Source organism: Lepisma saccharinum, chromosome 14 (assembly GCF_977018435.1).
Source record: "Lepisma saccharinum chromosome 14, izLepSacc3.1, whole genome shotgun sequence".
NCBI lineage: Eukaryota > Metazoa > Arthropoda > Insecta > Zygentoma > Lepismatidae > Lepisma > Lepisma saccharinum.
In genome coordinates this window covers 37,836,021-37,908,109 of record NC_139242.1, presented here as the reverse complement: position 1 = coordinate 37,908,109, position 72,089 = coordinate 37,836,021, and positions in this window count along the sequence as shown.

The following is a 72,089-nucleotide window of genomic DNA, read 5'->3' as shown; positions in this document are numbered from 1 at the left end:
TAGCAGGCATAACTCAGCCCTTTCGACTAGTTTACAACAATGCTAGACAATGTTCAACAGAGGATGGATCCCGCTAACTGGGTCAGCGCTCTCTTATGTATTGTTTCCTCTTCTGACTGGAACGAGATCAATATACACACCCAAGCGGTTCGCGTGTTTCTTGCACTTCGGGATTTGTCTATGGCCTTGCACCCTCTGTTTCCCGAAAGCTCTTTGGAGGATTTGACTTCTTTTGACGCGTTTAATGAATGGTTAACGTATAAAAGTAGGCCACAGACGCTGAGTTCAGTTGTAAACAATACAGAAGAGTCAGTTTTGAATTTGAATCGTGTACCGCCGCAACAGAGTACAGGCCGGTGGCCCAACGACGCAAAGCTTGTTTAAGTTCACTTTAGAGTCAGATAGGTTAATTGGGATTGGACCTACAGTTTAAAGTGGGATCCGAAACGGTGTCCCTGTCTGGATATGTAACCCGGAACTCACAAGGCGAGAGTGTAAGCCACCATGCTATTAGGGACCCCCCTCCCTATTGTATTCGTTATTTTGCGTCGCTTTGTTCCACTTTTGGCTAATTGCAACGATGAAAATGAGAGATGCTTAGATGAAGTTGATGAAGGAACATTAACAAAGAATATCAATGCTCAGACCGGGACTTAACCCCAAGGACCATCAAAAGTTGACCACTGAACGCGTTCGACAACCTAGCCAACGCTTGTTATTTTGTACATCGTGGAAGGATGTATGATACTAGCATCACACACACACACACACACTCTCTCTCTCTAACTAACCTATGAGTATTGTTTTACTCAGTACCGGGTGTTTCATAAGTAATTGAGGGGTTACAAAAAATTATTGAAAGTAAACTATGAACTTTCGTTAATGAAACCAGGCCAGACCGATCGAGGAACTCAAACAGTTTGTGCATGTATTGATATGATCCATATTTTTGTGACGTCACAACTTTAAAATATGTCACTAATATATTTCTTTTGTGAAAGAAAGCTTAATTTCCGTGTTATTATATGTAATATTGCACCTTGTTTGTAATGTATATATCTTGTTTAATATGTATTGTATTTTATGCTCTATTATGAGTAGATCAATGTATCTTTATATTTGCGAGAGTGCACTATGTGAATTTGTATTTCTAAACGACGTGTGTAGAAGTCAATTTTGTTGGTAGCATCCTTTTGTAGATAGTAAGTGATTCATCTGTACTTGAATCTGTGTTCTTGAAATAGTATAAAAGCGAGGATATCGTATAAGAAATAACACACATTCGCCACAGATCGTCGAAGACTTTTAACTTAAAAAGAACTCCTCGGTGTTGTGCATACATCTTGGTATGGTAGTTCGGGGCGCAAGCTAAGCCTATGTGACCATAGGTATGAAGAGGACCATGCATTGATGCTATGCACAATACTGCAACTATTCTATGTTAAGAAATTAAGCTAATTTGGAAAAAAAGGCTAAGAGCAAATATTGGCTCAGTTATTATTGCATATCTCTTGGTGTGGTAGTTCGGGGCGCAAGCCAGGTCTATGTGATCATAGGCATGCCGATAGCCACGCATTGAGTTTATGCGTTTTAGTTGAGTCAATTCATCGTCAAAGCGTAATCCTCACCTTCGTACTAAGCCTATTTGCATCATTATCGCAATAAATAAAGAATAAATCCTTTCGTTTTGTCTACTGCAATAATGTGGTTTTATTCCTCTGTGCTGTGAAGCATTGTCTTTGCCTAACACTATCCCTGTACCTGAGAGGAGTCTGTGTACTTGACAGAGTCTCATCGCTCACCGCTGAGTAATACTGAGTTATTAACAATAAGTGTAATACAACGACATAATACCAAACTTAATAATAATACGCTTAATAACCTTGAACGTATCAGTATGTTTTGTTAAGCTGAGAGTTCATATCCCTGCCACTAGGCGACACTCAAATCACCCACATCACGGACATCACTCACAGTGTTTTGTGCAATGTTTTGGTCCCAAACATCACTGGATCACACCGTGTGACATCTTTTTGTGGGGTTTCATCAAATACAGGGTATTCATCTCAGCGATGCCGCATGATATTCCAGCCATAAAGGAGCGTATGATCTCAGCGATAGACACTTTCGACAGACCGATTTTGATGCGAATGTTGCAAGAACTAGACTATCGTGTTGATGCGTGCCGTGTAACCCGTGGTGCATACATTGAACATTTGTAGAAAAACTGTTTTGAGTTCCTCGTTCGTTATGGACTGGTTTCATTAACGTAAGTTCAATACTTTACTTGCAATAAATATTTGTAACCCCTCAAGTATTTATGAAACACCCGGTGTATATAAATGTGTTCTAGTGTAAAAACAATAAACCTTTGCAGTTTCAGAGGACGGTATGACGAACAGATTTTCATAATAGCGTTTTGCTAGTTGAGCTCTTGTTTCGACGCTACGAGTCAAAAAACACTGCTTTTTCCATCGTATATGACGCAACCAAATAGTGCAAAAAAACATGGTTGCACTGTCATTTATAACTTCTACCGGAATGTACAAAACGCTATAGTACAGTACAGACAAACTACGTAACCAACCAAGACAAAGGTCAACCCTGAAGTAGGGATACCTCAGGGGCAAGAGACAAAAGCATCGATTATAGTGATAAGCATCATTTGCGGGGCGAATGCTGTAGGCAGCTCCTTGACTAGTTTGGATAAAAATCTTCTGTGTTTTCCAAAAGTGTCTAATTAGTTTATGAGATATCTGGACAGAGTGTAAATTTGATCCATCTAACTTTTAATTTCAAGGAGGAAACTGTCCAGATCGGTTGATTTGCAATTTCATACACGGAGTACAAATCTGAATTTTACAATAAGAGCAGACTGCCAAACGAAGTCCTCAATCAGGGAACAGTTAAGACTAAGAGAATGGAGGAAAGCGAAATATATTAATGTTGTGGGAAAAAGGAAAGAGGCGCTCTGGCATGGTTCAGACTAGGGGGTGGAAACAATTAAGGAAGAGAAACGAAGAAGGGGAAACGATATATTCTATTTGCGATGGAGAGGAGACGGACTAACATATACTCCTGAACTACCCTTCTACACGTGACCTAAGGGACAAATTTCTGAAAAACGTAACAGCGAGGGAGGTGATAGAAGTGGTAAACGATAGAATAAAGACAAAAGAAGCGGGACAACAAGTGGGGAAATACCTGTGGGAAAGCTAAAAGAGAAGACAGCGAAATTAGTGATCATGCTCAAACCGAACCATCTTTATAGTGTAAACACCCCTTATCGCATAAAGAAGAGGGGAGAATGGAAGTGTGAAAGGCAGCCCGAGAAGTAGTGTAAAGGGGAGTCTGTGTGGTTAGTGAAAGATTGGATTAGAGGTATATAGAGACTGGACACTAAAGGAACCAGGCACATAACTTTATTTGATTGCTAAACTATACTTATTATGTCTAATTTTCTTATATTCTAATTTTCTTATATCTGATCAACTACTAAGAATATCTGTACATTAACGTAAATAGGCTACAATATTAATACATGACTGTGAGAAAAGAGAAAGTGTGTGTAAAGTAAAATTTATGTAGTGCGTACAGCGTACAGCTCTCACAAGGAAAATACAAATAAATAAAATAAAAATAGATGCAGATGTAGGCAAAGGAAAGGATTGTAGAAAACAAGCAAATAAATATAATTTCATCAAATAACAAAACCAGAAAACAAGAGAACACACCCCAACGTTAACCTCGTTACAAGCTCATGTTTATTTAGCCTGAGTTTGCTAAAGCCGTGTATTGAACATTGACGCTTAACTGTTTGATGAATCATTCTCATCTGAGCAAGTCCAGGTATTGGCAAAACTGTGGATGAGAACGAGCCAGAAAAGTTTACCTTAACATTTTCAAGTAGGACTCATTCTCAGGGAAGTGGGTGAGAATGAGTGTGGAGCTTGCTTTAACTTTTTAGCTGTTCCCCCTCTGCAAGCTTGGGCTTTCTCAGATGGGATGAGTTAACTTATTTAATCCTTTCGAAGGAGAGAGAGGGAGAGGAACAAAGAAAGTCAGGATTAATAAGTGAACTCATCTGAGCAAACCCAAGCCTGTCGTGGAGGTAATCACACATAAATATAGATCACCAATGAAATTTTATTTTCATATGCACAAATCATGCAATATTCTCCATTTTCTCGGTTGCACCCAAAGACTCCAAAAGTCCATTGTGGTTTCTTCACCGTCCATCTCGAAACCAAATTTTCATCTTATCCCCAAGGAATGGTCGTTTCCTTCCCAGCTGTCACTCCTAACATGGAGAACCACCAAGAAAGAATGCCATCTACCATCAGATGCGGTACTACATCATTACCGGGGAGAAAATACGAGAACCCATCTAGAGGATCGGAAACCCATCTTATCCACGAGATAAAAGACATCTTGGAAAGATGTCCGGAACCTCTCGATAGGCCTTTCATTGAAAAATGCCGACGATCCGGTGGCCGCGATATTATGATAAAGACAACTCCTGCGATCCTGGAGAGATAAGAGGATGTACAGGTAGTGGATTCACGACAGGTGATTTGAATATATGCTAATTAGGGAGAGAGCCGGTTAATGTGGACCCAGCCCATACGGACGCTGTTCGATAAGGCAAATGTAATTTTCTTGTTGTCCGCAAGAAGTAATGAAAGGAGGAGGAGGTTGACTGCGTGTTACGCTTGGTTCATTAATATATGTAGTGCGTGTGTGCGTTAGAATATGTTCAAATTTTGTAGATGTAATTACTCGGAAGGGGTATAGTCGGTTCTTCATTGACCGTATATACGAGGGTTTACCTGAATGTCAAGCGAAGTTAGGCCACGTGGAATAACAAATAAGCGGGAATAACACAGTTCAGTTGGTAACTTTATATTCTCAGTCTTAGCAACTTCCTGCTAAAACAAGCGTACCACGTGTAAGAATGTGAAATTCAAGATTAGAACTGACTCGCTTGTGAGTATGGGGCCTACCCGATGGCGCAGTTGTAGCGTCGTCGCCTTATAATCAAGGGTTCCTGGGTTCCATACCCGGTGGAGGCACATAGTAGTTCGGATCCCACTTTAAAATGTATGTCCAGTCCCGATTAGCTTTACTGTGCATAAAGTGAACTTAAAACATCAAGTCAAACCAACTCGTTTGTGAGTATGATTTCTTCTTCTAAGTGTTGTCACCACGAGTCTAGTGTTTTGCACAGCTACAGTTTAAAGTAGGTGCCTCCACTTGGTATCGAGCTCGGGACTCCTTGATTACAAGGCAACGACGTTACCATTACGTCATCGGGGAAGCCTGAAACTTCAACATCTGCTGAACATTTTTAGTTTCGGTTGGAGTTTTAATTTAAGCCAAATTTATAAACAAATAGGTTGATAGGTAGAGACTGGACCTACAGATGAGATCCGAACCGCTATGTGTCTCCACTGGGTATCGAACCTGAGACTCCTTGATTACAATGCCACTGGGGAGGCAAGTAACGTCATTTAATCTTATTGATTGATTGAATTAAGATTTATTTTACGTCATTTTTCTGCCAATTTGACTAATCGCGACGATGAGGATGACTGTTTATATGATGAAATGGCTGAAGGGACACTCACAAAGAACACCAATCTCCAGGCCTGGATTCGTAGCACTCTGTGCTAACCACTCCGCCACGGAGATCGGCTCCTTAATCTTACAACGACAATTGCATACACATGACAAAAGTCCAGTACATATAGGGTCCATGTTGGGGAAACATGTCGTCGAAAAGGGAAGAAAAACACGAAGGATATGAGCAGTTAAACATCGCAGTGCAGAATCCAAGAAACTGAGACAATATACAAGATTCATCAATGTCGATGGAAAAATCCTTTGTTTCAGGATGCGCCGGAACTGCACAACTAGCAGAGGAGAGTTTTGGAAGATGGCATTCTCCAGGATCCGGCCAACTCTTGGGGCTGTCAGAAAACCTTGACAGACGTGTAAAGGAAGATTAACGACTTTGTGAGCATAATTTGTAACAACCCTTTCTGGTTCCTCCATTAAAGTTAAGTCAAAGAAGAAGAGTCAAACAGGAAGACCGGGAGAGGGGAAAAAAGGAAGGTCGTAAGTTTCTATGTTTCTCAGCACAAGCGACAAACGTCCACCGAACTCCTACTCCCGTAACGGAGAATTTGCCTTTATGAAAATATCTATCCATTTTGCCACTGCTTACATGCCGTAAATGTTTTGAACTTGAGCTATGAACTTACGTTCGGTGTTTTGTCAAGCTATATATACAGTTAACAGGGTGTCTACAATATCGTAGAAACAAAATTCCCTGACTTTTCCACACCAACTCATTAGGGCATTGCATGTATTTTAACACATGTGTAACAAGATCACTACATTTTAGCTAAAAACCACTTTTAGAATCCCAACTTAACCAAGCTTTTAGAATATTCACTTCACATGTTAAGTAATAACGAGAAGAAAACTGAACAGACATTGGCTGTTTGAAAGGAACATGCAACGTCCCCCCCCCCCACCCGGTTATACACCAGTCGTCACAAAGTTAGTCCGCTACTTCTTTAGTCTGGAACATGAGAATCTTTGCAAATCATCAGGGCTTGCTGAGTAGAAAAGAAACACAACACTGTTTTCAAAGTTAAAACGCAGTTTTATAATCGCGTATATTTCATAATCACTTACCAATAAAACACTAGAACGTTCAATACTAAGTTGGGCAATTCCCTCACATATAGCGAAAGTCAAAGTACATCATTAATTGCTTACTTTCAACTTATCGGCAAGAAGAAAACTCGAAAACCCAAAATCTATACTTGAGTTCTCTCCCTTTCCAAGTTCTTATTGATCCTTCACCTGTTTTCCAAACTCAGTCTGTCATCAGGTGAGAAACATTCAGGTGGGTTCACTTCCTCTGCTGAGATGAGAAAGTGACGTCAACACGAACAGATTATGACGTATTTATAAACATATATACAAGTTCCAACCACAACTGTATCAATCTAACTATAGTTGTCTGTGACAGCTTGGACATTATTTGAAGTAACAAACATTTTAAAAATCTTAACTTCTTACAAATATAAAACCTTAAACTCTCAGGTTCGTTACAAACATCAGTAAAGAATTCTTTTTCATGTAAAAATCATAACAATTATACCATAAATAATACACAATTATAGTAAAATTTAGTATATGTATTATTCCTAATATCTACCAAACGCCACCCCCTCAAATTGCATCAAGAAAGTGGTAAATACCAACAGCCACTACTGTAGTAGATTTCTACTTGAAAACAGTTTCAGACACACCTCTTTTCCTAGGGCATTACATATCACTGTAACTACGGTAGTAATCAGTACATTAAACTCAAGTATACTTTGTCCACAACAAATTTGAAATTTCTTGCTGGTCCTTATGTCTTTGCTTGTTCAAAAACCTAGGGTAGATTGGGCCGAATAGGGCCACTTTCAAGAAAATCACCTAGAACTACTGTATTGAATGTTTTAATGTAGGATTTTTTTACAGAAATATAATGAACCATATGTCTACTACAGAGTCCATATTAAATTTTGCATTTCAAAAATTTCATAATGTTATATATAATATATATAAAAAAAGAAATACATGCATTGGCCCTATTCACCCTAACATGTTCGGCTGAATAAGACCACTTGTAAGATGAATAGGGTCACATATATTTTATGCATATAAACTGCACCAACCATAAAAAATCATACGTCATTTGGAAAATCACAGAAAAGTACAATATTTCAGAAAATAAAATTATAAAATGGCAAGACTTGCATGCTCATGAGTGCTAAATTTTTGTAATATTCCTTTTCTTATGTTCCTGGATTGTTGAGACAACGTCCGCGAGTAAATATCTTTCTTCTTTCTGCTTTCCTTACGTCATCTTCACTCCATTTCTGCTGTGTTTTACGATTATATTTCCCCATCTGAAATAAAAAAGAACGAGAAAAAAATAGCATTACTTTTATTTATCAACGTCAGGCCAATTACATACATTTCACATTTTAATCAGAAAAGTGGCCCTATTCACCCTGATTGGTAATATATAGAAAAATGAGTTGGCAACCCTGCTCTGGTTCATTTCCGATAAAGAAGGAATTCATGACAAAGTTGTCTCTGTCTTTGTTGAAGCTAAGAAAATTAAAGTTCTAAACTTTCAACAAAACAACAACGCCTAACAAGAATGAAAACATGACAGAAATATTAACAATAGGCCATATTTCATAATCATAACACTTACCTTCGATTGTTGATGAAAACTGCTGCCAAACACAATCAGCATCCAACGTTTACGGAATACAACTGCACAATAAACTTGTACAGACTCACAGTCGACATACGGTGTGGCGCTGGCTTCGCCTCCTCACTTCTATAAAATGTTAGATTGATTTATGTTGTGATGGGCCTATTCGCCCCAATATACCCTACTTTTAGTGTGAACTTTTCCAGAAGCACAGTAAATTTCCCTGACATTTCCATGACTTTTCCAGGAATTCCATGTTTTCCAGACTGGTAGACACCCTGAATAGTGTCTCCATAATCCGGTGGAAAACAAACAACTTTGAGAGTGTAAGGAATGGCCCTTTATCAAGACACCGAAATGTCGATCTCTCCTCCTCGCACCCTGGACTGCATTTTACAGACTAACGAGGCTCTGGCGTCTGGATCTGCAGCCAGGACAATCCTCTGTGGGGCTCGTGTTGCGTGCCGTCCATTTGTGTTTGTGATTGTCCCTTTACCCATTTCATTTTACGAGGAGGAGTCAGTAAATACGTCACAAACTGATGTGCGATAGCTGAAAATAGTAGTGAGTGGTTTCTAAAGGTGTCAATAGGTGACAGCACAATCGATAATTTCTCGCAAGGGCGGTCAAACATTGTTGACGAAAACCGACCTGGTCGTCATGTTCAGTGCGACATGGCCAACAGTGCGGAGGGTGGAGGAGATGATTCGAGTGACGATAGACAGCAAAGCAACAGCGATATGGCGTTCTCGTGGTTGTGGTTCTCAAACTTTTCCCTCATTGTACCCTTTAGTCGTAACTAAACGTCTAATGTACCCGCACCATAGGTTTTCTCCGAATAGTGGGTTCTGGGGAATTTTTTGGCTGCCTGATTGGTGGGGCGTTTTTGATATGTTGGAGGCCTGTATCTTCAATAGAACAAAATGGCATTCGGGCTGTATGTGGAAAGGTGGTAAACAAATAAACATTAGAAACGAAAGTTTATTCTTTTATTGGGTGTTCATACGTTTGCAATTTTTATGATCAGTTACAAGAATAAAAATGTGAAACACATGCATGCTAAGAAGTATACAAAAAACTTTAATACTCATATATTTTTTCCAGAGTTGTTGGAAAAAAAAGATCAAAAATATTTTTTTTAACAAACTGTCCAGCACAATGTTGGAGTTTTTATTGTAAATCCTGAGAGTTTCTAGTGAGAAGGATGTGCCTGCATAGCCTGACACAGTTTCTTCATGTCTGGTTGTGCACTTGAAACATTCAAGCGGAGATTCGGCTCCAAATTTAGTCAATTATAGATTTCTAACGAGTATTTTATTTCAAAACATGAAACAAAGATAAGAGTGTCAGTGACAAAATCAGCCTTATTTTCCTGCTGAGTGTTAAAGCTATATATTGCTACGTCCCACGTAGCGGTGCACTTCACCAGTACACTTACCTTATAAGCTCAGCAGAGCATGCTGGATAATCCCAGGGATCGGGCTGAATTACTGCGTTCCTTCCCCTTGGATCCACAGGTGAAGTCCAATAGCCCGGTTGTCCTACTGATGCAGGTATCCACAAGTACGAAATACACTTTCGAAATAAAGAAAAACCGTAATATGTTCAACTTTACGTTTATTTTAGACACGCACGTAAATAATGTAATACGAAAATTACAATTCAAATACTTTTAAATGGTACAGCACGAGATGCGTAAGCCTAATCTTTTCCGTAACGCGAAGCACCTCTGGCTACTTCAAATCTCTCCGCGCGACTACTAACCGTTTTCCTGGAAGGCGAAAACACCTCCTCAGTTACACAGTGTTACCAGACACAATAACCTTTTAATACTAGGAAGTTCTATAAAAGTCAACAGTAATATATTAGAAAAGTACAGTAATCTGGCACAGTGAATTTAGGTATGTGGTGGCAACAATGCAATGAAAAGCACGTGATCTTCTCACCCCACAAAAGTTTAAATATATCAACAATGGCTTTCAAAATATAAGAGAAACGAACGGCGTTTGCCAGAAACATGAAACAACAAATAGATATAAAGAATTTAACTCAGAAATTATTAACTTCGGCTTCAATTCACTGATCAAAATGAAACTTATAACAATCTTTAGAATATTTATAAGCAAATGAAACGATTAATGTTGAAACTATATAAATTGCTTAAATTTGCCGCTATTCATACTTGTAGATATGTGAATTGATTATAAAGGTGGCCATATTTATGAATATATATATGAATTATTAACTGTATAATACTAATAATAATAATATAAAATATAATAATAATAATAATATAAAACCACGAAGTAATGGCAAACTCGGGGTCATTACAATATATATATATGTGCTGGCCTATAGCATAATGCATGATCGTTTGAATTTCCGAATTTTATCTTGGCGGCATACATTTCGCGGCTTTCATACTGATCTTCGCAATTAGCCAAAAGTGGCAGAAAAGCGAAGTTAGAATTGGATTGGAAGCGACAATGTGCTACGCAGAACAACAGCCGATACAATCAGTTATTCAGACGATGGTGTAACATTGCTGTTCGAAAACAATGCAACGTCCTGAAGCAAAAGACGCTTGATTCTTTCTTAAAAGTATAAGTTCCAAAATTTTTAACTATTTTTGTCCTAACATCATTATTACTACTCTACTGAGCAATGTAAGTACAGTATACCTACCAATACTGTACATCCCATTTTTCACATAGGGTACTGTAGTGTTTTGTCAGAGAGCTCTCAAACCGAAGCGACGAGGACACATGCCACTTTGTAACGAAGTGGCTCGGATTGGATCGTTTTCTCAATAGCGTGCATCGTGTCGCATCCGTCTGTGGGTCGAGCATGCGCAGTGAAAGCTGTATAGACTGTAGGTGCCGGTATCGCTTCAGTGTGAAACCTCCGTGGTGCTTATCGCTTCCAGAACCGTAGCTAGATATTTTGGCACACTAGGCAGAATTTGATTGCCTCCCATTCATGCACCACCAAGCACCGATATTTTCTGTGCGTCCTTCGATATTTAATTTCTATGACACGGTTTGTGGTATTTATATCCTACAGATCTTGAAATGATCTAGGTTATAAAAGATTCGTCCCGTGCTATTTAAAGCTTAACGCCAACTGAGACACGGAGAAACTCGGCAACAGAACTTCTGTTGTCTGCTTCTATTGAAATCAAATGGTGGAACGCCCACTACAGGGAAACGCGCGGAACTGAAGCACGGAATTTCAGTGACTCTACTCTACTCTACTGTGGATCTTATCAACTGTGATAATTTCAAATAAATTTAGGAATGGGACGCATGATTGTCATATTATTGACATAAATGATTTGGAAAAAAAAAATGTAGACGCATTGTCTCACTTGAAGTTGTGTGATTCCAAAACACGAAATCTTATAAAACTACTTTTTAAGCAGTCAAAATTTGATGTAACTTTCCTTGGAAGGCCTATTATGCAATTCAATAAACACAATTATAAATACTACTTTCAATAATAGCAGTTTGTTCACTCAACGGCAAATATAACAGTAGGCAAATTGTCCATTACTGTGTATATTCATTCCATTTTCCGCAGAGTCGGGTTCAACATTTGAAACAAGGAGGAATAAGTGATAGGTTCATTTAGCATTTTATTATTAGCGAGGTATTCAGTGGTTGTGTTTGATTTAATAATAATTAGATAATGTTCAGTGGTGAAGAATGAGACTCGCTGAAGTACACAGACTTCAATACTTCACAGCACAGAGAAATAAAACACTAATATCGGTCGTTTTCGATTATTTTAACATGTCAACCCCTTCCCACCCCCACCCATAGGGGTGCCAAAGGTGTATTTAAGTTGAACGGCATTGGAAGTGTCACTATTCATCTTAGCGACCCCGAAAACTATGGATTCCACACTAATATTGGTTTCTATTATTTGTACATGTCACACCCTTCCCACCACCACCGTTAGGGGTGCCAAGGGTGTCTTGGAGTGGAATGGCATTGGGAGTGTCACTATTGATGTTAGCGACCCCGAAAACTATGGATACAACACTAACATCTGTCTTTTTCGATTATTTTTACATGTCACCCCCTTCCTCCCCTAGGGGTGCCAGGGGTGTCTTACCCCCATAGTATTTCTTTCCAGGTTGCAAGTGATACGTGTACCAAGTTTGGTTGAAATCGCTCCAGGCATTCGAGAGTTATGCAGGAACAAAGATACACACACCCACACACCCACACACACACACACATACATCCATTTTTATATATTAGATATTGAATTACTCATAATAGAACATAAAATACAATGAATATTAAACAAGAGATATACATAACAAACAAGGTGCAATTTACATATAATAACACAAAAATTACGCTTTCTTTCACAACAGAATATATCGGTGACATATTTTGAAGTGATGACATCACAAAAATGTGGACCATATCATAAGCATAGGTCAGTCTATGTTCCAGGACCAAAACCTCATTCCCCATAAATACATAAAATAACGAAGAAGATGATGAAGAAGAAGAAGAACGAAAATATCGATGGTGCAATCTGCCTGTTGTTATCTTTGGGACCGATTGTTTCTACAAATTCCTATCGATAAAGTTGACTGTTGTGTCTGGCCGAAGTAGATTAAACCTTTCAAGTCGAACTTAGACATTTTGTCAGTTTTCATTGCCATCAAGGGGGCGCCAATTTTTAATTTCTTATTCCTTATTTGTATCAAAACATAAGCTGTAATGGTTTAACGTTCGTTTCATCTTATTTCAAGAGCGATACAGCCTTTTTATAAGATAAAAATAAAGTTCCAGGTTCACATTGCACCGTGCCAAAAGGTACGTCTTGGCTCCGGCCGCCACAATGTTACTGATTCTTTTTTAGTAGTAGCACAGCATTTAGAAAACACCTTAGTGCCTTATTTAAAGAATGTTAATGCAAAACTGAAATTCCATGAGTATATGGCCTCCGTGGCGGAGTGGTCATTACAGCGCCAAGGGTTCCGTGTTCGAATCCCGGCCTTGGCATGGGTTTTCTATGTGAGTGTCCCTTCATCAAGTTCATGACATCATCACTCATCGCGATTAGCCACAAGTGGCAGAAAAGCGAATTAAAATAAACCAAATGAAATCAAATTATTATTCCGACCTTCAAGCATTGTATGCTCAGTGCTCTAAGTATATAACGTGCGATCTGGGAGTTTGTTACAAAGCTTTCTTTCTACTGGCGGCTGGCCGTGTAAGCTACTGCTACCTACAAGTCGTCTACGCGGGTGGACAAACATTGTACGAGTAACACCGAGGGCCTTGTATAAAAATGCTGTCAAGTGTAAATATGTCTTTGATTGTTGCTCTATTTTCCCAATGCACTTAGAGTACAGTTGGCAACATGCAGTGTCTCTGACCCAAGTTTAATTCGTACCACGAGCAGCGTTCGGCACTTTGAAACACGATGGGAGCCGAACACAATCGAATCAATGGCTGATTTCCAGTCGCCAGTTCATAATGCGGTTTATATTTACGCCACTGTGACAGGATAGCCATCTGCCGGAGATTCTTACCAGAAAGAAAGCTGACAAGGAACACCGCCAAGGCTGTTAATGAGAGCCTGAACAAGCATGAGTGTACTGATTGGCCATATAGATTTTTACGTCGATGACCTCGCCTTTGGAAATAAGACATTCTGATCACGCGTGGAGCTGGAATTTGAGGAAAAGTAGTAAGGTTGGGTTTTCTCGGAGAAGGTGGTCGGTCACTCGGCTTCCCAGGCGATGGTTAAATGCGTGGCTGGTCAAGAGGAAAGGGAGGGAGGAGGTATGAGTTCACAAAATTAGTAAAGTTGCGACTTGGAGTAGGGTTTTCATCCCACCCAGCCCGTTACGCTACTTTTCTCCCGTGTTTATCAACCACCTTCTGACCTTGTCTGTCCGTCCTATCCCATTTTATACTGGGGGAAGGTAGTAATTTTTCCACATATTATTTTTGAGCCTCAAATAACATGTCCGTAAACCTCAAGCTTCCGTACAACACGATGAGGGCACGCATTTAAAAGCACCATTACAGAAGAAACACCGTAAATAATGTGGTGATCGTCTTTTGTTACACTTTTTTATATTGGAACAGCGGTGGTCAGGGCGGTAGGAGGTCTGACTGCCACGAGCAAGACCCAGGTTCGATTCCCGTGGTGGTGATTTCAGATGGGGGCTTTTGCCAGTAATGACCCTCCATGGAGCGGCTGTGGGGTTCACTCAGCCTCTGTCTAGTAAATAGGGTGTCTGGGGAAGGAGATCAGAGATCAGTTCACCTCCACAAATAACCCTGTAGGATCCTACTTCAACTTTCCCGACGGCAGAATTAAAAAGTTGATACAAAATATTGCACAAGAGTCACAATCAATGCTCGAAATAGAGATGCACAGGAGGGATGCTATCCCCCATTATGAAATTTTCATGAAGGCCCCCCCCCCAACTCCTCAGCTAGGATAATTTGCACAAGCATCCCCTCACCTACTACGCTGTCTCGATATTAATCCCCCCCGCTCCCATATCCAGAAACTCGACCAAGCACCCCACCTAGGAATTTCCCATCGAGCGTTGTTCCCCAAATAATGTTATGACGTTTTTCAAGCACTTGATACGAAATATACGAATATTAGACGTCTCATTGCTTCGGTAAAACACAAACGAAACCTGGGATAAAGAAATAAGAAATTACTTACAATTTTTCGATTTCAGGCTTCAGCCATCTTCTTTTAGTAGTGGTGACGATAATTTTTTACCTCATTCTTTATTGATATTTTTTTCTTTCCAGAATCGAATACAAGTTGACATAATATATACAAAGTTTTATATTAACAAATTTGAATAGTTTTTTACAATATTGTCTGATTTTAACTTATTATTGAATAATTTGAAATAAAATAGGTTTTAAAAAATCGCTACTATCTTGGGATTAAAATTGAGAAGATAAACCACATGTAGGAAGATAACAAAGTTTAATGTCTAATTGCCATAAAGAAAAATGTATGTAATTTCCTTTTATACAAGTAATGAGAAATGTAATTTTTTTTTGCTAAATGGTTGCCGTATCAATATCATGGTATCAATATCATTTGCATGATATTGATATAATGTACATTGTTAATTTTGTGGGTGTATGCGACTTTTATCCCACCCTGTATTTTACGAAGGATGAATTTTGATGCGACATAAAGCAATAAAAAAATAATTGAAATACACACAACACAGGTTCATTAGACTACTACTACTCTACTTCAGTCCAGCTAACTAGCATTATTGAAACGCGATGAAAGCTTTCCACTGTTTGTATCTGAAAGTATTAAATACGTACTAAATATTTTACGACAATCTTGATGTATGTTACTATTATTACACAACCGCTGAACACAATGCTATCAATCAGTACATATTATTCATGAACGTGGAACAAATGTGTGCACATAATAAATGTGTAAAACAATAGGTTATAATCTGAAACATATCCCACAATTATATATTTATTTTTGTTATCAACAGCACAAGCAATGTTACCAGAACACTTAAGATCATGCATCTCGTAATCCTGACTAGTACGAAAAGGATATGTTCTTTGTTCAAGTATGAATTTTACAACATTGATATGTGAATGATATATAATGAACAATAAAAAATATGACTTTCGCTACGTCGTAATGCTTTTGAAAACATGGCGTGTATGTATCCCAAAAGAGTAAATCGACATTTGCACAAGGAATAAATTCTTTAAAAAATCACACATACAAACCTCAGTACAAATAAACAAGCAAATAAATTAATAAGAACTGCTTCATTCATTTTCGCATTCGTAAAGAAGGGGAGGTAACATAAATAAACTAACAATCAAAGGGTAAGAATTAGAAGGGAGGAAAAACTCGTATGTCGAGAATGACATTGCGAATATATATAAAAAACACATTAAGACACCACACAACTCCACTTGCCTGTAAAGAAAGCAAAGAGTGCAGACCTGTCACGTGACTCATAACCACACATTACAAGTCGGCATCTTCAAGCCCGTGCAAAACAAAAGGCAAGACTTATTAAAGAAAGCTTCAAAAAGAGGCAGAGAGAAAGAGAGAGGAGGGAATGAGACGAAAAACAAAAAAGAAAGTAATTGGTTTGACAAAGACAGAACGTACGTACTCTCATATAATTGCTTTGTTTGGGAAAGTGAATCGGGTCGCCATCCATTTGGACAATGAGCTTACTTAACTCATCCTACCCACATACGGATCTTTTCTTCTTTTTAACCCCCTTCCGTTTCTTTTTCCCATCGCCTTTTTTTTCTTCGACAATCCTTTTCGTTTTCTATCATCTTCCTAGTCCACTTTGTCCCGCGAACGTGGACCTGATTTGACTCAAAGAAGAAATTAAGATAACTGGTTGGCCTTTCCATTGTTGTGTGAATGATACCAATTATGTTCCGCGGGAGTCAATTAATAGGCGAACAAAAAGATGAAAGCACGTTAGGATGAAATATATTCCTGTTCGGAAAGAAAAGAAAGAGAGTAAACTGTGCTCGCTTCTCCAATAAGGCCGTGCACGCACTGTCAAAATTTTAATTTCGTTAATTTTCGTTTAATAATATCTGTTGATAGAAGAGGCCAGAATCATCGGAACTCCAAAAACCCGCAAAGCACTCATTGGGGTAACACTCGGATCTAGTGAAAACGGATTTATTCATTTTTACAGAAGAAACTACTTACGGAAATCAGTTTCTATAGCATTATCGAAGTTCGTCAATGTATTTTCTTTCATCGTGTAATCTTTTTTAGAGCGAATTCATGTTTTTTTCTAGAAAAATGAATTTTAACTATGTTTGCCTAACCTAACGGAACCTAACCTAACCTTACCGTGAATGGTTTTTGGGGCTATGCGTGAATGGTTTTTGGGGCTATGCATGAATGGTGTTTGGGGCTATGCGTGAATGGTATTTGGGGCTATGCGTGAATGGTTTGTGGGGCTATCCGTGAATGGTTTGTGGGGCTATCCGTGAATGGTTTTTGGGGCTATTCGTAAATGGTTTGTGGGGCTATCCGTGAATGGTTTTTGGGGCTATGCATGAATGGTGTTTGGGGCTATGCGTGAATGGTGTTTGGGGCTAAGCGTGAATGGTGTTTGGAGCTATGCGTGAATGGTTTGTGGGGCTATCCGTGAATGGTTTGTGGGGCTATCCGTGAATGGTTTTTGGGGCTATTCGTAAATGGTTTGTGGGGCTATCCGCTATTATTTTCGTGAGAAAAGCATAATTCCACCCTAAAGAATGTTCCGCAATGCAGAATACGTAAGTAGGAATGTTAAAAAAGGCGAAATAAAAGAGTTATAGGTGTTTTCATGACATCTAAGTAGTACCCTCATTGGGAACATCAGTCTAAGTGACCAGCGTAATTTCAGTAACTGTAGTCTATGGAGCAACGCAGCGCGTAACGTAAAAGGAGGGGCGAAAGTGAGTGGGCGGAGCAAAGAGGTGCGCGCTGCTGCAAACAGCTGATAGCTGCAGTCGCGTTGCTCCCTCCATGAATTCTCTTTCCCTCTCACGCGTTCATAGATCTGTAGAGTCACTACTTGCGCAGAGGGCTTGTTTACGGTCGGGCTGCGGAGCACGGCAAGGCCGCGCAAAGCGCCACAGAAAAGAGGAGTGGGGTGGAATCGAGTGGGCAGAGCGAAGCAGTACACGCTGCTTTCGGTTACTTGCTCCAGAGATTCCCGGGACAGAGAATACTTGATTTTTCTTCTTAATATAAGTTTCTCATGCACATAACGTGGAATGGTTGTAAAATATTAAGCGAGATCTGAACCACAAAACATACTGGGAGCAAAACATCATATCTCTTGTTTTTGTAATAATATTAATACATGAAGACAGAGACATATTATGTACCAGAGACAGAACTAAAACACATGCAAATCTTCACATATGTATTTCATTACAATTAATAATCACTAATTGTGTGTAATTTGTGTAGCAGAAAATTTCCAGTTACAGTAAAACCTCGTTAATCCGAACTAATGGGGGGATGAGTTGACCGGTTTAACGAAAGTCCGGATTAACTGAAATAACCTAAAAGAACAGTAGAAAGTGCATCAAACTCTGTTTATAGCAAAAAACACAGGCCTAAATACACTATACAGTACAGTACAAAGTGTGCGGGAAACAGAATTTCATCAGTGGTTGACTGTCTTTTCTTTGGGAAGTTCTCTTGTTGACTTCTAGCCACATTTAAAACCTTGCATTCTGCTTTTTATTCTTCTTTTGCCTTTAGCCTGTCCGGATTAAGCCAAGTCCGGGCCATAGGGGTCCGTTTTACTGTACTTTTTAAAACGAATAACTGTAACTGTAACTCAGTTGGCTTTAAAACGAAGTAACTGCAACTGTTACTTTTAAAAATTAACTTTACGAACATTAACTAATATTATTTGAAACAACATTCTACTTATTAAAAAAAAGAGGATTCATTAGGCCATGCACGAAATCTATTAATTATGTCTGCTAGGATGGCAGGGAAGATAGATACGAAGGGCAGCAGCGATGTGGACCCCAAGTGCTCTTGCTGTGAGGACTAGGTTTAAGCGGTTGGGCACCATTCGTCAATATATGACTTCGCTCTCGAAATTCACCTGTTTCTAACTCACCCTTCAAATGTTTCCTTGTATTCGTGCGTTGAAGACAAGTTGGGTCCATAAAGCGGCACCTGCTTCTCTGTCAAATTAACACGTGATTATTTAGGTAAACTAATGCATTTCAAATGAGGAGGCAAGCTTGTAATGAAACGCACGACGGCGTCACTTGAATTTTAATTGTGCGAGTTAATTGTGCAAGAAATACGTCTCGGTTCTTTCCTTTATTTCTATCCCAATTAAATCACGCTCGATTCGGATTGTACGGTCAACGGTACAAGTCGGTTGGACTCGGTAACAGTGTTGCCAGTGCTCACACAAGTGTTGTCGGTGACAAGTGATGTCGCTAATTAGAATTAGAAATGCTCTATCCATAAGCAGAATCTGGCCCTTGTACGCTGAACCTGCAAACATTTTATTTCTGATTTGATTTAATTTTTGTTATTTAGCGTCGCTTTTCTCCCACTTTCGGTTAATCGTGACGATGATGATGAATTTGATGGATGGACACAAACAAAAAACACCCATTCCCACCCCGGGATTCGAACCCGGAACCCATGGCGTCGTAACACGCTGCTCTAATCACTTTGTCATGGAGGTTGGCAAAACATTTACTGCCAAAGATAGAACCATTCAATTACATTTACCTCTACTAAATATGTCAATCATGCCTTCCCGATGGCGCAGTGGTAGCGCCGTCACCTTGTAATCAAGGGTTCCCGGGTTCGATACCCGGTGGAGGCGCATGATCCCACTTTAAACTGTAGGTCCAGTCCCGATTAGCCTTATGCATAAAGTGGACACCCAGTCAATCAATCAAATATGTCAACCACTAAAAAAATAGATAGAAAATTACTGAATCCCACACATCAAGAGTTATTTCTTTCTAATCCATTTTATTGTGAATTCAAAGCGAACATGCTGAGTCTAGTCAAGTCATATATACGGAAGGTCTGTCCCTAGCAAGGCATTTCCGTTGCTTGTCACAATACGATGCACGGTGCAGCTCAACCAAGATAAGAATAAACCCGGCCAACTCCAGATCTAATGTGGGCAGTCATTTTTTTTCTCCTCTTGCTTCCACTTCGCTTGTGCCTGAATGTCCCCGTGTTGATATATGCACAACTTCACTTCTTTCCTTCGGCGTCAAAAGCTTAAAGCGTTAAATATTACCCCTTCACTTTCGCTGTGTACGATTTTACCCTTTATGAAGCGTATGATGTGTTGAAGAAAGCGGCACAATTTGGCAATGCAGAAGCAGGTTTGCATGGTACCAAGCTGATTGAATCACCCATGCTTCCATGCTTCCTTCGCTCGCTTATTGTTGAAAATGCGACGACAGCGACAGAGGGTTTTTCTCATCTTGGTCAAACTGTACCTTTAACGACTGACTATTGCCTTGCCCGTTACAAGGGTCGGATTTCCTACTCCTACAAAGAACAAGCTATTCTGATTGCTCATGGAGGGAGAGGGGGACTGTAATCTTCTCGGAAGGCACTAGAATGCATTCCTGTACGATTAAAGAGGCTCTGGCGTCATAACCAGTATGTCGTACTCACATGAAGGTTCGGCGGGAAAAGAGGGAAAAGTTATATTTCAATCTGTATAGGAAAAACGAACTTGTGTTGTGACTACAACTTTCCCCTCCACGTATTCTGTATTTTCGAGCTTGTGTAAAACCTTGCTTGTCTTTTATTGCGGATGTAAGAATCTTAAAAAAACAATGAAACTTGCGCTTTTCCCCGTGTGGCCTGATAATGCTGACTTCCCCTACATAACCTGAGCGTTTAGTACCCGTCTTACTTTATTATTGAGAACGAATTCATCTTCACAACATTAGTTATACTTAGTTAAGGCATTAGTTATTTTAATTCACTGAGTGAAATTAGCTTCAGTTGTAATTTTTGGGTTATTTCACAACTAAAACGCGACGATGAATGGTGATTTGTTTATTTTTAGTTGATTTTACGTCTCTTTTCTTCCACTTTTGGTCAACCGCGACGATGAGGATGAATTGCGATAAGATGGATGGACAACACAACACAAGCCCCGCAGAGGATTATCCTGGCTGTAGATGCAGCCGCCAGAGCCTCGATAGCCTGCAAAAATGCAGTTCTTGGAAGAGAGGTTGGCATTTGAGAAGATCATTCCTTATACGTCGGATGAATGGTGAATTTGGTAAATAGGTGATCGAACATACGCAAGACGTACACTTCTGGATTGAAATAATCCCACTGACTTTCAATGAGATCGTGACAAGTGTCCGTAACTGTACATCCCTCTAAAAGGAATAGAATTTACGCTACTAGGTTCGGAGCGCTCTGCGATAATCACTTAATCAAGCTCATTCATATGGCGACAATATTTGGAAATACAATCCATGTTCTTCTTTTAGATGTAAGGTATTGAGGCAAGGCCATCCACTCGCCACATGACTGATTTCAGCAAAAGTTCTTGCAAACGCATAAAAATTTCACGGTTCAACAATGACCTCGAACAACAGAACGACCCACGTATATTGCGGACAGTGGAAACAATTTTTCGTGCATTCATAAACCTGATAATTCTCAATTGGGTTGTAACAATTTCCCCCCTTTCAAGTTAGCAACTAACCTTGACGGTCCTTTCCTCAATGGATGAAATATCGATGTCCATTTCCTTTCTACACACCCAAAGCGACTCTACAATAGCGCTTTCCGAAGATTGATGCAACGCCGCACAAAGGAACGGACGGTGTATATATGTTACATGAGGCTTTATAAAAATTGCGTAACCCACTTAATGCCATGTTCATATAGTGAGTACACGTATGACCATATAAAACCCAAGCAGAGAAAAGTGGTATTTTTGATATTCCGAATGCGTTCCTTGCAAATCTATCAAAATATCCCGTAGTTTTTACCTGCGAGTATATTTGTCACATGTGATCTTTTGATATGCCGCCGCGACACAACGCATTTTTTTCACCTTTCTTTATAAACGCACACGCTGTTCAGAGCAGGACTTGTACCAGCAGAATCAGATTACCAGGCACAGATGAGCCCGCACAGGCGCTATAACACGTTCAATGACGGCTCCCGCGGAGCAAATATGTCTGCACGTAAACATGCTGTAAGATAATCCATTACCGGCGTCTAAGCATATCTGGCTCCTTCTGCCTTCTCCGCTGCTAATTTATCGTCTGCGGCCAACAACAAAATATTAGTCCTGGAGGTGGAGGTTGAATGGAGCAGGCCGACAACAAAGGCCATGTGTTTCGGAGGTGAGCGGGCGATGAGAAATGGACCAAGGCTTGGTGTGCTTAGACTCCCCGTGGAAATAAAACTTGCTGGAACTCGTGTTCGGATCAGCCAATGTTTCTCTTTGTCTCTCCTTATTTTTCTTACGAGCCTGGTCAAAGTAATGGCACACCCACTTGATAATCTTGTTACGCCATTGTGCAATTTTATAATTTCGATAAAGTTAAAAATGTATGAGGGTGGGAATTTTGATACTCGGGAATTTTAATAAAAACCCTACAGATGGGTTTAATGTAACGTCAGGACTCGCACAGCCGCCATGTTCGCGACCAATTTTGTTTGTCATGTGCAAGGAAATATCGTGAAATAACCGCGAGCTTCTGTTTGAACAACGGAATATTTCACAATGTATCATCGTAAACAAGGTTCAAATATCTCGCTCACCCTCTTGAATTCTGTATGTTTACAAGAACTTGCCTCCATCATGGCTGCTCGATCCCACAATGCAACAGTTTGTGACGTAGGTGAAACACACCTATTGTGACTTCAATTGCTTTAATGCACCAACCTTTATGTTACTGACAATCGGCGGGATATTTAAACATTTTATTACTCGATTAAACTGTAAATCACCAACCCTGAGACCTTCTGTAAACAAACCGTCTCACCGATTCGATGTATCACTGAACACGGAAACCTTCCCGCACGCATAGAACTCGCCATGTTGAAAGTGGCACTACTTCCTTGCTGTTCACATGATTATTTTTAGAAAATAACCAATGTTATAAAATATCATTATGTACAGAAATCTCTAAGCTCATTGAAAGTTACAATGCATATTCCTACAAGATGTTCACACTTATTTTGCCTTGCCATGTCACAAAGTTATTTTACGAAGTGCACTATATTTGGCGGAACAAAAATCGTTATTAGGATGCTTGTCAAAGTTTTCAACCGCAATAAATTTACGAAGTTTCTTTGTCTTGTTTTGATCATCATCATCATCAATATATTTATTGGACTTACAGCATTGCATATGGCTGTTTATACCCATTATATATTTTATTTACATAAGATACAATTTACATAAAATCTACAAACAAATTTCAAATACACTCCTATCTATATCAAACCTTAGAAATATAGATTACCATGTTATATAATTTTGTCTAAAAAAATGCAAGTAAAATATATTCAATTCGAATGCAAGAAAGAAGCCAAATTTATGGGAAATGATTACTGGTGCAAAGAGTTAACCATAAAGGTGAAGCATTAAGTACAAAAGAAAGAGCATTAAAGTGAGACGTCATTTGCTGCAGCGTATCCCATACTACAAATTGGCCGTTGTTTTACCTTACGTAATGAATCCTGTAACAACGCTGGATTTTCGTGTGGATTATTTTACTTTTATTATGAGTTTGCAATGCTTTCTGCATGCACGTGGTTTTGTTTACAGAAGGTCTCAGGGTTGGTGATTTGAACTTTAGTAAAGAATTGCTTAACATAAAAGTATGTAAATTCTGTTTGGATAGTTTGTCAAATTCAATTATTTATTGTATATTCAAACATTTTCATTTTAATAAATCAAAAGATTATGTCATAATTGACGAAATATTGGGGTACAGAACTGCAGAGTCCAGTTATGTAAACCCCAGGAAAATTATATGCAGAAGGCAAAATTCATATTCTAGACAAAACAACCGCATCATGAGAATCCTACATTCACAACATTGGCCAACTGGGGCCTAGAAGAAGGATTTATAATATGACAAGACTTAATTCATATAAAAACACCGAATACATACACCAAAGCATGGACGAAAGTCAAGCAGCGTCGCCGTTGGTCATCATATCAGAACAGAGGCAATAAACAGTGAAATACAAGGAGTGCATAATTACCAATATATTAGATTATGATCATTTCTAACTACCTAGCCTAGTTCTAGAAATGTAAATGGAAAATAAATGGCTGTTGGAATGTAACAATCTGTTCAAAAACGTTTGTCAAAGTCATGAATATCAGCTGCGTGGTTGCATTCATACAGAATAGAAAATGCGTTATTTCTCGAGAGTTCATAACATCCAAACGAGGCCGTTATGACAGAAACTGTTTCATTAAAAGTTGTGCGTCCTGATAGCTTCTACTGTATGCTGGGAAAGATTGACAGTGTTGTAAGGCGACACCCTCTGTGCGTGAGTGTTTCCTTGTGTGTGTAAATGCTGAACAGTTTGTATGATGTGTATGCGTATATACATAATAGTCTATATGGGCGCGTGCGCGTGTGTATACAGTGGAACTCCGATTTTACTTACCCGGATATTACATTTGCCCATATTATACCATTATACATTTAACTCTCTGAGTCCGAGTACAATAAAATATTAAAATTATTTCCTCGATTTTACATTTTCCTGAATTTTAAGTTATTTTGCAAGTCCCCTGGCGAACGTGTAATCGAGATTACACTGCATTTGCAATAGTGGAAGAACAGCATGATACCAGAGACTACTTACTGCTTTCTCTACGGCACATAGGAGAACAACAGTTTTTCCCCTCCTCTTTGCCAGACAAGCAAATATTAAGTGTACGTACACTCGAAAGAAGACAGGCCTCTTATTTGGCGCAGTGGTAGCATCGTCGCCTTGTAATCAAGGGGTCCCGGGTTCCATACCCGTTGGAGGCACATCACACAGTGGTTCGGATTCCACTTTAAACCGTTGATCCAGTCCCGATTAGCCTTACTGTGCATAAAGTGCGCTTAAAACAACAACTCAAACCAAACCAAACCAAACCAACTCGAAAGAAGACAACGCAATCTTCCCACCACTGTCCCTCTACTGAGCGCGCGTTACAGCGCACCAATTCGATAACAATTCGTAATATTTTTTTTATTACGCAATGCTAGCTCAAAAGAGAAATACGTACACAACAACGATCATAAGACAGCTCGGTAGTTTGCTACGGGTCAGTTAAACTACAGAAACAGATTTTGTCGAAGTGAGTTGATTTTAAAAGATACGGATATCTTCTCCCTCAGTCACCAGTGGGTGTGCCGGTAGCTACAATATCCATTTAACCCATCTTGTAATTGAGTTCTTGGAAACTTGTGTGACCTATGGAGTGTTAACATTTTGTCGACGAGATCACCTAGAAAAGGCGACACTGTTACCATTAGTAGGTTACTAAAGAGCTGTAAAATCAGTAAAGGTGTGGAATTTGTATTTTTTTTATTTGGTCAGTATTTTATTTCTGTTTGCATGACTCTAATTTTGTTATCTTTTTTTAAAAAAATGTTACTCCATTGCGACTTCACTGGTTTTTTTAATCTACTAAAGGTAACATTTTTTATTATTATTTTTCCCTGCCAGTAATGAAAGCATTTCTTGAGTACAGGCTTTCTTCAATCGATGACAATTTCTAATTTTACTCCCGAACGCCACGTTTCCTATTATGTTATTTGATATCATGTATAATCCTTGGGTATAATATATCGATATACAGGGTGTACACAAAGTGTCTGATACATTTCAATTATTAATACATTAGAAACTAATGAAAATACAAATAAACTGGTGGCAATGATAGATAGATAAACTCAATAAGTTTTATGTACATTATACATCCTTCAGGTACGATCACCCATCCTACTCCACTGTACCTCCAGGTTGCAGACACATGAGGGGCATATTGATACCATTCCCCACTTGAAAAGTTCAACAAAAAAAAAAGTAGCTACCATCCTTTCCGTTGCGCTGTGTATTAAGTTTCATCGTTTTGAGCACATTTCTGGTTATGTACGTAGATTGAGGAAAACATACCGAGATGACGTATACAGAAGACTGTAGAAACGAAAGAGAATTTTTGAAAAGGGGAAAGCAATAAAAACGTACATCATTTCTCTCTCTCTCGATGAGAGAGAAAAAAGAAAACCACGCTTTCAACAAGCGGCTGGGGTAATTCAGTTAATTGGCGCCGCAAAACTCCCCCCTCCCCGACCCCCACAACGAATTTTTGATTTAGAGCAGTGGGAAGAGGTGGTGTGGCAGCAACACATGTGAGATTTGACAGTACAGCATGCGGGAGAGATCGCGAGATATATGAGTCAGGGGGGAATAGAGAGATAAAATAGGGACAAAAAATGAACACCTGTTGCGGGATAACTATTATGTCTACCAGCTAAATGTTGTTTATTTGTAATGCATCTTTGAAGTATATTATTTCTAGCTATGTTGGCGAGAGGGGAGGAAATTAGCCAGTGAGTCCTTGTTTGGTGTAAATTACTCGACAACAAGGTTCGTATGATTTTCTGTAATTAAGCTGTCCTGTGTTCGACTTTCAGTGGAGACCCATTCAACAACGCTGTACAGTACCAACACCTGGATCTAGAAACCTGAAAGTTTAAGTATACCTTCCTATTGTGACGTAAGTCCACTAAGGTTGTAGGAGGGTGTAAAACTTATTATATTTTGACGTTTACAGCCCCAAACCCCCTGGATCTAGAAACATGACCTCAAGAAGTGGTACTGTGTGAATTATACATTTCGATATGGTGGGGTGTAAGGTGTGACGTTCTGGGAAGGCACAAAAAAGTCAACCTCACTCTCCCGATAAATGCTCCTTGCAGGCCAACGAGGCTCTGGCGTATGGACCTACAGTCGGTATAATCCTCTGTAGGGCTGTGTATTGTCCTAAGTTTGTACATTGAGATACATGAGTATTACCGTGCAAATTGTACATGACACTTTTCATTATTTTTTCACTCACATCCTATCTGTTTTTAAGCGATGGATTTTTATGTATGCTAATACAGAAGTTGTCAACAGCTTATTTTGAGTGTTCTTTTAATTCTTAAAACTCTTATTGGGTCAAATAAAGTGCAAGAACATGGTGATGGACAATTTGGACGGTAATACTCATGGATTCCACTGTACATGTATGTGCAGAGTGGCCCTTTACAGCCTCAGCTTTTTACCTAGGTAAGGAAATTTAGTCCTCAAGGATAGTATAGTTTCAGTGTTTTAGTTATTTTATGTAATGAATGAATGAAATAGTTTAAAAAATTGAATAGGGAAGTACGAAATTTTGTTATCTTTAAAAAACTGCAGATTAATTCAAGAATGTTCATTTTGTCAGTGTTGTAAGGCGATACCCTCAGTGCATGAGTGTTTCTTTGTGTGTTTAAATACTGAACAGTTTGTATGATGTTAATGCATGTGTATGTAGTCTATATGCGCGCGCGCGCGTGTGTGTACAGTAGATCTCCGCTTTAACTTCCCCGGATATTAATTTTGCCACCCATATTTGTGTCGCCCAAGTCGAATCTGGTCGTGCTTCCATTTGTAAAGCAGGAGCTCAACATCTGCACGTGCTAGATATGCATACATTATCTGTGCCTTGAACGAAATTCGAACATTCGTATTTAAGATATATTTTATTTTCTTATCAGGTATCTGTCCTCAATTTTGTTATAGATTTGTATTGCGTGAAGGATAAATGCCCATAATATAAAAATCAATAAATCAATTAACAATTCGATATGGTGAGGTTTTGCGGAGATTAGTATAAACCGAGCGACTAATGAACACACCTTACATATAAATTTAATACAATGGGAGCGAAACCGCGTGAAGGCCCTTAGTACTAAATATATATTTCGAGATTCCAGATCAGACCGAAACTTATTCCTTGAGACAGAAAGAGGCGTTTAAAATTCGAGACGAGACCGAGAACAAGACAGAACTCAAGAATTTGCGTTCCTGCTTAATATAATGCTAGGTTCGTCAACAACTCCAACGACCTGTGTTTTCAAGAGAGACTGCAATGGCAGCTTCACTCAAGAGAGACGAGAGAATATGAAGAGATAAAACGAAGATGCAATTGCCCTTGCGCCGCGAGTAAAATAATAAACCAACAAACAAGCATACAGAAGACGAGCATTGCCAAGTCGTAAATCAAAGTTTTATGGCCGCCTGTTGAAGGAATATTTCCTTCAAGTAAGCCATATTTTACCAAGATGATATGCAGGCAGGAACAGTTCCCTTACAACCACCAGTCATCGCCCGTAATGGCCAGGAAATTCTGGGGTTGGCGTAGGAAACCAAGACTCGAAGAACAATAAAGACGGTGTCTTACATAACATGTGCATCACTTATTGTTTATCTTTATTATCGTACACATCCGCAGCGCATAAAACAGGATCGTAAATCTTCGAAATAAGAAGGCTTTACGTCGCTTAATTATTTCATCAAGTGCTTTCCTACTTTCGTGTATGATTGATCCCGTTTGGATTTTTCGGGACGGTGAAACTTGCAATTTTCTTGTTACATGATCTGGCAACATTAGCCCTTGCACGCATAACCGAATTTTAGCCAACGAAATCAACAGTTTGGTAACTACATTAAGTTACACATGATTTCTACATAGACGAACTGTTATCTTATATCTGTCAGCATAGCAACAATGGTCTTAACAGCCTGAAATTCATATGCAAGCAAAATTACGCCCTCGTATAACGGCTAATTAAGTGCTGAAGGCATGCCAGTAAATTTACATTGCTAGAGGGGACTTAGGTGTGCATCTATTGTCTGAGTAGTCACGAGAGATAAGTTTTTGTTCTTAAATAAATAGCCTTAGTTGCAGTTAGAAGCTAAGAAGCGCATCAATATAAATTTAATAGCAAAGAGTTTCAAAAGTAACAGGTCAACAACCACGCAGATGTTTTTCTGGTATGTTGGTGCTCTACATATAATATCGCATTACTTGTTTATTAGATATCTCTAGAAGAGTGTTTCTCACAATGTAGACTTCCTAGTGTCTTGCAGAACCCTTCAATGGATGTGAAATGGAGGTAGCTTTTAGTTAGAGTAGGATTAAAGGAAATCATTATCAGCTTTGGCATATAAAACATTACATTAAATGTTTAATTAACAAGAACAAAGGGCGATTGCCCCCCCCCCTCGCCCATTCTGAAGCCAACAAATCGTAATCCCTCCTCCTTTTAGATCTACAAGTAACAAATGAAAAAAAAATACTTCATCTGGGGGTAGTTGTTCTCAACCTTCGTGAGATGGCGACACGATAAATTATTTTTATTTTTAAGTCCACACCTCGATCCCAACAATTTTACTTGTAAATACCTTTGCATTTTTGTCAACTTAATACGTTCATTAATATGCGCCCTTGAAATTAAATATTAATAACACATGATGGCATAATCATAAAGAGTAATAGCTCATTATGAATATGCTTGTTGACAAATATAAAATTATATATAAAACACTTCACAGCGGTTGAGAAACACTTCTCTATAGTTAATTGATTTGTTGTTTTAAGTCCACTTTATGCACAGTAAGGCTAATCGGGACTGGATCTACAGTTTAAAGTGGGATCCGAACCACTTGTGCCTCCACCGGGTATCGAACCCGGGACCCCTTCATTACAAGGAAACAACGCTACCACTGCGCCATCGGGGAGGCTCTCACTTCTCTATAGAGATCGTGGTTAACTGTTAATGGTCCAACATGAAAGTTCGTGCTCTCAGGTTCAGATCAAAGTTTTGGAAATGGAAATTCACAATCATAGACTTGAAACTCTTCCTCGTTCTTGATTAAATTAGTGATGTCATTAACGAATTTGATTCTTCATATAATGCAATGTGCACTAGCGTACGCAGAGGGAGGGCTGAAGGGGCTAGAGTAGTAAATATCATTGTAACAATGAGCCGTCTAGTGTTGGTATATTTGGTGCCTTTCAAATCGGATTTCTTATTAATATTAAAAGGAGAACCTGTCATTGCTGATGCTTTCAATATAATAGCGGCTTTGCAGCTAAAAAGAACGTACTTTTTCATCTTTCCCACAGGGGGGAATTATGGCGCAGACTGCGCCATCGAGATTTTTTTTGGGGGGGGGGATTTTTCCCCTTCAAATAATATAAAATTCAACATTTATAATATATTTTTTCTAAAATATATGTAAAAAAATACACCTTAAATGCGCCATATTTATTTAATCCATTACATGAAGAAAATAAAGTATTTTGGGGCAAGGGTTCCCACAGGTGGGTTTATGGACACAAGATGCTTCCGCCCAATTTTGGGGGGGGGGATTTCTATGATGGGAATTTGACGTGAACAATATAATGTTGGACGCAAGTTGCATTATGTTATCAAATAACCATTGCTACTACATAAATAGCAATCTCTAGACTTCCAAGGGAATTGTAACGGGTAATATGTATTAGCGAGAGAGGAGGGGGGGGGCAATATCCAACTATTATATATTAGGTCTTACTTAAATTGACACGTGGATTCTGGGGGGGATTGAGAATTAAACGTTGGAGGGACAATAACCAACTCTTGATATCAGTGTTGAGTCTTACATTATGGCGGATATTTTTGTTGACCATTAAATTGAGGGAGGGGTATCCAATTCTTGTGTATTCTATTGTCTTAGACTGTTGTAGAAATTCTGGTGTGAGGACTGAGAATTATTTGTTTTGGAGAAGGCAATATCCACTCTTCAATATAAACAATTTTTCCCAGGTTGAATTTTCTATCTTATGTTGTGTACCAATATGCGTTAAATACTCAAATTGTGGGTTTTATAAATCTTATTCTCCACTGACAAACACTGTTTAAATACATATGTATGTACGTAATTTATTACATTTAACCAATCAATGTGCTAGCTTTCCGTTATTTCGAAACTTGAACAATTAAGAAAATATGGACAGTTTAACATGGTATTGTAATGAAATAAACATCAATTATTACGTATTCATCCTAACTATTTTGGGGGGATTGTGATGAACGATTTTGATGGGGGCGGGGTATTGCATCCACAGTCGTGGGTTGATGGGCACTCCTGTTTAGGTAGTAGGGGCAGATCAAGTATAGTGTTCAGTAAAGCTAAGAAAAATTACTTTTCAGACACGCTGTCGTAATTAAACACTTAATGGGAATTATGACATGATTTGGGGGGACGTATGTCATGATTTTGGGGGGGATGCGCAATTGGCCTTGGGGGGATGGGCACCCCGGCAATGTAGAGAATACAAAGGACTGAAAGTTGTTGCTTCAGTGCAACATGGACATATGCTCGAGTGTCGCGCATGGGCGTAAGTTGAGGTCAAACTTTGGGGGGGGGGATTAGGGGGTGAGAACAGAATCAAAAAGTTTTCTATCATGAAAATATCGTCCATGAATATTTTGCTATGTAACTGTTACTTTCGCAAAAACATAAAAAATCGCTCTTATACTTATACTTATAGTAACATAGATGGGTCATAACTTGGATGGGGGAGCAGAATCGAACTTGGAGTCTAACTTTGGGAGGCAGAATAGAAAAAATTCCATCCCATAAAAATAGCTTCTAATAGCTAAATAATTGTTACATTTGAGAAATCATAAAAAAAAACATATTTTTATTTCACTGTTCCTCAGGTTGCAGGAGGGTAAAAAAAATAGTAAGCATGAAAATTTATGGGGGGGGGGGGGGCAAGTGAGCCCTTTGCCCCAGAAAAGTACAGCCATAACGCTAAGTTTAAATTCTCACAGATTTACAGATTTACATTGTTTTAGCCGGTTCTTCGAAAACAGACACATGAAGGAGTAAACTTCTAGCATGGAAATAATGAGATTGACATTTGGAATATGAAGGTTGAAGGTGCAGGTTTTGCAACAATGTACCGTCAAGACCAAAGTATTTATAATAACGCCATTTCTGAAATTCTTGAATCAGCTACGACTGATTTACATTGTATGTATTTTAACAGACATACAGGAGAGATCGCAACAATCTCTTGCAAGTTTTGAACACAAGAACGAGAAAACAAAGACACATTAACAGAGGAAGATAATGTCTTCTGTAAGAAATGCTTTTCAAAAGTAGACTGTAACGAACTGCTTAAAAAGAAAGTGACTGCTCGTTCTAGAGCAAATTGTTATGTTTTCAATATCAAGCATGAGAATTAAAACTAAAAACAAGTAATCACCATCAATCACCGTACATTCTGTAGGTAGCCTGAACGATAAGGTTTCCACAGAACTTGATAAATTATTTCCCATAATTTACTGTAATTCACCAAGTAATACTTTATACTCAATCATGAAAATACGTCGAAGTGAAGTTTTACTGTAAAAAATCTTATTTTCACAGCGCCCCTCTATCAATGCTAAAGTTTACATAATATGAACATTTCCCCACCCCCTCCCTCCAAATTACTCACATTAGAAATTGAATGAACCTCGTGCATCTGGTTTGAACGCAAACACTCTACAAAAATATACACTGTAAAAGTATTAAAAGAGTTAACAACAACTCCCCACCAAAAAAATTCAGGATTATAAAAATTTACAGGGTAATGGTACTTTTGATAACCTCCTGGGCCCTGAGGAGCAAAGTAATGAGAATTTTTAAGATATTATTATGGGATACAAAACTCATAGATTCGCCCCCCTCCCCTTCCCCCGCCAAAGAGAGTTAGGCCCCAAGTTTGATTCTGTCCCCCTCTCTCCAAAGTTAGGTCCCAAGTTACGTCCATGCAAATAAAGATTGATTATGTCATTTGCACTTTGAGCATCTATAAAATTCAGGATGCAAGCAAAATATATAACTTGTATTTGAAAAATTTGATTCTACTCGTGACTTACGTAGAAAAAAAATCAGAAATTTACAAAATCCAGAATGAAGACAAACGTTTACTCGTCATACAAATGATTTTATGCTATTTGTGACATTTATATGACTTCAGAAATGCTTCATACGATTATATCGTAGACATTAATATTTAATAATTCTTGAAATAATTCTTGAAGCTTTCCTGGCGGCGAATATTGAAGAGGTCCTCGAGAAAATCTCTTCATTAATATTTAATGTTACCAAAACATAATTTGTTGATAAATCAAGATAATGATCCCGTTAATAAAGTCTATGCAAAAAATTTATTGTTTTCTTCTTGTAGGGTTTTTTCGGCACACCAATACCAGACTCACAGCACAGTCATGCGTATCCAGAGCTTGTTGCCACGTTGGGATGACGCTCTCTCCATCGCATTTCAGTATTTTATATTTACGTTTGTAACGTGTAGCAGTGTTCACGTTACAAGGAGGTATATAAACTTAATATTTTCCTTTGTTTGGTATTTATAATTTTTGGGTGTTAATGGTTAATTACCAAGAAAAGTGGAACCCACCTCGTATATAGAGTATACATCCAGATGTTAAATATAAGTTCAAAGAGTTTGTTTCTTTCTGCCAGCAAGCTGAGCTGGAATTTCTTTATCGGTGACAACAATGCGAGAAAACAATCGCTATTGTGTAGAAGCCAGGCAGACTCAACTTTATGTAAACGTTGAAACCGGGAAAAAGACGAAAGATTAGGCTGTCCTTCCCACGCTATATCTGTCGTGTCCCTTGGCGGACAATAATTTAACTAATATCATATTAATCCCTGATTCTTTTACTTCAAGACGGTGTAATCAGAATTTAGTTACGTTAAGGTAAACGAAAGTTATGCCCGCGCAAGACAAAACCTGTATTTAAAAGAAAATTTTGCTTAACATTTTAACGTTGTAAACTTTCTTTCTTTTCTTTGTTGTCTTTTCGCGTGGCCGTTGCAGGGAGAGAGGGGAGTTGGAAGAAGCCTTACTCCCTAGTCAAATTAAATGCTGAGTGTAACAATTAAAATTATATTGCATGTTTAATATCCACAAAAGGGTAAAAATAATAATTTCTGTATATAGCTAATTATGTTCCTCTTTGATATTTTATTAATATGTATTTTATTGTAATGTAAAATTGAGGTAAAGATAAAAGTTGGTAAATCCTTCACGGCACCGAGAAATCCTATATAAGCAACAAAGCTCGGTGGCCCGTGGCCTTTTGTATTCGAACTCCAGATAAATACGGAACTCGTATTACCGTCTTTTCTTTTCACACCCGTATTTCTGCGCTTACTTCCACGTCGCTACTAGGAATTAGTTTATTCTGGATTATCGTTAGGACAATTACTTAGCTCTTCTGGTCAGAAGGCTTATGTTCTCTCGGTTCTATGCTCCTGGTCAGGAGATATAATTGAGAGGATTGTGATTGTCGTAGGATACACCAGAATTCGGGATCGGTCGATAGACTGTTAGTAGTCAACGTTTGTGTCCCTGGTCAGGGAGCACCTTTTCTTATTCTGTGGTCACGGATTAATTTTCAGTTCTCTGGTCAGAGGCTGAAAAGAGAAAAGGAAGTTGGGTACTTAGCTGAATATCGACAGAACCTAGTGGGAAAAAGGATTGTCGATTACTTATAGAATCTTGGTCAAGATCTATAAGTACATTGAGAACCTTTGACCTAGAATTACGAGGGACCTTACATCGAGGATTGAAGAAGCCGGAATAACCCGAACCTTGAGCCGAGGAAACCCAAGCCCCGAAGCGATACTGAGTGTGAAGCCGAGGCTCAATAGACCCATCGAACCAAGTACGATCCAGGGCGGATCCTTACAAGTGGCGCTGCAACGTTGGGGCTCGAAGTATATATCCGGTAATTCTTCCGAAATTACGAAACATCGAGATGGCAACAAGAAAGTCTAAACGCAATTCATTGCCGACGATTGAAGAGGAACACGGAATTTTGCACTTTGATTGTTGCTCCGATCAAGATGAAGATAAGGGGGCATTTAGGTGCATTTCCTGCAGCCAGTGGAAGCATTTTGTTTGTGAATTTGAAGCTGAATCCGTGGAAGGGCAAAATTTAGATGTCGTCCGGTGTAAAGGTTGCCAGGGCAATGAAGATGAGAATAAGGAACCTGCTATTGAACTTCCTCCGTGGTTGACAGTTTGGTCCGAAATGGAAAAAAAGGAAAGAAGAAAAGAGAAAGCAGAAGAAGAAAGGAAACGTCAAATCGAAAAAGCTGCAGAGGTGAAAGCTCGGAAGGCGGAAGAGAAAGCTAAAAAAATTGCTGAAGAGAACAGGTGGCAACAGTTCTGGAGTATATTAAGAGAAGAGAAAACAGAAGAAGAAAGAAAACGTCAAGAAGAAAAAGCAGCAGAAGAAAGGAGGCGGCAAGAAGGGAAAGCCGAAGAAGAAAGAAAGAGACAAGAAGAGAAAGCAGAAGAAGAAAGAAAACGTCAAGAAGAGAAAGCAGAAGAAGAAAGAAAACGACAAGAAGAGAAAGCAGAAGAAGAAAGAAAACGACAAGAAGAGAAAGTAGAAGAAGAAAGAAAACGACAAGAAGAGAAAGCAGAAGAAGAAAGAAAGAGACAAGAAGAGAAAGCAGAAGAAGAAAGAAAACGTCAAGAAGAGAAAGCAGAAGAAGAAAGAAAACGACAAGAAGAGAAAGCAGAAGAAGAAAGAAAACGACAAGAAGAGAAAGTAGAAGAAGAAAGAAAACGACAAGAAGAGAAGGCAGAAGAAGAAAGAAAGAGACAAGAAGAGAAAGCAGAAGAAGAAAGAAAGCGACAAGAGACAGCAGAAGAAGAAAGAAAGCGACAAGAAGAGAAAGCAGAAGAAGAAAGAAAGCGACATGCTGATAAATCGGAAAATGAAGAACGGTGGAAACAGCTGCATGAAACTCTAAGCAAGGAACTGTCCCAAAATAATGAGAAGTGGGAGGTACTCCACACAACGCTTACAGTTGAGCGAGAGCGTGAAATGGAAGGAATTACTCGTTCCATGGACACTCTGGGAGTGAGTGTAACCGAGATTAAGGAACAGATGACTGCTTATCTAGGGAAAAATGAGGAAGTAAATTCTAAGGTTGCTGAGTGCTTTGAGAGGTTAGAGAATTTTGGTGAAGAACTACGTCAAGGAGAGAGTAAGGTTTCCTCCTTCTGTGAAGAGATAAATACTAGTATTTCCAGCTTCCGAGAAGAAGTAACCCACAATATAACCAGCGTTCGTGAAGATGTGGATAACATTGCAAAGAATAACACTTGTGTGGCCACCGAGTTACGTCAGCTGAAATTAAACGTGGAACAAAACATAAGCTCCCTGAGAGACAGGCTTCAAGGACTTCACATAGATCCATCTCAGCAGGAAACCGCTGTTAAGTCACCTTATGGCTTTGATAACCATCAGTCAGCTGGAGAGACGTCAGATTACGTTGAGTGTGAGGGTGCACGCGGATCTCCGAGTAAGAGAAAGATCTCGAGGAAGAATAATGTTAGGCCCACAGTGGAAGATCTAATTGTTCGAGGTATGGAAGAAAGAATTAATCACAGTAAAGTTGTGACCTCCATTGGAAACACTGATGCTGGTAGGTTTGGAAAAACCTCGAAGACAGGAAAAAATCGGAAGAGACCTTCTTGTGATTCCTCTTCCGAGGACGAAAGACCACCAGCAAGGATTCGTCGGAAGAGACGGAAACCTGGAAGGAACTCAACTCCATCTTCAGATTCGGAATTAGATAAAAAAATCGGAGGACGATATGTCAAATTACCTCGAATATCTGACTTAAATCAACTCCCTAAGTTCAGTGGTAACATTGAAGCTCAAAGTGCACAGAAGTACTTGAAGGAACTAAATGTTAACTTTGAGCTTATGCAAGTTCCAGAGAAATATCGTCTCCAGTTACTATCCAGATTGTTTACCGGACAAGCCGAGCATTGGTTCCAGGCCCATTACGAAGAGTTTAGGGACTACAATGGATTTTGTAAAAAGTTTACTGCTACATTTGCTTCAGAGGAAGCAAAACAAAGACAATTGGACGTCTTGAGAAATAGAAAGTACACTAAAGGCTCCAATCAAACCATGGAAGAGTATGCGTGGGGAATCTATGCTGGGTTTAAGAATCTTTCTCCAGTACTCATAGAAAGTGAGGTCTTAAATTTGATAATTAAACAGATGTCTTATAAAGTCAGACAACTTTGCCTCGTTAACCCACCGAAGACAATGGAAGAGTTAGCGGCATTCCTGAAGAGATATGAAGTGAATGAGGAGGCCGAAAGCTGGAAAGCAGATTGGTTCAAGAGAAATGAAGCTGGGAACAGTAATAATGGAAGGTTTAGAAATCAGCAACCAATACAGAGAAATACAGCAGTGAGACAAGTCATCCGAGAAAACCACGGACCTGCGGGAAGAAATATTAACAACAACGTCCGTAACCATGATGAACCAAGGATAGGTAATAATGGTTACCGTCAAACTAGGGAGTTTAGAGGAAGGACGTGGTATAGAAGTCGTCCTAATAGACAAGAACCAAGATCTGATCCCGAGACGAGAGCACCAGAAGGAGGTTACGTCGAGAGAAGAAGAAACTCAACATCTCCTCCTCGAAGAAGAGAGTACAATTCTCCTAACCGGCAATTCATGACTTCAGGATCTCAGACATATGAATCAGAGTTACCGAGGACCTTCGAGCAACAACAAGCTGTTGATCAGACTCGTCAGTTCTATTGGAGCGCTCCAGTGGTTCCCTCTAACCAAGGTTTAAATGGGAATCTTGCTTAAGTTCCGTTCCGCTTGGGCAAGGAAGTAGTAAGGAACGAATAATATCCAATGGCGAAACTTTTAACAGGGCTTACGAAATCCATTACAGCTACTCCTTAACCAAAGTAGAAGAGAAAGCTGTAGAAGAACGGATTAAGAGGTCTGTTGAATTAACTACTTTCCATAGTACGCCCAAAGTTAAAGCTCAAGTTGCAGACATTCCTGTCGTTTGCTTACTCGACACTGGGAGCGAGGCTTCGTTGTTAAATTTCGACATTTGTTGTTCCTGTGTTTAAAAAAGGTGATAAAATGAACTGCAATAATTACCGTGGAATTTCTCTACTCTCAACAACATATAAAATATTATCTAACATTCTTTTAACAAGACTAACCCCATATGCTAATGAAATTATAGGAGATTATCAATGTGGATTTAAACGTAACAGATCAACTACAGATCAAATTTTTCACATCAGACAGACACTTGAGAAAAAGTGGGAATATAATCAAAATGTCCATCAGCTATTTATTGATTTCAAAAAAGCATATGATTCGGTCAAAAGAGATAAATTATATAATATATTAGTAGAGTTTGGAATACCTAAGAAGCTTGTTAGTATGATAAAAATATGCACCAGTGAAACAGAAAGTAAAATTCGTGTGGGTATTAATATGTCTGACAAATTTACAATTCATGATGGGTTAAAACAAGGAGATGCATTATCTCCTTTGCTCTTTAATTTTGCCTTAGAATATGCTGTTAGGAAGGTAAACGAAACTAAAGAAGGACTAAAATTAAATGGTGTGACTCAGTTGTTAGCATATGCAGATGATGTAGACTTACTTGGGGACGATGTGAATACAATTAAGAATAATGCTAAAATACTTTTCAAAACTGCTAAAGAGATAGGTTTGGAAGTTAACAAAGAGAAAACTAAATATATGCTTACAGGCCGAAACCAAGTGTTAGGTAATAATCAAAATCTAATTATTGATAACAACTCGTTTGAACCAGTTTCCAAATTCAAATACTTAGGAGTAATATTAACAAATGAAAATTATATTAAAGAGGAAATAAAAAGTAGGCTTAATTCAGGAAATGCATGTTACTTCTCTCTTCATAAACTTTTGTCTTCTCGTTTAATATCTAAGAAACTAAAAGTTAAAATATACAAAACAGTAATTTTGCCTGTAGTATTATATGGATGTGAAACTTGGTCCCTTACATTGAAAGAGGAACATAAATTGAGAGTATTTGAAAATAAGATCCTTAGGAAAATCTTTGGACCTAAAAGGGATGAGGAGACAGGTGAGTGGAGAAGGTTACATAATTTAGAACTACATAATTTGTATTCATGTCCAGATATTATTAGAATAATTAAATCAAGAAGACTTAGGTGGGCAGGCCATGTGGCACGAATGGGAGAGGAAAGAGGAGTTTACAGGATTCTTGTTGGGAAACCTAATGGTAAGAGACCTGTAGGAAGGCCAAGACGAAGATGGAGGGACAACGTTGAGATGGACCTAAGGGAAATTGGTAGGGATGGAAAAGAGTATATAGAACTTGCTCAAGATAGGGAAAGATGGAAGACCTGTGTTGCTGCAGCCATGAACCTTCGGGTTTAAGAAGGCTAGGGAGTTAGTTAGTGGATGGAACTACTTGAGAAATACAGGGGAATGAAACTACAGAAGGATCCAGAAATTCGAATAGTTGGAGTAACCGGTTCGAATCGGATAAGGATTTGTGGGAGAAGGAATATTAGCATTAAATTTGGAGACCAAGAATTGAACACTGAAGTATTTGTGATAAAGAAGTTAGGTGTTGATGTTTTACTGGGCATGCCGTTTCTTAAGCCCTATGGAGCCAATATCTGTTTGTTGGAGAACGAGTTGACACTGCAAAGTAGCTGCACCCCGCTCACTGTTAATATAGATTACGACGGAGGCAAGGAAGCCAGAGTAAACGTCGCTGTGTTGGATAAGTGGAGTGCCAGTGAAGATAAAATTAGGGAAAAGGTTGAAGAAAGTCAGTTCTTGTCCAAGAGTGAACAGGATAGTTTGTTCCATTTGCTTATGAAATATCACCATGTATTTTCAGAAAGACCTGGCTGTGCTAGAGACGTTCAGTGTGAGATATGGTTGAAGGATTTAGAGCCAGTGTTTAGGAAGCCTTATCCGATCCCTGTGGCCAAGCGTGAAGCTCTAGAAAAGGAACTAAATCTATGGAAGGAATGGGGAGTCATTCAACCTTCGAATTCTGCCTATTTGAATCCTTTGATAGTAGTGGATAAGCCTCAAGGACAAATACGCCCGTGCATTGATTTTCGCCAGCTCAACAACAAAATGATAGTTCCAAGAAGCTCCGTCGAACCCATCCATGAGTCTTTGCAACGTTTCCGAGGATCCAGGTACTTTTCCAGCTTGGATCTCGCGTCTGGCTACCTTCAAGTAAAAATACACCCTGGCCACAGAAAATACACCGCTTTTTCTTATCGAGGTCGCTTATATGAATTTACTCGGATGCCTTTTGGACTTTCGAATGCGGTCAGCACTTTTGTCTCAGTCATGCACAAATATTTTGGTCCAGAGAGTGAGGAGTATCTTACCGTGTATCTGGATGATTTACTTGTTCACTCCAAGACGCTTCTAGAGCATTTACAGCATTTACAATTGGTCATAGAACGATTGAGAGAATGTGGGATGACCATTAAATTAAGGAAATGTGAATTTGTCAAAAAGGAGATTCGCTTTTTAGGGCATATAGTATCAGGAGAAGAAGTAAAATCTGACCCTGCTGGTAATGAAGCCATTTTGAGATTTCCTCGGCCAGCCTGTAGGAAAGACCTCCGGAAGTTCTTAGGTCTTGCTAATTGGAGAAGAAAATTTTACCCTGGATTAGCACAGGATGTAGAACCCTTAAGTCACCTCCTAAGGAAGGATGTTAAGTGGAGCTGGGGTGAAGAGGAAGAACAGGCGTTCCAGAAAATTAAGATTACGTTAGTTACTACTGGTGCATTGTCTCAGCCAGACTTTAATTTAAGCTTTTGTCTACAGTGCGACGCCTCTGCTAAAGGGCTAGGCTGCATATTGTTCCAAGAACAAGAGGGTGGCGAGAAAATTGTAAATGTTATCCAATATGCAAGTCGAAAACTGAGGAACAATGAGAGACATTATTCCATCCATGAACTGGAGTGTCTGAGTATCATTTTTGGTGTGGAGAAATTTTCTGTTTATCTAAAAGGCCAATCATTTAAAATATACTCGGACCACAAGGGACTCGTCTGGTTAAAAAACTCTCAGGATCTTAATAGCAGATTAACTAGATGGGCTTTGAAACTACAGGCTTACCAATTCCAGATTATTTACGTCAGAGGAAAGGATAATGAGATAGCTGACACTCTTTCCCGGTATCCTGTGTCCGATTCACCAGAAGGAGATATTCCGAAGACACTTTTTAAGGTGAACTATATTTGGCAAGAACGGGAAGAAACTGAGGAACTGGAAAAGTGGATTGAAGCTCAGAGGGAGGACTTGTTTTGTCAAAGCATCTTGAGCATCTTGGAAGCTCCAGAAGAGACTGATACCATTACTCAAGGTAGAACTAGGAAGAATTATTGTCTACATGGAGGTTTATTGTTCAGAAGAGTTCAGGGTGAATCCATTATTTGGAAGCTTTGTGTGCCGGCAATATTTGTTTCCCAGATACTTAGAGAAAATCACGATAACCTAGGACACTTTGGCATTACAAAAACCAAAGCTAAAATAAAATATAGATATTTTTGGCCCAAACTATCCGGAGATGTTATTCGGTATGTTAAGGACTGTGAGATGTGTGCCAAGACAAAAATGGATAAGATAGGAATCCTGAGAGAGAAGCTTCACATTTCACCCAAGGACCCTCATGAGATGCTGTCTATTGATATTATAGGCCAGCTACCAACTTCCCATGGGTTCTCCTACATTTTTACCGCCGTTGACATTGGCACGAAATTCGTTTCGGCCTATCCTCTGAGGAGAGCTACATCTCAGGAGATCGTGAACTTATTGGAGAAGACGTATTTTGCTCACTATCCTCGAGTAAAAGTCATCCTCTCAGACCAAGGTACCCAGTTCACTTCGACAACCTGGAGCGAGTATATGAGAAGGAAGGGCATTACTCATGTCTGCACTACAGCCTATCATCCCAGCAGTAATGTGGTAGAGAGAATTAACCAAGAAGTCGTCCGTCTTTTGCGGCTGTTTTGCTACAGAGAGCATACTCGTTGGGCCACCTTCATCAATGATGTGGTTTGGTTATTGAACAATTCCGTCTCCTCTGTTACGGGATATGCTCCTTCTGAACTTTTCTTCAATAGAGCCATCCCGGAGGAAACTCATGAAAGGTTTTATTGGCCTGTACCACAGGATGAGAAGGCGACTTGGGCCTTTAAATTATATCAAGCTCAAGGGAGAGAAAAAGCCCAACAGAAGAAGAGAAGAGTGAAGAATCAAGGACAAGCATTGATCTTGAAGGAAGGAGATCTGGTCCTAGTGAAGAACCGTAAGCTGAGCTCCAGTCGTCTCCAAACCATCTCCAAACTCTTCGAGGTGTACGTCGGTCCATACATCGCTACCCAGATGAGGGACAACTCCGCACTTCTCCTGCAGCCGTCTACAAGGGAGCCTATAGATCGGGTTAACTACCAGAACCTAAAGAAGTTCACCTGCTCCCAGGAACGACGGAGAGAAATACTCGGAGAAAGCCAGATTTCTTGTGACTAGTGTGGAACGTCAAGAGTTGTCAGTGAATTGTTTATGAACATTAAGTGAAGTTTTTAAAATTTTCACAATTTCTCTATGAAAGAGAAAATTGTTCAAATTTTCTCGTAGGAAACGGGGCAATTGTAACGTGTAGCAGTGTTCACGTTACAAGGAGGTATATAAACTTAATATTTTCCTTTGTTTGGTATTTATAATTTTTGGGTGTTAATGGTTAATTACCAAGAAAAGTGGAACCCACCTCGTATATAGAGTATACATCCAGATGTTAAATATAAGTTCAAAGAGTTTGTTTCTTTCTGCCAGCAAGCTGAGCTGGAATTTCTTTATCGGTGACAACAATGCGAGAAAACAATCGCTATTGTGTAGAAGCCAGGCAGACTCAACTTTATGTAAACGTTGAAACCGGGAAAAAGACGAAAGATTAGGCTGTCCTTCCCACGCTATATCTGTCGTGTCCCTTGGCGGACAATAATTTAACTAATATCATATTAATCCCTGATTCTTTTACTTCAAGACGGTGTAATCAGAATTTAGTTACGTTAAGGTAAACGAAAGTTATGCCCGCGCAAGACAAAACCTGTATTTAAAAGAAAATTTTGCTTAACATTTTAACGTTGTAAACTTTCTTTCTTTTCTTTGTTGTCTTTTCGCGTGGCCGTTGCAGGGAGAGAGGGGAGTTGGAAGAAGCCTTACTCCCTAGTCAAATTAAATGCTGAGTGTAACAATTAAAATTATATTGCATGTTTAATATCCACAAAAGGGTAAAAATAATAATTTCTGTATATAGCTAATTATGTTCCTCTTTGATATTTTATTAATATGTATTTTATTGTAATGTAAAATTGAGGTAAAGATAAAAGTTGGTAAATCCTTCACGGCACCGAGAAATCCTATATAAGCAACAAAGCTCGGTGGCCCGTGGCCTTTTGTATTCGAACTCCAGATAAATACGGAACTCGTATTACCGTCTTTTCTTTTCACACCCGTATTTCTGCGCTTACTTCCACGTCGCTACTAGGAATTAGTTTATTCTGGATTATCGTTAGGACAATTACTTAGCTCTTCTGGTCAGAAGGCTTATGTTCTCTCGGTTCTATGCTCCTGGTCAGGAGATATAATTGAGAGGATTGTGATTGTCGTAGGATACACCAGAATTCGGGATCGGTCGATAGACTGTTAGTAGTCAACGTTTGTGTCCCTGGTCAGGGAGCACCTTTTCTTATTCTGTGGTCACGGATTAATTTTCAGTTCTCTGGTCAGAGGCTGAAAAGAGAAAAGGAAGTTGGGTACTTAGCTGAATATCGACAGAACCTAGTGGGAAAAAGGATTGTCGATTACTTATAGAATCTTGGTCAAGATCTATAAGTACATTGAGAACCTTTGACCTAGAATTACGAGGGACCTTACATCGAGGATTGAAGAAGCCGGAATAACCCGAACCTTGAGCCGAGGAAACCCAAGCCCCGAAGCGATACTGAGTGTGAAGCCGAGGCTCAATAGACCCATCGAACCAAGTACGATCCAGGGCGGATCCTTACACGTTATTATTTTATACTTTTCTTTAAACATATATTACATTAAATGACAAAAGAGAACAACGGAAACTCTCAACGAATGAATAAAACATTTAAAATACACACACACACGAACACAATTTGAGTATCTCACTTATCGAAACTGTCAGATTCATAACAGGAAGGAAACTCAGAAATAAAGAGTATGTTTTATGATTTCTCAAATGTAACAGTTACATAGCAAAATATGCCTGGACGATATTTTCATGAGATACAATTTTTTTTCAATCTTATCTCACCCCCCGCCCCCCATATCAAAAACGTTCGTCCGTCGTTACACTTCCTATATCTAAACCATAAACTCTGCAGAATTCTTTTCAACTTCAAAAGTTAATTTTTCTGCTAAATCAAGTCTTACCTTTTCAGCAGTTGTACAATACATTCTCCACGATTATAAATAACTTAAAATAGACCTACGCACTACTTTCTTAACGTACTCATGTAATGCGGTTATATTCTTTCTTTTGTTGTGTTACCGTGGCGTATGAAGTTGGGCTACATTTACGTCCGCATTATCTACGTCTTCAGCCAGCTTTGTAATTTGTTTGAAATATATAGTACTTCCCATTTCTGAATTATCAGCTAACGTTTAAAACAAAGCTGTACGCATGTGCATTAATACTCTTACTTTGTTTATTGATGTCGCGCCTGCCGAATCGTTTCCCTAGTTGCTGTGGCGTACGAGGGATATGTTCATTGTCATCAGCACAATTTGTGTCGCACATAGTGATAGCAACAGCCACCTTTACCGAATTACTTACATGAAAATACTGCACCTGCTCATGTCCAGACGAAGTTGTTACAATGCCACATCACCGCCGTGTGAGGGGCGAATAGGGGAGCGGAGAGACGGTTGACCTTGAACCTTACATTTTCGTGTCCCCCAGTAAAGTTATTGTAATTTAATGTTAGTATTGTGGTCTCAAGAATAATGTTACTTACTAGTTACTGCATGTGCAGGCATACGTCTACTATGATTAGAACTACGCAATTAGCGCCCGAGTGAAATATTTCAAGCTCGACTAAAGTCTTACACGCTTGAACTGTTATCGTGCGTTCCTTTAACCTTTTTCTCCTGCCAATCACTTAACAAAAGGATTACGTGATAATCATTTTATCCTTATTTGAAAAATATAACGATATTCATACAAACGGTTGTATCTTAATCCACAGAATCCAGTTTCTTTCACGAATATTACCTTTTACTTGATGCACAACGTGGGCCTTGTAATTACGTAGGACGAAGTTAAATCTAAATGTACTCTTACCGTAACAGCTTGGATTCAATGTCAGTACGACTACGATGAGCTGGTTGAAAACAGCTACATTTCTTGCTTTCGCGCTTGGACGACACTACACCACGTCAACTTTTCCACAGCAGATATCCTAAGGTGTGCTTTAACATCCACATATTTTACAAGGAGCGTGAAATGCACTAGAAATTTGCAACTTAATTCCCAATAGCTTCATACACAACCCCTTCTCTATTGTTCCTTTACCTCACGAATCCATTCCCCCTCTTTTTTGTCGTCGTCCTCTTTCCAAAACCAAAACAATTCTTTGATCGATCAAATTAACATATTTATTAGTGTTGTCCACGGGACGAGACGGGACAGGCTTTTAAAAATTCGAGACGAGACGAGATTGACCATGTGTCATGAGACAAACGAATATTTTCGAGACGAGACAGTATTTCCACGAGACTTTTACGAGACGAGACAGGCCAAAGTCTCGTCTCGTGGGCAACACTAATATTTATACACTGCATTAATAGCAATTGAAAGTTTAACAGCGAAATAAACTTTCAATTATGTGGAATTAATTCGTCGGAGCCTAAAAACGTTCGTACTATTTCGCCTATGTTGTGGAAGGTATTCATTCCTCCTTTCGACGTGTTATCAACGAGGCGCATGCAATATTTTAAGAACAGGACCAGCATTGGATACATTTCTAACATAAGTTAAGATTTACAAACATCCAAATGACTTATTTAGATACTAGAATATTGGTAAGGTGTACATTGTTAGTAACAATAAATTGTTATCTCAAAGAAATAGAATTTAGAATAATCAAACGTTCTCTCACCTTTTTACGTTCTTACTTGGACAAGTGCAGCAACGCCATCTATTGAGCACCTAAGTTACTGTCCCAGTAAACATGTTGCGCAGAATACATAAAACGGTAACGGTAATAAATTTTATATTATCGATAAACTCATGAGCGTACTCATGGGGGAGCTAATGGGGCTACGGCCCATTTCCAAAATTTTGAGAAAATCAAATGTTTCGAATGAAAGCAGTAGAGAACTCTCTAAAAACCGAAATGGCAAATGTAAACGCACCTTAAAATGACCACGAAAAAAATTTTTGTCTTTGAACAACTTTTAAAACAAAGGTTAAAAATGGTAATTACGAAATATTTAAGTGTATAACGCGCAACATCCTAGAACGCGCCTATGTAACATCCATCTGTACAATTCCAGCACCTTTCTGAATAATAATGCTACATACGATACTGGGCAGGGGCGCCGACTTGTCAAAATTATTGGGGGGGGGGCTCTATCACTGAAATAAATTAATTAATGACTCACTCCCTTCCTTTTTTAAGTTTTGGCCTCAGTGTTCGGAATCTCGTAAAAGCCCATGCATTCCTCAAAAATATCAAAATTTTCATTCACAGTTCGAATGCAGAATGTTAATTGGTCACGGATGGACATGTCACAAGTTTCGTCAACCATAATAGCAAAATATTCCCGACTTTTAATATCTGCTACCACGGGGAGCAAAACAGACCTCCCTAATATATCAATGATCTCGTTCTGAATGTCATGTGCGAGCAATTTGTAGCCCGAACGTCCCATCCACTCCCCTGTTCATGCACATCGTCTTTTGAAACTCTTTTTAGTAAAAATGTTAACAATACTCATAATTACATACTTAGTATATAGTAATAAGTCATGTGTTTTGCTGTATCTGGTCATAGCCCCCAAAGTTGATGGTTTGATGGTTTAGCGGTCTCAGCCCCCCCCCCCCCCCACCCCCCAAAGTTGATGGTCTAGAACATTTCAAATGTGTATTTAAAGTTAAGTTCATCTGGCACAATTCAGAGTAGACTTTACAAGAGAAGCATAATAATACATTACATCCTCTTAAGCAAAATTATTTGATGGGCTCTACTCCCACATCGTTGACATTAGGGGGGGGGGGGGGCTCGAGCCGCCCAAGCCCCATGCAGTCGGCGCCTATGATACTGGGTATGCTACACGTGGTAAAAACCATTACACTATGTATTACATTTCATTCCTAGCGATAAGTTGTTTTTTTCACATCTTGTTCAACATTAAGGGAGATGCTACGTCCTTGGGGGTACGTACTCAAATGTTATTTACCACGGCTATAGAAATATCTTAATCTCAGGGGATAGGTTCTTTATTCGAGAATTCCAAATAAGAAAGCGTTTTATAGCCAAGAGGATATAGTTAAATGCGGATCTATATTCTGAGAACTATACAAAATACAGAGAAAATATATAGCGAAACTTGTATATACATTGAAATATATATATATATATATATATATATGCTGATTCCAAATTTACGTCGGTTATATTCTTCTTGAAAGGAAATCTTCTTCTTCTTTCTTCTCGTAATTTCTGGGAAAAGGCTTCTTCTTCTTTTCTTCCTTCTATTTTTTGGGAAAAGGCTTCTTCTTCTTTGATTATGGAACAGGCTTCTTCTTTGATTATAGAATAGGCTTCTTCTTCTTTGATTATGGAAAAGGCTTCTTCTTCTTTGATTATAGAATAGGCTTCTTCTTCTTTTCTTCCTTCTATTTTAGGAAAAGGCTTCTTCTTCTTTTCCTTCTTCTAATTTATTGTCTTTCTTTGGCAAACGATACAAGATATAGTGGAGAAATGGAATGAAATAAGTATACAAGAATTCAGAACGATTTATGTCATGCTAATCCATATTTGCAAAAATATTATTTTTCTGATTGATCCTTCGGCTATACAGGATTGTATTGCAAGATTTTACACCGATCAATAAAAAATAATTTGTTTGCCACATATTAAAAAGGAAAAAATGACTGCGTACAGCAACTACGCTCCATTCGATAATAAAAAATTCAATACTGTCATTGATCAGTTCACATACCTTATGGCACTGATTAGAAATAGGTTAGTCTGCACAGAAAAAATATAATAATTACCAAGAGAATGCTCGGAAGTTTTCTCAAAAATCAAATAAATAAAAAGTACTAGGTTGAATGCTACGAAAAGGTTCAGCCTTTAACACAAATTTACTGTCATGACACTGACCATTAAGTTGAAGTGAAATTTCATACCTTATTGTAGCAAGTGCAGCAGCACCTACTTACTATACATATATGCTTTTTACACTGAAAGAAAAGTATGAAAACATATTTTGGAAAATTAATTGTTGTTCCTTGAAGACTTCTTTCAGCATTTAAAGCAATTGCAAAAATGAAAACCCCTAATATTGAAAATTAATATTTCTACTTTAAAAATACACAGAAAATATTAACAAAAATAATATCTACTCACACACACACACACACACACACACACACACACACACACACATATATATATATATATATATATATATATATATATATATATATATATATATATATATAAAATAATATCTACAATATCTCTTACATAAAACAGCTTATTTAAAAACCAAAAACTCATCATTTACTAAATAGCTGAACATGAATGAAGAAATGTTGATTTATTTCCCTCGCCACGATGAACTTTGTGCCAGCTGATACGAGACTTAAACAGAGAAGTACCATATTTATTACAGTTCCCACGTCCAAGTCCCATACCGGACTTTGCATTTGTATCTCTTCTATCTTGATGTGTGCATAAACCACGCACACAGGTGGATAATTCCTAGAAATTAAATAAATGCTCTATTATATATAAAAAAATACTAGTACTTTCATTTCAAATATGTACAGTGGGATTAATTTTCTTGCATTTTCATGTTCAAAAAAAAAAATGTACTGGGTAACATAGTTTCCCTGGTGACACTAACATTTCAGTAGACAACATGCTAGAGTGCTCACCACATAAATGAGAGTACATTTTGCAAAAATAAAGTCGACCGAAGCTATGGTAAACAAAAATGATGTACTTAATGTACTCACTTTAAGAAATGCATGTCTTCATTATAAACTTTGGCTGCTTTATCCTAAGGACATACGAGCACCATTACAAAAATGAAAAATTCATATTGGACCTTGCTACTCTATACCTCCTTTCTGTAGTTATTACGCATAGTTTTGTAACATGAGCAACTAGTATTTAATGAAGTACAGCATAAACAGTGTGCAGCATAGACTACTTACTTTCATACATCTCACTGGACTTGATTAATCTGTTATATCAGTAACTACTGTACTGTGTGTTTCATGATACATGCACGTTACTTAACACAAAAATGTTCATCTTGAAATAGATAAATTGTGGAAATGATCACACTCTGAAGCGTTGTTTTTTTCCCACAGAAAGGTTTCTCCGAACTGCAAAGTTATTCCCACAGTTGTTTGCAGTACTGAAAGCACCTTTTCATTCTCTTGTATAGCTTCTAAAAAAAACATCACACAATGGGAACCATGATTTTCAGTAATTATTCTTAAAAAAAAAAAATGTGCAACTACATTCATGAGGTGTTGAGACTAGCAGAACAAGTTATTTTGACCAGTTTCTTTTATTATTATTAAATACAGATGCTATTATTTTTCACGCATTGTCAATTTTTGCAGTTAAATCACTCAACTAACCATAGAGCTTAACACAAATTAAAAATAATGATTATTATTACCACTTTTTAGAGAGAGCAGTGATATCAGATGGTATAGATGATTATTTTTTGAGACATAGAACCTAACAAGCAATGCAAAACAACATCTTACAAGAGAACGTGAATGTTTATAAAATAATTCCCACATTGTGAGGAATCATGAATTTAGGTGAAAATAGTACAAAAACGAGGTTGACCACTTGGTGAAAATAGTAACTGAAAATATGCTGCTTTCAATACAAAGTTGCATTTACCTCAAGTGATCCTTAAGTATATACTATGTACATAAAAAAACAAAACATTGAAATTAGTGCCCCCATGAGCATACACTTATTTTTTATAAGTTTTAATTAGGTTAGAATCATTAGGTTTAATTATTTCCCATTATTATAAAAGTAAGAGAACCAAACCTGACCCACATAATCTACACAAGCAAGAAAATACGAGAGGGAATGAAAATTAATTGCTTGTAGAAAACCTAACATCCCAGATTAACTGATTTATACACATGGAACTTGGGCCTTACAAAACAATGACACTGAACAGTTCATAATATTATTATGGTCAAGTGCCCATATTTCGGATAGGTTCCTAATTTCGGATACCAAGAAATTTCCACCTTAGAACAGCAGCGCCGAAGTGCAGATAGTGCCAACTAACACGCTACTTCGTCCCAAAGTTTCACCCTTGTGCGTGACCTTGAGCAATGTTTCTTTAGTGTGTGGCTGATATTTCTGACTTTTCCGGAGTTTTGATGTAATATTTCACCATCCAAACTTAAGGCCTACAACTGGAAGGTTAGTATTTACTCACTTCTGTCTAAATTTTATATAATCTTGAGAGATTCAGCAAACATTATTACGTAGTTTCAGTCACATTATTTCAGAGGGGGAACGCACAGAATCGCCATATTGAATATGCGACTGGGTTTCCTAATTTCGGATGCTACACGGGTACCTAATTTCGACTATCCGAAATTGTGCACCCTTTCCAAATACTCATTAGTAATCCTATCCGAAATTAGGAAATACCCTATCCGACATTAGGCAACCTTTTTGTCATACTAAAAATATGCATACAATTCTTTGTCTCATAAAATATACCAAGTATTTCTTATAAATGTTAATATAACTTTCAGAAACATTAATACATATATGTTCAATGTTTATCAACACATTTATGACTTATTTTGTTTACATTTAGGTACTGAAAATCTAATTTGAAATTAAGTATCCGAAATATGGGCACTTGACCCTATCTTTAAACAACAAATGGTTCACAATTAATTACAAAGTTCGTTTTCGATACTGAAAACAAGTCTGTACCGATATACGAAATGAACGGAATTTGGTTGGCGATATTTTTTCTTTTGAAAAATGCTGTGATTTCATGCAGTGTTTATGATAATTACGTTCACATTGACTACATTAGGCAAAATTTACCGTATCTCCAAAAACATATTGACAAGTATCAGACGACAGAAATTCAAAATTTACGGAAACAGATCGGCCGGATGAAGTTACTTATCCAAATTAGAAATTAAATATTGTGTAAATGACTGAGTTGTAGAATACGTACATTGCTGGTACTATTTGTAAATATTACACGTATTCTACTCACATTCTCGCAATACAATTTAGTAGAAGAAAAGGTTCGTGAATATGGACACGAATTTGACTTCAGCCGGTTCGCGACTACGGTCAACCAATCTCCCATAAGACTGAAACAGCCCTGAATAATAGTTGCTGTAACTTGCAGCCTGTCACAGAAAATAATATTTTTAGTTATAAAATATCGCTACAATTTTACCACTCGAATTACACTAACTCTTTCCAGAAATCTCAGGGGGGGCAAGTGCCCCTCTGACCCCCTCCTGCGGCGCCCTTGTCAATGGCCCACATATACCAGAACGTCTTGTGAAGACACTGGGATCGGAATATAGAAGTAGGAGTGGATTTGTCAAACTGCACATTTTAAAATGCATTTCCAGTAATCAACTACTAAGCAGAAAGGTTATATAGCATACACGAAAAAGTTTAAACTCCAAACTCGGGCCATTTTTTCAAGGTAATAAAGAATGGAATTAACCACCGGAAGCAGCAGAGACAACAGAAATAAATTACACTCGCTATGTAATTAAATCGAAAAAAACAAACAAGAAACCCGTTGACCAAATTAGAAGAAGCTCTATTTTATTACCAATAAATCAATACGAACGAGTTCTTACGCTCTTCTGTTCTGCCAACAATCGGAAAAACCCATTACGTTGAACAATAATCAAGCACTATACTCAACCAACGATCATCTTTGCCTTCTTCTGGAGTCAACAGCAAACAAATAAATACGTGAGGTCATCACTCTTTGCAGGTCCTCACAAGTTTACCATGTTTCAAAATTTTATCCAAGCATACTTCATGGTCGACAATTATCGATAACGCCAATGGGGGGAAATATGTGATTTTAATGCTCGAATTGGAATTGGGAGAGACAGGTATTTCAGCTCCCCGAGGCGTTCGTCATTGGAGCATCAATTGAATAATTAATTACTCAATTAACTCAAGCAATTAACTGTACACAGAGCTGGCACAGAAAGTTAATAAAGGAGTCGATGAGCTGCCGGAACTTAGGGGGGAGGATGGAATGCGTTCAATTTTGCAGTTCGAGTTCAATGAAATCAATCAAGTTACTCTAAAAGCGCAAACGTTTTTAGTATAGGAGCTGGTTATGCAATTCCTACATCTATCTTGAGTGTACGTACGAATATCACCAACGATCTTCATAAGTATTCTTTCCCCTAACTATTTCTCATGTACATGTATTGGATTTTAGAAACCCATTTCTCTACCAATTTCCGTTTAGATTTGCTCCCTTCTTTCTTTTCGTTGGTGTTCCATCCAACGACACCATACTTTTCACTGATACTTCTTCTGGTCTACTGATATGCTCCGCTTCCGTCGTAGCGTGCTGTGCTGAGTTCACCACAAAGGTTGGCTGAATGAATATGGTAATGAACAATTTGCCTATAATTAATTTTGCCGCTGGCTGTACCTACTTGCACTATAGCGTGTATAGCGTATATAGAATTGAGTTCCCACCAAAACTTGTCGCAATAGTGTTAATGTTGAATTGATATTGAGCGCTATCTTTGAAAAAAACACTAAATATGCTGACCATATTACAGAAAAAAAAAACACTTAGGAATATGACTTTTCAACCCTCTATCAAGGTCTTCCTCATACTTGTAAAATCATTTGGTTTCAAGTCTGAGGAAGACACTGATAGAGGGTTGAAACTTTTTTTGTTTTTTTATTGAAATATAGACTGCCTTGGTCATCATAGTCTTTCCTCTGTCATGGAATTCAGGCTTAATTGTGTTACCATTCGCCATTTTTGTGTATTGTTGCACCATATACTGTCAGCTCATCCTTGGGAGGTCTTTAACACTCGACGCTACGACGCCAGGGATCCCGGGTTCGAATCCCGGCATGGTCATGGTGAGTGTATCTTCATCAATTTAATCATATCATCACTCATCGTCGCGATTGGCCAAAAAAGTGGCAGAAAAGCGGTAAAATAAACCAAATCAACACCAATAACACTCGATTATGAGTTGTGTTATACCAGTTAGGATGTTACACCACTTTTGGTGGTAGCTAAGTTGCATATTTTTTGAGAGTGTAAAAACTGCAGATCTTGCATGACGTGAACATGAGAAGCAAACTAATTACTTATTTACTCTCTAGCATTCTTAAACCCGAAGGTTTATGGTTGCAGAAACACAAGCCTATCCTGGGCAAGACCAATCCCATTTTTACCGATTTCCTTTAGGTCCATCTCAACGTTATCCCTCCATTTTTGTCTTGGCCTTCCTACAGGTCTCCTACCATCAGGTTTTTCAAACAAGAATCCTGTAAACTCTTCTTTCTTCTCCCAGTTGGGCCACATGACCTCACCATCTAAGTCGTCTTGGTTTAATTATTCTAATAATAACATCTGGACATGAATACCTATTATGCAGTTATGAGAAGCGTCATTCTGTAAGTTGATGTACTCTACTGAATCTTATCATCCGGGCATATTGTCGTCATTCTGGCAATCAAATCGAAGAAGGTAACATTTCCTCACCCACGCCAGAAGCTGAGAGAGTGTTTCCGGTGGAAAGTCGTGGAAATTGCTGGAAGAGGCAGGCCGTGAAGTGCAGGAAATCGACCTTCTGGAAAACGACCCCTGCGAGTTATTTCATAATTTGTAACGAGCTTCAAGGTGTCTGAAGTCCTAATATGGACCAGTCACCCAGCGGGAGGCTGGGAGCAATTAGTCTGCGTACGAAGAATCATCCATCAACATCACGCGCTACGGCACCTGCTTGTGGAGCTCCGTTGCGGCTCCTCTCCGAAAGTCCTTAGCTTCTGATGGAAGGGGGGAATCGCTAGCTGAAAAATCAAAGGGACCGGGTTTTTTAAATGCAAAGGGTAGCTATAATGTGGCGCGAGTCGCATCTAAAGACACTAACTGAATTCAATTATGACAAATCGCCGACATCTTGGGCGGTAAAATAGGCAAAGCCAAAAAAGGGCCTGCTCGCCAAGGTAGGCGGTCCAAGGCGGTCAGGCATTTAGAATGGCGTAATTGTTAGTCTGAAGCACTTCATTCAAATTTGGGACGGACTAGCTGTGATTATAAGTATTTTATTTGGAAACGGTACATATAGGTATTTTTCTGGAGAAAACAGTGGTGAGAGATCTACCACTGCATGGATGTTGGTACGTGTAACGATCCTGCGTGGTCACCACATATAGCGATCCTGCGTGATCGCCATATTCTTAAATATATAATTATTAATGCTTGCGAAATGCTCTGCGAGGCTTACACTTTTGGTTTATCTTTTAACTAATTTTGAGTGCATTGTTGTTAAGCATGAAACATATATTGTCGTGTATAGTTTATTGTAACCTATTTAGTTTGGTTGAAGAAAGCATGCTAAATGCCCTTCGAGGCTTACGCATTCAGTTATCTTTTGTGCAGTAATTGTTGCTTAATATGTAACTTGCATTGTTGAATCTCTTTGTCTTGTACATTCTGTAATGTAACGTGTTTAGTTTAGCACACAAGTGTTAAGTTTGTATCGTCACATGCTAGTGGTTTTGACAATGCAAAAGATGATAATTTATAACGCATGAGTTGCATCTCGTAAATTGAAGGCAGTTTGCAACGCTGCAGCGAGCTTAGTTCCGATCTTCTCCACCCGCCTCAGTGCTGCCAATAGACAGTATATAAGCGAAGCAGCGAGGCCCGGAGCTCACTTTTTTACACATCATCATCCCTTCCAGAGATGCCGAGGAGTAAAGACCTCGGACGTTTGCATACGCCGTGGTAGAAAGGGGAATGTACGATGTCGAACGCCCCAGTCATGGATCAGGGGAAACGACCGAAGAGACCCCGCAAAGAACGACGTTCCATCGCCTTAGAGGGGGATGCAGCCACCAGTAGCGAGCTCGACAGCGACCGCCAGACCGTGTTGCAGCACAGCGGCCAGCATAGAAGTACGACTAGAGGTAAAGAGCCAGTTACCTCTCCGCCCAACAAGACACGCAAGCCGCCTTGCATAACCATCTTTAATACGATCAGCGCTGAGATATCTAATATGCTCCGTGCGCTCACCGATAACGCGTGTCACTACCGATTTACTCGAGGGAGTTGTAGAGTCACCCCCATCGATCAGAAGGCATTCACGCAAGTATGTGATTTCCTCCGTGATAAACATATTGGATTCGCATATGGTTCATCCGCTGCGGAGAAACTGAAGGTTGTCCTCCGAGACCTCCCGATAGACATCGATTTCACGAAACTTCAAGCATTTTTGACGAACACACTTGGAGTTCCTGTCCATAGTGTGAGCAGACTTACTACCAGAGATCGGAACCGGCAGAATCATGCCAACGAGAGTTCGAGTCATAGCACGACCAGGCGACCACTACCTTTAGTAATGGTCGTCTTGCCTAATATTCCGCAATCTCGACAGATATTTAAAATCACCACCATTGGCCCATATTTGACCAGAGTGGAAAAATACCGCTCTCACCAGATCCTACAGTGCCACGCGTGCCAGCGGGTCGGGCACGGGCAGCGGCACTGCTTTACTACACCCCGCTGCGTCAAGTGTGCGGGGCCGCACAAGTTTGCTGATTGTCCCGAAAAGAAAATGGAATCACCACCTAAATGTGCCAATTGTGGCATGCAACACTATGCCAGCTATAGGGGTTGTCCCCTATTCAAACGGATCAAGGAAGAGGCACGGACCCAATCTCACCGCCAGCGTCCAGTTCCTGCGAGGCCCATTCGACAAGACGTTCCTGTGACGACGCCCGCCCGGGAATATCGTCCACGTCCTACCTCTAGACCGGCCAATCAGAAGCCAGACCCACGCAGGGGAGACCGACGTCCTCCAGCAGCGAGACAGACCACCAGCCAAGCTGAGAATTCGACACCAGATTCCCAGGTGGACCATGCATCTCTACTGGAACTACTCCGGTTATTGGCGCAGCCTGATGTCATTCCTGGACTGCTACAGCTCGTGCAGGGACTCCAAACTATCCGGAATGCACCGGATCGCTCGACTCGGCGAAGGGAAGTTAACCGACTCGTCGACGCTCTGGTACCCTAGGGTACCATGTGTTGTTTTGTGTTCGTCCATATTTAATGTTATACCTGTTTCCTGACCCTGTACACTCTCAACGAGTCAGCCTTGCCACAGTTGCGGGAGGGCTCGCTGGGGGTTTGCCATTGATGTAAAAAAAAAAACAAAAAAAAAAACGGTTCCCCCTTTCTTACGACTTCGCCATTTTAGTGCGGGGGAAAGGGGTAACCAAAATGTTTACTTCCATTGTATTTGTATATTGAGATTGTAGTCAAATAAATTGGAAACTACATAAAAAATAATGCCCAGTCCATGACCAAAAAAAAAAAAAAAAGACCCGGAGCTCAGTCGACTGCCAGATGCCGACTGCGAATGACCTGGTTCCTAGATCTAATATGGATGCCCCCTGACCAGGTTCCAATAGCCAAACAGCCAGAGGAAGGAAGAAAAAGAAGAAAAGCAGATAACTTACCTACCACGTCTGCCCAATACGAGCTTGGACGGTTTCCCCTAGATCGTGGCAGCCTAATCCCAAGTCTCCTGGGTGCTCCGAGACCCATCCTTTGTACCCTGCCGTCTCTTGCTACTGCTGGGACATACCAACGGACCTGTCCGTTCCCTTGCAGTAGTCCGAGTGACCCGGGGCGTCCTTTGCTCCCCAAAACTTCGCGATTCCACGGGTCCCCCGGCACGTCCCTCGCAATTGCTTGGACGACTCCCGCGGGCTCACGCCCGTCCCACGCAATTGACTTGGGCGCCTTCTACGGCTGGTTACAAGCTAGCGTACATGGGTACACCTTTGCATCACCTACTGGTGTAGCGTGCAGTGTGTAGCACGCCGGTGGAACGTTGCATATGATTAGAACTATAGAGCGACCACAAACAAAATAACTTTCGGCCAGAAGCCTTCACGTATCTTCACTTCCCTATCAACCGTTGAGCTCGGCCTACGGTGAAGCCTAGTCTACTCTACCCCTGACGTCAAAGACCCCCTTCACATTTCTATATGCTTGAAGACATAGAGGTAGGCCCCCACATATTCATAATCTCTGTCATTTGTGGATGTGATGTCATCGGCACCTTGCCGCATCCCCTCTACTCCCCTCCATTTATTACAGACTTCATGAACCCCAAAGCCGCATCATACAGGTGTTTTACTGGAAAAATGTACACCTGAAAATACCCACACGGGGAATCGATTCTGGGTCTCCCTGTACCGACTCTCATGTATATTGAGTTTGAGTTGTTAAGTCCACTTTATGCACAGACAGGCTAATCGGGACTGAACCTACAGTTTAGCGTGGGATAAGAACCAATATGTGCCTCGAACCCGGGGCCCAATGATTACAAGGTGACGTCGTTACCTCTACGCTGTTGGGGAGGTCCTCTCATATACATACATATCGTAGCGAGCTACGAAACGAGCATTTCAAGATTTCAATCTCTGCTTAATAGCATATTCTGACACAAATATGCACAGTGTATGTTACTGCAGTCCTTTGATGTCAAAGCTTTAGGCTAATTCTCGCATTTCTTGAAACAAAGAAGTTCATTAATACACTCTTATCATGCCACCTAACCGATTTTGCTTATCTTTTTGTAGCTGAAGAACAATAATTTTGAGCTTTGGAGAAAAAAAATACTAACCGAACGAAGAAACAAGTATTCTTCAAACTGTCGTACACTGAACGCATGCGTTTGCAATTTAAGTTAAGTTGGGGGTCAATGTGTGGATTTGAATAAGGAGATAGTCGTCCTTGAAATGAAGTAAGCTGCCATATTTTCACCAATGCAACAGGAGTTTCAAAGATGTTTCATTGGTATGTACTGAAAGAGTTGTGCTACATCCATTCATGATGGAAGCTTTCCGTTTGTTATATGTGTCAAGTTTACTCAACCTACATTGTTGTATTGTTTGCCAACACTGACATGTATTTATTTTAAAAGATATTGTGTTTTATACGTTACTGAACAATAAAACTTTGTTGATAAAATTCATAAATGCTTTATGGCGGATTCTTACGCATTTCCAGTTAATCCCATCCTAAAACCTGCTGTAAACTATTAGATTTATTCACCATTATCATGTAAATATTGATTGATGCCTAGAAGTAATATGCATGCTTCGGAACGAGGTTTATTCCACACATCATTAAATTTGATTTGTTTTGAAAACAAGTCAGCATTTTTTGCATGTGAAAGTAGTTCATTTTCTATTTTCAACAGGTTGGGGTTTATTGTCTTGAGCCAGTAGGCCAACCGATTAATGGCCTCATTCTTTACAATTGTTTATAATAACATCATAAAACTACTAGTTCAAAGAAAAAGCAAAACTAGGCTTATTCTTATTTTCAAGCAGCTCACCGGTTTTATTGACGATGCTAGAGGCTTCGTTAATTAAAATAGGAAGGTGGCTGACCTTACAGTCAGGCGATTGGAGTTCAAGGGAGATGTTGCCAACTCGCTTGCAATTGTGCGGGCCGGAGACAGTTCCGTGCGGTGCGAGATTCACGCCCGCACACTGAATTTCAAGGTCAGTAAACAGCAGAAGAGTGGGAGACGTAAAAATACTGCGGGGAAGCTGTCCTGCGTTTCACGGAACCAGCCTTTGTTTCTGCAGCCATGTTGCACTGTTACTCACGAATCAGATGACGAGAGCTTTCCTAATGCACGAACGTGACCGATGAAGCCTTTTGTCTTGTTCTCTCCCTCCTTTGTACCCCACCTTACAACGCTACAGTACCGCTGCTCGCTCTACAGTCCACACGTGCATACTAAAGCGCTCTTTTACAAATACAGTATGTTGACCAGGCGTGAATTCATACCATGGCTGTTTCCACAGGAGCCTTTCTGACAAATGCTTTCTCAAAGTCCATTCGAACTTAGTACACTATAGAACGTCGTGGGATTTTATGTTTTTATTGTTTTTTTGCCATTTCGTTCACAAGAAAAGAAAGATATTGGAACATACAAGGAATAAAGTGCTGTACAGTCAACGGCAATGATAATGGTCCACCACTATTCTCATAACTCTTTTATTCTATGTACATCCTGTGTTGTTTTAAGGAATGAAACTATGTTGGTTCAAAGCAGGCATTGTTCTCTGCTTATTGACGTCATTATTCCAATTCATTGTCATCACATTGTGTAATACAGACCGAATGAAAATGGTGGTGGACAATTCGCCTACTGTTTCTTTCGCCGCTGGGTGTACGAGTTCATTACAACTCAGACCAGTGGAACCACAAGCAAAGAAACCTGCGCTGAACCGCGACTCCTGTGCACAGTACTCCCGCGTGGAGGGGAGGGGGAGAGCGGACCATGCTTCCTTACGGGCCGAGCTGAACGGAGGAAGGGAAAGCTGCGCGGGGACTTTTCGTCCAAGGTTTTTTTTCCTTGTGGTCGCTCTAAAATGTTATATTTTCCGTGATCTAGTGGTTTAAAAAGCTTGCTAGTTTAAAAGTGTTTCTTTGGTGTTACAGCAGAATTTCGATATGCTGTGTAGTCTTCAACCCTCTTGCAGTATCATTGTTTGGAAATGCTTTCGTTTTAAGTTCCACAGATACTCTTACACCAGAGAACATTTAGTTGACGGAGCCTCTAGGATATCATCGAAATACTTGTCTATCGCTCCTCCTCCATATCTTCCGAAGATTGAAGTAGAACCTCTCAAAAGGATACCACGGAAACTCTGTTGTACACAATATATTTGTAACATATTTAAGCAAAACGAATAAGGTGGCAATGCCATGAAAGAGGAGTGATAGTGAACAAGTTTTAAAGAACATTAATAGAAGCGCTATATCAAAGAGGAGGAAAGCAGGATCAAGAACAGTGAATGAGCATTCACAATAGAGATGATTGGGGGCGCATTGTAGACGAACTCAAGGCTTATCGGGAAGTAAAGGGTGACCTTCCACGTAGTACACCCAACTGTCAACCTCACTTCCACGTAGTACACCCAACTGTCAACCTCACTTCCACGTAGTACACCCAACTGTCAACCTCACTTCCACGTAGTACACCCAACTGTCAACCTCACTTCCACGTAGTACACCCAACTGTCAACCTCACTTCCACGTAGTACACCCAACTGTCAACCTCACTTCCACGTAGTACACCCAACTGTCAACCTCACTTCCACGTAGTACACCCAACTGTCAACCTCACTTCCACGTAGTACACCCAACTGTCAACCTCACTTCCACGTAGTACACCCAACTGTCAACCTCACTTCCACGTAGTACACCCAACTGTCAACCTCACTTCCACGTAGTACACCCAACTGTCAACCTCACTTCCACGTAGTACACCCAACTGTCAACCTCACTTCCACGTAGTACACCCAACTGTCAACCTCACTTCCACGTAGTACACCCAACTGTCAACCTCACTTCCACGTAGTACACCCAACTGTCAACCTCACTTCCACGTAGTACACCCTGGACTGCATTTTGCAGACGAACAAGGCTCTGGCGACTGGCCCCATGGCCAGTATAATTCTCTGCGTTGTCCTGCGTTTTGTCCTTTTGTGTGCTGAGTGCCTAACGGCCTCTCTTAACGGCCTCAGCTTTTAACCAGTCAGAATATTTTAGTTACGACACGACATTACAGTTATTATTTTAGTTATGGTAAAGGACTGGTCCTCGTATAAAGTGACGGGTTCAAAATAGCCTAAGTGCTGACGCACCCAAAATTTTAAATTCAAATTCAAAATTCTAATTCAAGACTTATCAAGACCAGTAGTAATAGATAGTGATAAATCATTTATAAAATCACAACTTTTGTGGAAATGGTGTATTTGTGTAACACTATTCAACATTTTCAGCTGCACAAATGTTTATTATGAGCTCAAGCGTATCCAAATGGTCAGATCTTTGGTGAAAGTGGTTCCGGGTTCGATTCCAAGTTTTGATGCTGACCCAACATCGTGAGTACAATTGAGGAGCTACTTGAAAAGAAGTAGCAAAACTGGTCTAGAAAGTCAGAAAACAACGGCGATGGAACATGTTGTGCTGACTATGCACCATTCACATCAAGCTCTTGGAAGGCCCTGGACCTCAAGCGACTGTTGGACCACTGAGTTTATTTTCTATTAAGTAGAGTATATTCTTTTTATTATTAATAATTTGTTATAAACTAAAGTAGAAAGTAAAGTGCTCCCTGCCCTTTGCAACACGTCATGAAGGCGTGTAGGGGGTGTGGAGCTAGGGCCCCAAAATATTCTTGATCTCGGCCAAAGATGGTGATGACGAGATCAGCACCACGCCCCTGGCCGCCTTCACCCCCAGAGTTTCCTCGAGGTACCCACTTTATGCGACGCTGAGTGGGTGCTTGAGCTGCTGGAACAGGTGGAAAGAATCCCGGTTCCACCCCGCCGCGGATCGAACCCGGGTCTCTCACATGGTAGTGTTATACAAAACAAAATTCCTCTTCGCTAGGCAAAGGTAGCTCTCGTTTCTATTTTGGAAACGTTCCGTCTGTTTGCAACGTCTTTGGGTTAACCGCGACGATGAGAATGAATGACGAAAGAGACACAATGGCACTTCTTTCCTCTAACCAGGGTTCGAACCTGGGACTTTCGCAGCGCGTTACTCTAACCACTCCGCCACAGAGACCGGCAACTGCTCCACTACGAACAAGCTTGAGAAGGTTCGCCATTAAGACCTTCGTTCATTCAGTAACTCCCAACGAGTTCTCCAACGATTACATAGCGTCGGTACCGCTACCATTAACAGTGTGTGCCGACAGAAACGAGCAAATCTGCAAAGCGGGAGGAGAAAAAAGAAGAAGAAAGAAAGAGAACCGTAATGGCGACCTTAGGATCCTCCATCACTTACAGATGTGAGGCACGTACTGTGTTTATATCTCTCGGTCACCACCCAACAGCTCCGCACTCTGTAATTAAGCTCTTATTAAAGTCTTTCAGAAGATCAACTCTTCCTCAAGTTCTTACCTTCCTCCTTGCCTATTTGGTTAAGTGGTAGAGCAGAGCTCTCGGATTGACATGTAACTTCCTCCTGGTACAATGAAACGTGGGTCAGATGTGGTTGCAGGGGCTACATGTGTGTACCACATGTGGATCAACGGCTTACACAAAGGGTTCAGCATCGCAAGTCTGAAGGTAATTGAACTCGTTTCAAAGATCTTCAAAATCATCTCCTGACGTTTTGGTTTCCCAAAATCGCTCTGCAGTTCCTTTGCTGTAACACCACGCCTCTGGGATTGAAGCTCGCTCTAATTTCATCTTAAAGACGCTACATACATTGCATTTTCACGCAACGTAGACATTGGCACACGCAGAAAATGTTCCCAATGGGGTAAACAATCGTAACGTTGGGTAATATTGGCTCCACGTTAACCTTATCATCGGAAGAAATAGTTGTTTTAAAGGGAGAGAAAGGAAGGAATGAAATAAACAAGAGCGAATGAAGCAAACTAATAAAATTTATTTTATTTCGCTTCTGTCACTTTGGCTAATCGCGACGATGTGGATGAAAAGTTATAAGATGAAATTGATCACAAGCAGGCCCATGGATAGGAAGGACACACAAGGCCCACAGACGATTATACTGGTTCAGTGCAGACGTCAGGGCCTCGTAAATAAAGCAAGAACACATTCCAGGGTGCAATATATGGCAGAGAAGTTGATATTTAGCTGCATACGAGAAAGTCATCACTTACACGGCGAAAAGGGGAAAAAAATAATAGAGGAAACGAGATGCAGAGAAAGGGAAGAGAAAGAAAGCACCGAGGCACAGATAGAGGTAGAGAAAATAAGATAAAAAAAGAAGTGATTAAGATAGAGAGACAGAGAAAGTCAGAAGAAGAGAAATAGAAAAACAAGAGACAAAATACTTACAGAGAGGAAAGAAAGAGAAATATATACAGGAAGAGAGGGGGGAGACAGAGAACGGGAAGCAAAAGAAATTATCAATAAGGGAGAAAGTAAGTTAAAACAAAGAGATACTAAGACTGAGAATAGAAGAAATAGAACTACAAATAGGATAAAGGAAGAAAAACAGAACAGGCATACAGGGAGAGAAGAGAAGAATGAACACGCAATTTTTAATTTTCCCGTGGAAGGGGCAAGTGACCTCTTTGACCGTATGGCCTTTCGTAAAGCAAGTGGCATAACGTTCTGTGCTATGTTCACAGAAACGCGCTACTTGGCTCGCCCCAAGCCGCGAAACCTCGGAATATTAAAGCATCCGACAATATGCACCTCCTCTAAACACGGACATCTAAAAAACAATCTACTCCAAGAGGAGGAACGTTTCATTTTATCGGACGCCTCTGAACTGTAAGTCTTGTCCGGATTTACCCACTATAACGATTTCGATCTCTCAGTGGAGCACGATGCTGATCACACTAAACTTCAGCACATATATAGACGACAAAATGTGTAGTCTCTCACTTCCACCCACCCATACACTTTCCCAGCACGATAGAGCACAGGTTATCTGCCATATGATAGGTCATTAGGAGCATTATTATTTTCAAGCATGAAGCACATGCTCGACACTAACAAACGGGAATTGAGATAAAAGCAATAAAAATGATGACGCAAGTCATCGCATTTACATATTACAAGATTAATGATGGTACGATATAGATACTCGTATATAATTCCTACAATCCACCCCATGTAATAATATAGTTCTCAAATAATTAACGAACCGGAATAAGTGTAATAAAATCCACAGGACAACTATCGTCTGTCGACAATAAAAGGCACGACAAGTAAATTTATCGCCAGAATTTTAATGTGATGATTATTGGTTAATGACTACAGGTTGAACCTACGGAGCACATCATTACGGATGTTTTAACGTTTGGAGAAAACGAATATGTAAGTCGTAAAAGCTACTATGAGGAATTTTGTTCCAAGTCAGTTCTTCTTAAAAAGAGTTAGCCTCGAAGAGTTCGATGGCTTATTCATGTCTAACTAGTTCTCTATGTTGCCGGTGGCGGCGCTAGAGGAACTATCGGGTCCTGAAGCAAGATTTCTCATTTCCCTTTAAAAATCAGGCCCAGAATATTTCAAGGGAAGAAACCTGATGTAAAAATTGGTCATAAATACCCGACTGCGATTAAAATTCTAAGAGAGCCATGATTTACAATAAAATAAACTTCCTCCCTTAAGTCATCAATAATTGTGGTAAGTTGTAAGAGGGTGTTCTCGACAGTGTAGTGGTTAACTTCGTTACTTTGTTCCGGGGTCGTTCCCTGGCGAAGGTGCCATTGAACTGGCACGGATTCAATTTACCGATCAATCTATTGCAGGTGCGTCGTAGTACCATCTTCGCAAGTGCGCATGCGTTAACTGGACGAGTCTACTGGCAAAGTAGGGGTGTTGGCTGTAAGAGCAACGCGTACAGTTGCTTTGTTCCTCACGAGATTTTTTTTTTAGTCTTAACAACCATCGCAAATCACAAATACAAAAGATCGAGGGATAATAATCATGTGAAGGCTTTGAAGAGAAATACTGGCCTGAAACCTACAGCGTTGTTTCGTGCATGTTTCTACCTACCTCCCCTTTTGTGTTTGAATTCGCCCACTCGAGCTAGGCTCGTCTTCAGTAGGACTAAACTGAACCAATATGTGAACAAGTTCCTTGAAAAGTTGCAATATAGACTAGGCTGTATGCAACTTATTCCTACCACTACCACCTTGATTCCTCCTTGCTGACGCCTTGCAATCAAGGGTCACGGGTTCGATACCAGGTGTAGGCACATAGTGGTTCGGATTTCACTCTAAACCGTTGGTCCAGTCCCGATTAGCCTATATGTGCTCAAAGTAGACTTAAAACAACAATTCATTCATTCCTCCTGGTTGATTACTGTTCCGAATATTCTAATGATAAGAGAATCCTCCACTTCTGGATTTCTCTTCCTAACACCAGGCGAATCAATGAGGGATGGTCAAAAAAGACTGTGAAGTCAACTTTCCAACACCAAATGGAAACAGAATGGCTACGTTCTCACCTTAAGGGTTACACATTTTAAACCTAATGGCCTTTTTTCGCCGTTTACTCATGTGGAAGATGTCGTTACCCGAACCAGAAAAAAAGGGAGAGAGACAGAGAGAGGACATCATGCTTTATGAACTCCGGCTACAATTTGACCCGACTAAGCGTCATTTAACTGCAAAACGCCCCATAATTCACTTTTCCCATATTTCCGCTTTTTCTTCAACTTTCATCTCTTTAGTACGTTCCCTGCGAAGAACAATCGAGCATATACTGTGTTTTCAAACCACTTTAGCCAACACAGTTGTTAGGCTGCACATACCTAAATTAATAGTTAAGTCATTGGGTAGTGGTAACGTTGTAGCCTTGTTATCTAGGGGTCCCGGGTTTGATATCCGGTGGAGGCACACAGTGTTTCGGAAACCACTTTAAACGGTAGGTTCAATCCCAATTCGACTATCGGTGCACAAATTGAATTTAAAACAAAACTTACCAGTGGCGTAGCCAGGCATCGATTTACCGATCCCTCTACAGAAATGTCAAATTACACTGCTCTACAATGACATTTTTACAGAAACAAAAGTAGTTGCTTTTTTGGGTAGATTTTTGGGGTACCGAATTCGAAAAACAATTGTTGATTACCTCTGGATTTTGCGTTTGTATTTTTATTTAGCGTCGTTTTTGTTCCGCTTTTTTTCTAATCGCTACGATGAGGATGAGTGATGAAATTGATGAAGTGACCACAAACAGATGAATTCAGGGGGTGGTTCGGGGGGAGATTCAAAAGTCCCCCCGAAAATTTCAGTAACCTGGCAGAACATTTGACAATAGCTAAGAAATTTGGCAATCATGGTTACTTTGGCTTCCTATCATTCACATTAATTTTACGTAGAACGTACTTCATGTGTTGTTGATAACTGCTACGTTAAGAAACAGGATGAATCAGGAGGATTCGCTTCAAGCTTGTGTGAAGGTGTAAAGTGAGGGGAACGAGGAACTCAGATTAAGGAAGTTTCATTGATCATGACATACACAAATATGTTGTAGAAGGTCTGGGCGTCTTAGTTTGCTGTAAATATAAATTTATTGTATGCATATTATTTTATTGATTTTCATAATTTCGATCTTAAAATGGTAGTTAATTATATATAATTATACTTAATTTAATTACATACCAGAAGCAAAGGGTAATTTAAAACTCTTAGTATTGTTATATTGGTAATACATGTCATTTGATGCCCATGATATTTCCCCCCGTGATTTGATGTCCATCCCCGGAGGAAAGGGTCTGGATTCAACACTGCTCACAAAGAACATGTCCAGGTCGGGATTTGAAGCCGGGAACCTGGTTTCATAGCTCCTACAGGAATCCCTAAGATGCAATTGTACTGTTCAGGATGCAAAAATACTGTCCATTTAATACGGTTTCACTGTGCTGAGAGGTTGTTGCAATCTGCATGCAAGAACCTTCGACGTTTTTCCCATTTCTTCCTTTCTTCTAGGTCGTTTGGCGAAGAACATCTGGGGCAATGGGGAACACATCCCCCGTCATATTTCACGGACACTCCTCCTTGGAAGTAGCCTGCATGGATACTGCGTCAGCTGTCACTAAAAAGATCCGGCCAATGCAGATATATGAAGGGGAAGTTGACCAATTTCCGCTATCCTTCCTCTTTCCCGCCATTACCGCTGTGACAAGGAATCACACGCGCTTCCCCTTTCCCACGAACAGGCAGCCATTATCGCATGACGTAATAATGGCTGGAAACGACAGACCACGTGAATTATTCTCATTGTTAAGTAGAAGTTTGTTAGTTGTGGTTTGACAGCCGTTTTAATTGTTCTTTGTAGGAACCCACAATAAACGCGACGGTTCAGTTTAACGCACATAGATCTTGTTAACAAACTCGTAAATGTCGTGTGTCAACGTGCGTTGCCATAAATAACTGCAAGCCCCCAGAAGGTAATTTTCAGGAATTTAGATGCATTGCAGCAGTTTATTTCATCAAGTGTGCAATTAAGCATCAGGAAGAAAGGCAAAGGCTTTCTCGAGATCGTCTCAACAAACGTGGAGGGCACCTCTTTTAAATTGTTAGCCTTTTGCTTATCCGTCTATACTCCAAGGCTAAACACAATGCGCATCTTTATTCACTGTACCAAACCAAACGCACTACTCACATGTAGCATGTTTCTTATAGCTAGTAATAAGCTGAAAATTCGCCTGTAAATATTCATTGATTATAGTTTTGCAGCTCCGTAGCTAGTTATCCAGCACCCCGCACACTACCAAGAACAGCCATTTTGTGTTTCTGATATTTACATCCTACAAATTTTGCAATGAGGAAACAAAGAAAAATTCAGTAAAAAATAATATACGTTACAAGTAAAGATTCATAGCTTGCATTTCTGATTAAAAAAAAAAAGGTTTAGCATATTTGAGAATATTTCAATTATGCCTTAATGTCTGAAGAAAATCTTTGAAAACGTACTACAGTAAAACCTCGTTAATCCGGACGAATGGGGGGGATAAGTTGGCCGGTTTAACGAAAGTCCGGATTAACTTAAATAACCTAAAATAACAGTAGAAAGTGCATTAAAACTCCGTTTATAGCAACAAAACACGTTTATTATGGTGTCTGAAAGGGCATAGGCCTAAATACACTCTACAGTACAGTACAAAGTCTGCGGGAAACAGAATTTCATCTGTGGTTGACTGCCTTTTCTTTGGGAAGTTCTCCTGTTGACTTCTAGCCACGTTTAAAACCTTGCATTCTGCATTTTCTTCTTTTGCCTGTCCGGATTAAGTGATGTCCGGATTAACGAGGTTTTACTGTATTACTATTTCAAAAATCTAACAACAATAAGAACTGCACGGCTGAGTCAGAATTTAATTTTTCAGAAAGGAATCGCAGAGAAAAGAAAATCGGAACAATAAATTTCCCCGTCACATATTCTTACTTTTTGTCTTAAATGGCGTCAAAGGCTTCAGCCCCCCATGCCTACCACTCGCTACGGGCCTGTAGTTTTGATATTAATGGCAGGAACATGCGCATCACACTCGTCGTAACCATACAACTGACAAACACTCATTTCCGTACACGCATCCCCCCTCCTTCTCCTCACACGTTTAATTTTAAATACTCCTCTTTGTCAGGGAGTGGAGGAGGCTGAAATTGTAAAGATGCATTCTAAAAGCAGCGGGATACACTATAAAATATTTCCTAATTATTTTTAACCTTGTTGTGGATTTGGTTTATTTTACTTCGCTTTTCTGCTACTTTTTGGCAAACGTAACGCATTTTTAACCTTTGTTTTGAAAGTTGTCCAAAGGCAAAAATGGTAATTTGGGGTTATTTTAAGGTGGGCTTACACACACAGCCAAACATGTGTAAATTGATACAAATATATTGACTCCAATAATATACAGAAATGCATCATGGGAACCAGCTGCTGGCCAGTATGATGCAATGATATGCATCAATTGAGAAGATCAGACGCGATCATTTCAGAGGAACAAAAAAATTACACGTTGAACTGTGTCAATGGTGATAAGAACAGATGGATGAAGGAACAATCACATTTGGGCAACATAAAACAACCTCCAATAGAGTATTATCCTGGTTGTGTGTTCAGGCGCCAGAACTTCGTTATCCTGCAAAATACATGTTGCCCGGGGTGTGCTGCATGGAGAAAAGGTTGAGATTTGAGTGCGAGAAACAGGGCAATGGATTAAGGGTTGTGAAGAACAATGAGGAAGCAGGATGTACCCGACGTTACACAATGTGTCCCTTCTCGTGAATATGAACCCAAAATAACGCCAGAAGGAGCAAAATTCAAAGAAAGATCCACCAATTTGTAATAACTGGAGGAACCCTCCACACCACCGAGTCTCTATCAGCATCGTGAACTCTAAACGTGTAAAACAGCGCTATTTATAAAAGGAAGAAACAAAAAGCCACATTATCTCAGCCGAATTAAACACGCAGCACCATTGCGGTATTTTGTTCTAAGTTATCCTTGCGCGTCAGGCAGAACCGAATCGCTTCCATGCAGCACCTGTTGCATAACCGTACAGGGGCACTCCGAACCCACCCATCCGAACCGAAATTCAATGGTATCTTCCCTTCCAGCCCACTCCCGGCCAACAGAAGCCGCTGCGGAGGGCCATGTGATCCAAATTCGCCACGCCCAGTCTTTGATCACCTGACGCTGGCTTCGAGCCGCGGGGGGCGGCACGGAGAATCGAAGGAGGGACGAGAGGGCTCGGGGGCAAGTTGCTTGTGCGCTATTCGCAAGCGCGGAATCAGTGAGAGTGAGAGGGTTATACGCGGAAGGACACCGTCTGGCAACTGCAAAAAATCCGCGCTGAATATATTGTGTGGGGGGGGGGATAAGGATGTGGAAATTATTTCCTTTGCTCTACAAATTAAAGTGTCATTGACTTTATTTATACTATTTAATAACAGCACTTTGCAAGGTAGGGGGATAGAGGATGGTTATATACGAACAAAAATTTATGATAATTAGTTAGAAACAAGCAAAGTAATGATTTTTTTAAAAAATCATGTCCATTCTTAGGCCGTGTCCGAAAAGTGCATGACCGTACATAAAGCGAGCATTTGCGAATGGTCTCTCAGTTTAGTCTTGATGCCTAAAAATTGCACTTCGACTCTAGCGCCAAATGGGATCAGTAGATAAAACTAAACACACTGTTTTTGCTACGTTACAAACACTTGTTTCTTACCATAGAAATCACATAGCATTTTAAAATGTACCTATACTTACATTTCCATACATTAGAAGAACTACAATGAACATCGGGCTAACTTTCGACTTTCAAACAAGTGACCAACAAGTGCACAAGTCTGCAATCATGTGTGCTGCGGTCTGCGGGCTCGATTGCTCGTTTAATTAACACTAGGCAACGTCACTTCCGACAAGACCGTACTTCAAGCCTGCTTTTTGGAGATTTCGGACACACCCATTGTTTCATGTCTCTCTCTCGAAATTACAGTAAAACCTCGTTTATCCGGACTCCGATAAGCCGGACTTCGCTTAATCCGGACAGGCAAAAGACAAAAAGCCAAGAAAGAAAAAGAAAGAAAAAGAAAGCAGAATGCAAGGTTTTAAATGTGGCTAGAAGTCAACAAGAGAACTTCCCAAAGAAAAGGCAGTCAACCACTGACGCAATTCTGTTTCCCGCAGACTTTGTACTGTACTGTATAGTGTATTTAGGCCTATCCCTTTAAATACACCATAATAAACGTGTTTGTTGCTGTAAACGGAGTTTTAATGCACTTTCTTGTGTACTTTTAGGTTATGTAAGTTAATCCGGACTTTCGTTAAACCGGTCAACTTATCCCTCCCATTAGTCCGCATTGACGAGATTTTACTGTATATCTAGAAATCAAGGATAATCTGAGTAGCATCTGTTTACTTAAATTTATGGTGGTTATTTTTAACGGATGCAAGAACGAAATTATCTTTATTACCAAACGCGGTCATACACACAGAAGAGTTGTTGAAACAAAAAATACATAACGTCTGTAGCTCAGACCAAATGTTTAAATACATCATCGAGAAAGATGATGGAAGGTGTACCAAAAGATTCATCAATTGATGCTTTAAAGTGTAGCTCGACATAGAAAGAAAATACGCACTTGCATTATAAGGTGCACTTGTGACGTTAACTTTGCAAACGACGTTCGAAAATGCATCACACTGTAGACCTGATGCTTGGCAAAGGGAAAGGCACACTGTAGTGTATCAATCGTTGTATTTCTGATGTCTCATATAGACTTGATGCATTTAGTTGTCTGTGTGTATCTGAATGCCAAGATAAAAATTTACTTTGAAGTAGTTTTTCATGTGTATGTGGCATATTTATACCGTTGCAGCAAACTCTAACTTTAAGAAGTAAAATGGATAGGCAAATAATAGGATTTCGTTGATAATATAAAACGTAGTCCATTTGGTGATTTGTCGTGCGTGTGCGTCGTAAATATCTGTATTGTACGTTTTGTCTCAATCCATCTCATTCTTGTCTGGAGTATAGAAGATGTGACGGTCTATGAACATTCATTTCCTCTACCATTCATCTACCGTAAAAAGTATACCGTGACCGTTTTTAAAGTATTTACGGCTATTATAGCTCGACCACAAGGAAAAAAACCTTCCCTCAAATGCGTTCGCGCATCTTCACTGCCGTTGTCGGTGCTCGGGGCAGAGTTGCCAGGTCAGACTTGAAAAAATCGGCAGATTGTTCCTTGGGAACAGAAGATCTGCTACAAAATCAGATTATCTAATAGTAGTGGATGAACGACGTTCTCGGGGGCAGGGGGCGGCATAGCCGTGCGCACTGGGGGGGGGGGGGGCAAGGGGACATCCGCAGATTTTTTTCCAGCGAAGGGGAAACAATGTATTTTTATCAGGCGGGTAAACGAGGCATATTACACCGTAATAATGTTGACCTCTCAGAAAACGCCACTTGAGTTTGAAATTATCACGTTCATACATTCCTATTATAATAATGGATGTAAATTACTGTGACTGAAATCAACTCATACATCTGAAATAATAGATACTTTTATGTCAACATTCATTTTCCAGAAGGGGAGGGGGTGGCGACCATCCTTGCACTTCCTTCTGGACGTCCATGCCGCTATATAATTTTGTAGAAAATTAAGTATTAAAGTATAGAATAGTATATTAAGG